Source organism: Pleurodeles waltl, chromosome 5 (genome assembly GCF_031143425.1).
Source record: "Pleurodeles waltl isolate 20211129_DDA chromosome 5, aPleWal1.hap1.20221129, whole genome shotgun sequence".
In the NCBI taxonomy this organism is placed as follows: Eukaryota; Metazoa; Chordata; class Amphibia; order Caudata; family Salamandridae; genus Pleurodeles; species Pleurodeles waltl.
In genome coordinates, this window is record NC_090444.1 from 1,377,066,357 (window position 1) to 1,377,138,445 (window position 72,089).

The window sequence follows — 72,089 nt, forward strand, 5'->3', positions numbered from 1 at the left end:
GGAGAGCAGCCAAAATGGTCTTCAAAGGCAGGAAGGATATTTGGAGCAGCTCAGGACCTCCCCCATTTCCTGCAAACCCAGACAACCAGGTGCCCTCTTGATAAGATTAGGCACGAGAGGGGTGTGTTAAGGAATTTTAGCCACACCAGTGGGTGAAGACAGCAAGACCTTACCTCCAAAATTCAGATTCTGCCATTTCGGATTTTTAAATGTTGTTCCTCCCTGGGAATGTTTTTGCCAAATTTCCCAGGACGTAGTCATCCAAGAGGGTGGTGGCCTGCCTGTGATTGGACAGTTGCTCCCTCTTGCTTTCTACCCCAGGAGAAGGATAAATATGGCAGAGCTGTACCCACACCTCAGATCCCTGCTAGAAGATGATACTGGAGATGCAGGATTACCCTGTTGGACCCCTGGCCTACACCTGGACACTCCTCTCACAAGGACTGCACCAGCAGCACCCTCTGGGCTTCATCAAGAAAAGGACTTTGCCTTGCTTCTGCAACTCCAGGAGTGGACTCCCTGTAAGCTGCAGGTACAAAGGAGCTGCCCAGAGCCCCTGCATCAATTCTTGCAAGAAGAGCCCATCTGACAAGCATCAGCTCTATTTAAGATTTCTGACCAGGTGCAGTTTGGGAATTTTAGTCCCAATTCCCAAAGAGCAACTCAGAGCTTCTGGAACCTTGGCTCAAGGTGTGGACACTTCAAGGACCCAAAAAGGACCTCTGGAAGAAGACCCAGAAGTTTGGAAACCTTTGGAACAACTGTTGTAAACCGCTCCATAAGTTGAAGAGGTGCATTGTGGGAGTCATAGTCCCAGATCCCAAAAGGCAAACCAAAGCCTCTGAAGCCTTGGCTGGGGCTGTGAACCACTTTTCTGTATCAAGAAACACTTCTGAAAGTAAGTGTAGCAATGACACATAGTGGATGGCCTGAACTCTGACCTTTTAAACCCTTTGAGCTCTATTTGTTTCTATGCGCTAGAAAAGATTCTTTACAAATTCCTATCTCCGCTTCCCCATATTCGATTTTAATTGCTTTGGTGTCATTTTAAAGATAAAAATATACTCTAGTTGTATCAATTGGTGTTTGATTTTTATTGTGTTTTGTGTTTTACTTACTTACTGTTTTGTGATTTTTAAATGCTTTACACACCTGTCGAGTTAAGCCTTGACGCTCGTTGCCAAGCTACCATGGGTTGGGCTGGGTTTAATTTATTGAGACCTAACTGGCCTATTGCTAAGTGTAGGTACTTACCTGTCCTTACCAGTAATCCACTTTCAAACTATATATATATATATATATATATATATATATATATATATATATCTCAGCTTCAACAGATCCAAACAGGCGCGCTCTTCTCATGTCGGTGCCCGCATGGGAAGGACCTATTCCCGTGACCAAGACCGGGAAGGTCGAAACGCGTTGGTGTTAGTTTGTTTGGGGTCCTGGTATGTAATAAAAGCAATCTGCTGTAATCCTGTGAGTGCCGCATTTTTTACTTAATTGTCAAACTGGTGTGAAGAGATATATATATATATATATATATATATATATATATATATATATATATATATATATATATATATTTGCAAGTTCTCTCACCCAGTCAAACAAGAGATCAAGACACCAGACGAACAGTTCCAAAATATATTAAGAAAAAAAGAAAAGGTATTCCTCCCAACGCGTTTCAGCCGTAGCCTTATTCACGGCTAATAATAAGGCTACGGCTGAAATGCGTTGGGTGGAATACCATTTCTTTTTTTCTTAATATATTTTGGAACTGTTCGTCTGGTGTCTTGATCTCTTGTTTGACTGGCTGAGAGAACTTGCAAATATTCTATGGGATACCCGATCCCATATCAAGACCGCCATAATAGAGCCTTGGCAAGTCGGGTGCTCTTTTTCTTCGATATATATATATATATAAAACCAGTCACCAGTAGGTAGTTATAGTTAGGACCTACTTGACTTGGCTATATCTTTGGTGCCATTTGATCATTTTGATTAATCTTTCTGAAAGTTTTTCAAAAAAGTGTGCCCAATGATCTTGTTGTACATGGAAAGTTTTGGAGTGATCTGTCAAGTGGGAGCAGAGAAAAAGGGGGGGTCAAAAAAGTGTGTTTCCCATTTTAATTCACATAGGGATATTCAACATGACTACAGCCTGAACCGCTAGATGGAATTACACCAATTGTTTAGAAAGCACACTTTTTGTTATTTGGTGTAAATCAGTTCAGTTGTTTTCAAGATATTAAAGGAAATCCAAATTTGCATATCTGGGCGGAGCTTAAGCACAGATATCATGGTGAGATCTGATTGGCTGTCAGCACTTCAACCAGAAAATGATGGCAGTCATCTTGAGACCAATCTGCATGATAGCACCCTTTGAAATGCATTGTAGTTAATGACAGGTTTTGAGGGGCACAAAAAGGAGAACATATAAAGGGCAATAACAGATTTTAGTTACAATATAAGTTATTTGTTGCTAAAATGATTTTACTCTGTGAAAAAACCTTCTGCTGGGAATTAATGAATCACGTTTGAGAGAAAAGTGTTTTCTCAGGATTTTCTCATAGAGGTTATGAAAGGTGTTCCAGAAGCTAAAATAAGTGCACATATTTGGTAAATTCACACAGTCTTTCTCAGCCATATGAGAATGAAGTCTGGCATTCTCAGTAAAACATGTGCTTCCAACAGGAACATCCTGTAAGTTGTTCTCCTTGTGTTCTACTGTAGTCTCCCACAGTGTTCTAAAGAATAACTAGAGCGCTAACAGTCTTACTTATGATAAAAGTATGGTGCACCTGAAGCCTTCTTGATTTAATCTAACTGGTAAAACTTAAAATATTTAATTTAAAACCCAGCAAAACAGGGGGGTTCATTTTGTCATATAAATTATGGTTAGTGCTGTAGAAAGAACAATAAGAACATGTTTTAAGGTAGTTCTCGAATATCTTCCTCTTCTATTTCATTGAAACCTTCTGCCATGTAGACTGAAACATGAACATTCTGAATTTATGCCAAAAGTGTGGCACATCTGGCAGCTATCTTGATGGAAATGAAGTGGAAAACTAAAGTTTTTCTACTAAGGATACTGCAGTAAATGAGGAGATTAAGGAGCTTCATAAAAAAGTCCCTCAAGATGTCCACCAGAGAAAAAAGCCCAAATGTAGCACAAATATCACCCAAATGTGTTGCCAAGTATAGCCCAATGACAGAAGTGTGTTTTGCACACTTAACTGAACTGCATGTATTAATTTTTTTGCAGTTTTATATAGCGCATACTTGTCCCAAAGGCATATGAATGCTTTACATTACACAAGAACACATTCCTTAAGGGCTTTAGGCATGGCGAGGTTACTTGATTTGCCCAAATCACAGGATGTCGAGCTGACGGGGAAACTCAAACCTGCTTCCCCAGTTGCAAAGTTTGCAGCTCTTGCTGTAACACCACATTCTCTCCCCTAAGTGAAACATACAATCAAGTTATCAACTGGAAAAAAAAACTCAAGATAGCAAATAATTTAAAAGTGTTTTGTTGCTATTTACTAACTCAGAAAATATTACCTCAACTTATTTTTTTAGAACACTAACCATAATTTCTATAAGATGATGTCAGGCGTGCAACATTTAAAAAATAAATATAGAATGTTAGCTATCTAGTTGTTCATTAGAATACTGAGTGGGTGGCAGATGTCCGTGGCACAGACTCTAATATTTGAGATAAGAGAGGAGGGTGCAGAGGCAAAAAGTTGACCACGCTGGGCAGGTGGGAGAGGAGTGACAGCACAATGGAACATGGAGGGCAGGGGAAAAGGGGGGCAGGGGCAACACACCAACCATGCAGGACAGGCAAGAGAGGATGTGGTAATATAGCAGGCTATTGAGGGCAGAAGGCAGAGGTAGTGGCAGTACAGCCATACATGCCAACAGACCCGATTCAGGCAATAGATTCCCAATGTTTTTAGGCCCAAAAGGGCTTTATTTTATCTGTCTCCTGCCTAAAATCTCCTCTTTTTCAATGTAAGTCAGTGGGAAAAATCAATTATCTATGTTTTTTAAACTCTCCCTCTTATTAAGTTAAAAATGTTGGCAAGTATGGTACATTGGTTCACTGAGGGCAGGCGGAATGGAGTAGGGACGTGGACTAGGATAACAAAGGGCAGGAGGGAGATGGGCAGGGGCACCAAACTGACCTTACAGGACAGGTGTCAGGGGATGTAGCAGCACAGTACATCACACAAGGTAAGCAGGACAGCAGTGCAGCACAATGGACCATGGAAAGCAATAGGAGGGGATAGGGCCATGCACATAGACAACAGAAAGGACAGGCGAAAGAGGCAAGGAATGAAAGCTGACCAGACCGGACAAACAGGAGGGACGGTTGCAGCATACCAGACCATGAAGGGCAGGAGAGAGGGGGCAGGGGCACACCAAAAGACCAGACAAGGCAGGAGGCAGGGAATAGGGTCCTGCATATGGAAAAAGTAGGGCAGAATGCAAGGGAGCAAGGCTGGAGCAGCAAGCTGACCACGGAAGGCAAATGGGATGGGCACTGGAAGTACAACATGCCTTGGAGGTCAACAGTTAGAATTTAATGGCATATACAGCAACAATGGATGGAAGGTGGGAGGGGTCAGGGGCAGTGAGCTGACCACACTGGGCAGGTGGGAGGAGCTGTGGCAGCACAAAAAGCCATGCATGGCAAGCAGGAGGGTTTATTACAGCACATAGGCCATGGTGGGCAAGAAGGAAGGGGCAGAGGCATGCACAAAGGACCATGGAGGGCAGAAGGGATGAGTAGGGGCTAAGCATAGTCAAAAAAGGGCAGAGAAGGAGCTTCACAACAGATGACACAGGGTAGGCAGTAGGAGCAGTTACATCACAACAGAGCATGGAGGGCAGAACGGAGTGGCAGCAAAATAGACCATGGAAGAAAGGAGGGAAGAGATAGGGGCATGGAGCTAGGACAGGCAGAGTAGAGGTGGCAGGGACAGGTGGCAGCCATCTGACCATGCAAGGCAGGTGGGAGGGACAGTGGCAGTTCCACAGAACACTCAGAGTAGATAGGCGGGGCAATGGCGGTCCATGGAACATGGTGAGTAAAAAGGAGGGAGCAGAGGCAAGCACACAGGCATCGAAGGGCAAGGGGAAGGAGGGTGGGGCAGCAATATAAACACAGAGGCTAAGCAGGAGGGAGATGAAGCAGCATAGAATTGGGCAAAGAAGGGAAGGAGTAGTGGGCAGGACCATCAAGCTAAATAGAGGGCAGTGGCAGCACATCAGACCATGAAGGCCAGGATGGAGGGTTTGGGTGCATGGCTTCGGACAACAGAAGGTAGGGAGGAGGTGGATGGAGCAGCAAGGCAACTGTTCAAGGCAGGTGGGAAGGGCAGTACCAGAACAACAGTCAAACAGGGCTGTAATGAAGGAGCAAGGGCATGGACTTGGATAATGGATGGCAAGGATGAGGGGTGCAGGAGCAGCAACCTTGGGTGGGGGCAAAGCCCTGCATCCAACTCCTCCCAACATGTATTGCAATAGGCATTTTACTTAACATTGGAAAAACTCTAGAAATTCACTGAAAAAAACAAAGGTTAGAGGGACGTTATAGTTAGGAAATAGAATTTTAAAAAACCTTAGAAATGCACTAAAAATCTAAAGGTTACAGGGACGTTATAGTTAAGTTAAGGTTTTACAAGCACAAAACCATAGAAATTCAGCATTTATAGAGGTATTTCAAGTAACTACAACTCGCCATGCACTGCAAATTACCCTTGATATTATATCACTTGTGACATCTTCTTTGAAATCATGGATAATATCCATGTAATATTTTCAAGAAAATTATTCATGAGAAAACAGTGCATGGCAATGGCGGGAGTTATAGTTACCTTAGGGCACAAGTTATAGTTACTGATATAACTCTAATTATAACAGGTGAACTTCTATGATTTTGTGCTGTAAAATCTGAACCTTAATATAACATTCCTGTAACCTTTGTTGTTTTAGTGACTATATGTACATTGTTTAGTGACTATATGTATGTATATATATTTTAGTGAAAAAAAAAAATATTTATATACATATATATATATTCACTAAAAAAAACAAAGGTTACAGGTAGGGTATAGTTAGGCACAGATATTAAATGTACAAAACCGTAGAAGTTGAGCATTTATACTTACCTCACCTAACTATAACTTACACCTGTGCAATGCACTACTTATACCCTCACATATTACATCCCTCATGACATTGTCAGTGACATCACTGATGCCATCTCAAATGACATCACTGGTTACATCATCCAGTGGGTGTGAGTGTTTTGTAAACTTTTCTGAGACTTTATAATACTTAATAAGCAATTATATAAGTTAAATTACTATTTGTGCTATACAACTAATGCGTGATAGTAATTCCAACATATGTGATCTGAGTTGCTGTTTGTCTGTTTGTATAAGTGTGTGAGTGAGTTTCTGAGAAGTCTTATGTGTGTGACTGTGTATATGAGTGTCTGTAATGATGTGTGTGTGGGTTTGTGAGTGGTTGTATAGCTCTTTCAGTGGGTGTTTAAGTGACTGTACAGGTGTATGAATGGCTGTGTGAACTTTTTGGGGTTTGTAAGTTTCTCTGTCAATGCTGTTTTGCTTCACTGCTAACCAAGATCAAATATACACACTCTGAGAAGAATCTCTGGTATGCAACTCTCAGTCTAGGAAATACATTTACTAAATCATTTTGCAAGGCTGGTAAAGGAAGGTCAGTACAACCGAAAGTGCATGTTTAAAGTGTGCGCAATGATGACATGAAAACTTCAATCTATAAACAACAAATATATATGGAAATCCACAGATATACAGATATATTCATACACAATGCAAAGCAGATAATAAGACTTAAAAAGTCATCACCATGGGGCACAGTTGATGAGTTTGCTTCATATGTCTCCTGCCAGCAACAAGTCGTTGACCCCCAGAAGAGAAAGAGATCTACCCTCACGGGAAGGATGATAGGCATCAGTGTCCTGACTCTGCCAGAGACCTGAATCACTTTACAATCAATCAGGTTTTCGGTCTCTTATATACCTTAAACAAGCCATAGAGAAAATATCTAAAAAAAAAACTCCCGTTCCTCAAGTTGTTGTTCACAAATGCTGGCTACTTGAGGTCAGTTTTGAAAGGAACACAGAACTGGCCAGGTTCCCAAGGTGCTCTCTCAAAACCAAACCATTCCCTGCTGTACCATAAAGATCATTCTAGCACAGCCTTATCAGCCTAACTCCCCCATGTAATGCCTTAGCCCTTGATGAGAAATAGCATGCAGACACGTAGCGTAAAGACATGTTGTATAACATATTGTGCACGGAAAAATACTTGCAGTTTTAACTCGGCAGTGAAGCTAAGACTAAGCTAACTACAAAATGAAGTCTGCAGCTGGTGACCGCTGATCGACGGTGGACAGCTAAGCTAAGCTAAGAGCAAGGTGGTGCAACGTGGAGTCAGTGGTCAAAACACAAATATCACTACAAGTGGTTGTATGGGTTTCTGAGTGGATGAGTGAGTGGTTATGTGGGTGCGTGAGTGTTTGTATGGATGCATGAATTGGTATGTGAGTTGTATATTAGTGTATGAGTAGGTATGTATGTAGCTATTGGTGTGTGCGTGAGAGCTTGAGAAGCTCTGTTGGTGTGTGAGTGCTTGTATAAGTGGTTGTATGAGTGTGGGAGTTGTCTTCTCGGTTAGATACACGTGTGAGTGCATTTGTGAGTGGTTGTGTGAGTGGGTTTGTAAATGGTTATGTGGGTGTGTGAGTGGATGGGTAGGTGGTTGTATTATTGTGTTACTGGGTGAGTGTATGCATGTGTTGGTGTGTCAGTAACTGCATGACTGGTTGTGTGGGTGTGTGAATGGGTATGATAGTGGTTGTAAGGGTTTGTGAGTGGGTGTCTCAGTGTTTGTGTAGCATCTGAGTGGGTGAGTGGTTGTATAGGTAAGTCGGTTAGATGAGCAAGAGGCTGTGGGTTTCTCTATTTGGTTGAATAGGTGTATCACTGAGTGTAGGAGTGATGAGTGGGTGTATGAAGGATTGTGTGGATAATATCATCAGTGATGTCATTTGAGTTGTCATCAGTAATATAAACAGTGATGTCACTGACAATGTCTTGAGTAATGTAACATGGGAGGTCATAAGCAGTGCATTGCAGGGGTATACGTTATAGTTAGGTGAGTTCACTATAACTGCTCAATTCGTATGTTTTTGTATGTTTAAAATCTATGCCGAACCATAACATCCCTATAACTCTTGGGTTTTTTCAATGCATTTCTAAGTTTTGTTTTTATTTTATTTTCCTAACTAAAACATCCATGTAACCTTTGTTTTTTCAGTGAATTTCTATGTTTTTTATATTTACATTTCCCTATAACGGCCCTTTAACCTTTGTTTTTTCTGTGAATTTGTATTGTTTTTTAGTAACCATAAAGAATGTATGCTGTCTGTTTTTTGGGGTAATTTTTGTTACATTGAAATTTAATTTGCAATAATCTTCTATATCTGTGTAATTTAAGCTTTATTTTTAAAATATTTGACATTTTGTGCTATTAAAATTTTTAATAATGTTTGTTTGTGCTGTATAATGTAGTTGATTTATTATTTTATTAATTGAAAACATTTATTATTTAAATAGAATACATTTTTATAGGTTTTGAAAATGTAATGAAATACATTTTGACAATATAAAACATGTATTTTGTATGCAAAGCAATCAAAATATTGTTTTAATGTTTTTTGGAGCCCTGGATCCTCAGTGGGTCTTAAAAAGCTAGATGGGGCTGCAAGAACTCAAAGTTGTCTGTATGCGATCACATAATCGGAATGTATCTGCGAATTGGGAACTGTGGATTAAAAAATATATATATATTTATTAATTCACCTATATTCTCTTTACTAACACAACTGTGCACATATTTATAGCTTTATATGTGATGTAGCACCCTATATTTGTTTTTAGAGGTAGTTGTAGGTTTTTCACACTTAACAAATTCGCAAATCTCTGGACTACAATTGCAAATCCGCCCAATGAGACAACCAAATCTTGTCTTTTCATTGACTGCACTAAGACCCTACTGTATTTAAAGCCACACCCTAAAGCAGTTATTTCTGCTTTAATCGTTTAGGAGACAGAAAGTAATCCAGTGTTCTTGTGCTATTCTGCTGATCTTTTGCTGTTTCTCCTCAAAAATGGCTTCTACGCAGGAACCTCATGCAGACACCAGTATCGAGGAAGAACAGGGGACATCCCATCCCAAAAAGGAGAGTGAAGTCTGGAAACATTTTTCTGTACCATCTGGGAAGAAGAAAGTGACTGCCAAATTCGTCCATTTTAACACCTGTGGCAAAAGTATCAAAAGGGACATCAAAAAAACACTCACATGGAACTAGCTCCATATGGAAGCACTTGAAAACCACACACAAGAGGATCTACAATTGTATAATGCGGGACAAGGCAGCTGGACTAGGTCCTCCTACATTTTCTGGACCACAAGCTGAAGCATCATCACCTTCCATGACTACCAGTCCAGATGTGCGCCCAGAATTGAGGGAAATGGTGACACACTGTGGCAAATGCCACATGCCAATATTCCTCAAGGTCTCCTCTGTCACTGCATTCTTCTTCAGTTTCTTCTTTACATTTTCCTCTGTTCAACTGTTTTAAAACCAGTTTACAACATATTTATTTTTTCTTTTATAAATTAAAAAAAACAAAAAAAAAATAAAGTTGTTAAAAAACCCTTCAAGGAACAAAAGGTTCTTGTTAGAACATTTCACCCATTCAAAAAAGAGCTGTCTTTGTGTTTTATTGTCTTAATAAATAAATATATTGTAGATGTGTATAAGTGGGTGTCAGTAGATGTATGAGTGTTTAACTCAGTGAGTGCTTGTCCACATCTGGCTGGGTGTATCAGTATATGCATCAGTGTGTGCCCTTGTGTGTCAGAGCATGTGCCAGTGTGTGCATGGGCGTGTCAGTGTATGCATCACTTTGTGTCTGTGTGTTTTAGTGTATGCATCAGTGTGTCTGGGTGTGTCAGCACATGCGCCAGTGTGTGCTTGGGTGTGTCAGTGTATGCATCAGTGTGAGTCTGGATGTGTCATCGTAGGCATCAGAGTGTGCCTGGGGGCATCAATGTATGCATCAGTGTGTGCCTGGGTATGTCAGTGTATGCATAAGTGTCTTCCTGGGTGTGTCAGTGTATGCATAAGTGTCTTCCTGGATGTGCCAGTATATGCATGTGGGTGCTTGGGTGTATTAGTGTATGGATCAGTGTGTGCCTGGGTGTGTCAGTGAATGCACAAGTGTGTTCCTGGGTGTGTAAGTATATGCATGAGTGTGAGGCTGGGTGTGTCTGTGTATGCATGAGTGTGTGCCTTGGTGTGTTAGTTTGTGCATGAGTGTGTGCGTGGGTGTGTCACTATAAGTATCAGTGTGTGCCTGGGTGTATCAGTGTATGCATCAATGTGTGCCTCGTGAGTCAGTGTATGTATAGGTGTGTGCCTGGGTGTGTTAGTGTATCCACCAGTGTGTGCCTGGGTATGTTACTGTATACATGAGTGTGTGCCTGGGTGTGTCAGTGTATGCATCAGTGTATGCCTGGGTGTGTCAGTGAATGTATAAGTGTGTACCTTGGTGTGTTAGTGTATGCATTAGTGTGTGACTAGCAATGTCAATATGTGCATCAGTATGTGCATGGGTGTCGCAGTATATGCATAAGTCTGGGTCTGAGTATGTCAGTGTATGCATCAGTGTGTCTGGGTGTGTCAGCATATGCATCAGTGTGTGCCTGAGTGTGGCAGTGCTTGTATTGGTGTGTGCCTGGGTGTGTCAGTGAATTCATAAGTGTGTTCCTGAGTGGGTTAGTGTATGCCTACATGTGTGGCTAAGTGTGTTAGTGTATTCATGAGTGTGTGCCTGGGTGTGTCACTGTATGTATCAGTGTGTGCCTTGGTGTGTCAGTATATGTATCAGTGTGCACCTGGGTGTGTCAGTTTATTCACAGTGTATTCCTAGGTATGTCAGTATATGCTTAAGTATGCACTTGGGTGTGTCGGTGTATGCATCAGTGTGCGTTTGAATGTGTTATTGGATACATAACTGTTTGGTTGGCTGTGCAAGTGTCTACATGGCTGTGTGTCATGCACTCACCTGGTTCCAATCCTGATGCTGGACCTCTAATCTCAACCGGGCAGCCTAATGATTATCTGGTTCCAAATACTGCCCCCAGAGGGGAAAGGCGGATGGGATAAAACAATAAAAGATGATCTTGTGTCACTGAAGGAGTTGCTCGTGTGTCTCCTGCACTGCCTGGTAGGATCAGGACTCCCTGGACCTTGTTATCCTCAATGCAGTTGTGATACAAGACTTCATCATAAATATTGCATAAGAGAGAGAAGAACTAATTTAAAGAATAAACTGAAGATATTCCGCACAGTGGAACATACAGGATTTTGATTCAAAATCAAAAACAACTTCAAACTCTAGAAGTTTCTCCCAAAATACTAGCTAGAACTTGTCAAGAAAGATAGTGACAAACTTTCAGTTTGAATACAATAGAGTTCAGAGCCCTGCAATAAAAGGGTCCAGAGCACTGGGCTTCTTGGGGCAGAATACTGAAACAATGTCCAAATGTCCAATATCCAAAAACATGTTCTTGCCTTCAAAAGAATCAGTCTTTGGATTATTTTCTAACCTATGAAGTAATGTGCACTAACCTGAGGGAAAGGTACTGAGCCCTGACAGTACTTGAACTGGAATCCGAAGACGACAGGAGACTCTGTGGAAGACGCTCAAGATGAGGTGGAATCGTAGCTCCTGAAAGAAGACACTTGAAGCTTCAGAGATGCCTGGATCACAGGATCATCAAGAAGGCTTGGAAGACCGAAGTGCTGAAAGTTCTGGGTGACTCAGGAGGTGAGTACCGGGAAGTTGCTTGTGCAGGACTGCAACAAGGCCATGCAGGTTCAGAGGGAGTATATTAAACTGGAAGAAAAAAATGTTCCAGAAAGGCAAGTGTCCCACCTGGAAGTGTGGAATATTTCAATGAACCTGGGGAAGATCACGTGTTGGCCTTGCAGCTGGCAGGTGCAAACAGTAACTGGCAACAATAAAAAAGTACAACAACCCCCCACATCCATGATGGTACAATTGAATCGTTCATAGTGGAAATGTCACTATCCTCACTAGACACATGATATCTGCAGGTTCACAATAGACAAACGTTGCATAGCGACTGAACAGGAGGGTCAATGGTTCAGGCTTCCTGGGAGGCAAATCATGTAGAGCTTGAGACTGGAAGGCATCATCAGTAAAGCATCTCTTTAAATGTTTGGGACAGGGAGATGCCACAAAGGAAGGGTGACATGAGCTTGGCGAGTAAAACCCACTGTACAAAGGGCAAAAGATGGAGTTGTGACAATGTGCATGATTTTGTGAATGACTTGGTGTGTTAGTGGTATATCATTCTGTCTCAGTGCATGCCTTAAGTATGTGAATGTTTTGACCAAGAGTGAAAGAACTAATTAGTACGCAACATTACTGTAATAGATGGTTCTGTTGATCTGTATAGAAAGAAAAAACAGACATATAAGGTAGTATCACGCTTGATAACATTTTTTGAATAAACGTTTACTTTCTGTAATGCAAAACTTCATGTTATTAATTAAACAGTACACAGTTCTCATGCTGTAACATTTTCCCTTTTTTACTGTTCTCAGGTTCTATACTTATACAATAATTGATGTACTGTTTAAAGAATCGTCCTTGAACACAGGGGAAAACAATCATGTAACCCAGGACTGCACAGTAAGTCACTGTAAATGAGCGACACAGTGCAATGCACTCACTACAATAATATAAGTGATAGTTTTACCTATACTTATTCAACTAATCTATAGAAATAGACACTGAAAGTAACTGTGTTTTTATTGACAGTGCTACAATGCCACATATATATATCTATAGACTGGGATAGGGAGAGCCGTATAAAGACATAACCCCTGGTAGGCCGTATGATATTTCAAAAACTGATAATACTTTAAGTAGAACGGCACTATTTCACTTTTACAATTGTAATCCTCCTTAGAACTTGGTAGGTTATTGTAGAATGTTTGTTTAGTTTTGATGTGTCTTTCATTACATTGTACCCATCTAGTTTTAGTTTTTAAATAGAGATTGTAGTATCCAGTTGTAATATTAATTCCTTTATGAAAGACGAGATTCTTAGCAGTGCTTATTTATCCAGAGAAAGTGTTTTCTCCTGGCTTATGATTTGTAATGTCTGTTTATAATTTATTGCCATCTGCTCTGTATTGGTGTAGGATTAACTGTACATGAGCTTGCCTAAAGCCTTATAGGGACATCATGACTGGTAGGCCGCATGATGTCATAAACAGCCGTACTCAAGTGCCCCAACTATATTATTTCACTTTTTTAGTTATAATCGTCCTTAGAACTTAGGTTCAAGAAACAAAAGATAAGAATTTTGGTAGCCTATAAGGCAGTCTTTGCTTCAATGTGAGTTTGCTGTCATTGTACTCCGTGGAGCCTGTTTTCTTTTTTTATTTATGGTTTTGTCTTCAGATGCAACAGTAACTCCTTCATGAAATATAATTGCCACTGTGGTGTTTGTTTTTCCTGAAATAGATATTTGTCCTGCTTTCAAATTTGTAATTTCTGTTTCCAATTTACTCCCATCTGTTTTGCATCGCTATAGCAGTAATATAAGATACTTGCTACTTCGTTATATGTTATCTTGACATAACATCTGATCAACAATTTCTGCAGGTATTGTTTTGTGTAGCTTGTTTAATCCATCTCTTAAATTTGAAATCCAACAGTTTTAAGTAAATGTATCACTCCAAATCTATTTCTGTACTTTATGCCAAAGAACAATCTTCAAACTCATGGTTCCATGTGTAACTAAGTCCAAATAAGTCCTCAATAGGTACCTGGTCTTCTTCTAAGATACCAAAGATTACTATTAGAAATTCTTGGGCATCTTGTTGAGTGTTTTGGGTAAACTGTACAGATCTAGTGCATACATCTACAAGGTCTTATGTGTGCAATGTGTTTTATTTTTATCACTGGAGACACGTTGTTACAAAGCAAACAGTGCAGATCACAATATCTTCTCTTTTCTTGTTTAATTATGTGAACAACATGAGGTAATGTAAACAGTGTATTGAGAACCACATTGGAATTTCACAGCTGGTGACCAACAACATCTCCTGCATTGTCAGATTTTTTTCTGAACAAGTTCTTTGTTGTCTTTCTTGCCCTTCTTCTCAACAGCATCGCTATGACCTTTTAAAAGATTTTGCTTTGAGCAGGTTGTTCATAATTCGCATTCTGTCCTAAATGAGGAGCATGCACATTTCTTCATCAGTTGTACTCTTCAACAGAACTTGGATTGGCATTTAATTCATTGTTATTAGACTCAAATAGATACGAACCGGACAATGTTGTAACTTATGATAAGGCATATGACATACCTTTCTTATACACAGTAATACCAATACTAATGAATGCTGCATCCACACTTAAACCTTAAGATATTATTAATAGTCACATCATATGCTAGAGAAGCTGGGAACTGCTTCTTCTGAACATAAAGGTCTTTAGCAATCTAAAAACATGCAACAGATGTTCCAATCTGTTTTACGTTATCAGCCTGTTCAAATTTTAAAACTAGGTATTCAATCTCATTCCTATTAGGAAAGGAAATGAAATCAATTACTTTACCCATAGCACCATTAACTAATCCTTCCCCCACATTCACATTTTGCTACAAAATTACTCTATAGTTCTTACAAACAAGGAAATACTTTTCTAATCCTGCAGTTCTGGAATCATATTTCTGCAATGCATCCAATCTTTCTTCTAGTTTTTCACTTAGGAGTACTGTCACACTCAGGTGTTCCTTTTCGTCTATTACCACAAGTTGTAAACTTTCTTATTTTTCCAATTTTAGTAAATTGTCATTCAATTAGAGCACTCCTGAAGTGTAGGCATTAGGCATTAGGCAGACAATGGATTTTCCTTCTTGAAAGAAACTGAAAAAAGCTCTGCTGCTGTCTTGTTTGTAGGAAATAGTTTCTCAATAAGTTGAATTTCTAAGTGATGTCTCCCATCTTTTGTAAGAACTCCTACTTTAATATATTTGAGAATATTTCGGTATTCAATGTCAGATGCTTGATACACATTCCTAACTAGTTCTTTATATTGGAAGTTAAACCAATTGTTACATTTCCAATACTTTCCAAAGAACTTTGAGTTTTATCATGGGGAAGTGTCTTGAACGCAGGCTGTCCTTAGACAGGGGTGAGTTGCAGAAAATTGCCAAACACAATCAAGTGCTTTCCTCCAAAAAGCGCATCATAGCCTGTCTTTACAATCTTTTGCATTCTCAAGTGTACAAAGGCAAGCATTAGGTCTGAGACCACACTTACCTCATCAATGACTAAATGTTTCAATTTCTTCAATCCTCTTAAAAACTTCACCTGTATGAAAACAGCAAGCCTCTATAGTTTTCCCCTACAAGCTTATAGGAGCCCCTTTTGCTTGTTTCATTTGAAAGAGAGCAATGCATTGCCAATGACTTCTTTGGAATATAGTATATGGATACAATAGTGTTCATATATTTCTTCTGATTTGGTTCTATCCACTTTTTCAATCTCTCCACTTGATGGTAACATTTAATTCTCCGTACAACTTCCATCGCCAACAAAATCAACATTTTTGTAATAGGTATTATTTTGTTTCAGGTACAATGTAGATTTTTTAACTTTATTAACATCCACTGGGTTTTACTAGATTTATTTTGTTTTTGGTAGGCAAACCATTTACTAGAATAAGTGGTTAATCAATATCTTTCTCCACATCCACAGTTTCAATATTCCATTTAATATTTAAAGGTAAGTAGTTAACTGTTCCTTCAAGGCCTTTCTATAACTCTGTCATTGGTAGTTTCCCAGTCTTTGGTTCCATAAAAACTCTTCTTCTATAAAGGTGTACAAATTGTATGAGAATTGATTCATACATATTTAATTCTCAAAGTTCTTCTGGACTTGACACCAATTCTAACTTGTTATGTATTGCTCTGGTTGGCATTTTGTTATCTTCTAACTTATAATAGCAATACTTATATATAATTTGCTTTGTTGACAAATCAACGTGTTCCTCCACAAATAAATATACAGCAAATTCTTGCTACTTATTTCTGTACTCTTGTTCAGTTTTAGAGAACAAAACAACACTGAGAGTTTGCCTTTTGTAGTGAGTGTGTCTACCACAAATACAAACACAGTTTGGTTTCTCAGAAGAAACTGCGTTAAACTTTGCAATCACTTGTGTAAAATTATCAATACTAATACCTGTGTCCTGTTCTTCTACACCTGTACGTACCGGCTCCTCATTTTCCTTACACTCCTGTTCAGGACCAAAGAAACAAAACTGAACATCTTCACAAATATTTTCCACCTTTTGCATTGTGCACTATGCAGTAAAGCTCTATTCCTTTCTCCTAAACATAAGGCAAGAGTTTTCACAAAGTAAAATCTCCTTACTAAATGTTGAATTTTAGAGTGATAAAAAGCTAACATTCTGACGAGATGAAAGGTGCTTGTGCACATTTTCTTGGACAGACACACCAGTGAACGTCCTTGTAAATAAGTATACTTCCTCAGTTTGCACATGGATGTAATCGTTGCAAAACTGCAGTATCCCACTTCACACTTCTACCTGGAAATTGACGTAGAAAATGTCTTAATATGTAAATCGATTCCTTCCAAACACCGCAAATACTATTACTGTTCCATTTATATACAGGGGCATTTCTACACCTACCTTGTATCTCCTTAGATATATCTTGCTCTACATTTCTAGGAACCATCTGTTCTTTTGCGATTGGAATACCATGTTTCACCTCATAACATTGACCAGTTGTTTAAATTTAATGCACTAATGTGTTCTCTTTGAAGTAGCTTTCTTCATTAAAGAAAGGCTCAATACTAGACGTAAGCATCTATTCTCCTCTGAAAATTTTACAAACACTATTTCTATTTGTAAGTCTTTATTTTGCTCTTCTTTTCATAGACAACACTGTTTTATCTAGTGTTCTCATTCTGTTCAATATCAAAATGAATAGTTTCTGTTTCAGGGCAAAATGATTTATCAACTACAGTCTCAATATGTTGTTTTTATTCGACTGCTTCTCTTCTTCTTTTATACTGCCTCATAGTTTGTACCAAATTCTGAATTACTCTACTATGAAACATTTCCACTTCTATGTCCTTAAATTGTTTCTGTCTTCTTGTTAAATTATCTGTTTTCTTATCAGATTTATTAGTTGTAATGTCATTTACTGGCTCTCCTTTCTCATTTGATTTAAAACTTCGCTTTTGATTTCCATGTTTTACATACTTTGCAGTTTTTCACATACTATTTTAAGAAACTTCATAGTTTTCTTACCAACATCTCTTTTCTCTTTAAGCACATTCTTTGCATTTTGTCCCTTTTTGCTCTGACTTGCAAGGAGATAGTATTCTTTCCTCTGTTTCTTTCTTGTTTCTGTCTTTTTGGCATTCTTACTTTTTATTTCTGAATGCAGGTAGATGTCTGAAAAGTTAAAAAAAAACAACACATTTAGGTTTACATTACATAGTGTTAAGTTGCATAGTTTAAGCAATTGAGTAGCTACCTAAATAGTTATAGCACTGGGTAATAGCAACTCCATGGGCCACATGTATCAACATTCAGAATTGCGACCCGCATATTGCGAGTCAGAGCGACTCGCAATTTGCAAGTTGCAATTCTGAATGTTGGATGGTGTCCCTGACACCATCTGCGATTTGCAGGGGGGTCGCAAATGCCCACCTCATGAATAATCATGAGGTGGGTCGCAATTTGCGACCCCCTTGCGAATGGCGGTCCTCACAGGGATGGTGGCCTGCTGTGGACCGCAGACCACCATGTCTGTGACTGCTTTTTATTAAAGCAGTTTTTTTTTTTTTAATGCAGCCCGTTTTCCTTAAAGGAAAACGAGATGCATTACAAAAATGAAAAATGAAACATTTTCGTTTCATTTTTCAGAGCAGGCAGTGGTCCATAGGGCCACTGCCTGCTCTGAAAAAATGTTAACAATGCCATTCACAATAGGGAAGGGGTCCTTTGTGAATTGGTTACCAGCCATTTTAAAAGGGTGCAAAATGCGATTGGTTTGCAACCCAGTTTGCGGTCACAAACCAATCCTACATTGCACTGCGACTCGCAATTAGGAAGGGAACACCCCTTCCTAATTGTGTGTTGCAAACCCGTTTTGCGATTCGGTAACCAGGTTACCGAATCGCGAAACGGGGTTTGTGCATTGCAATGTGCTTTTTGCACATCGCAAACAGCGAAATTCACTTTTTGCGATGTGCAAAAATCTTGCTACATGTGGCCCTAAGTGTGTTATTTTACATGTACAAATGACTGTGTCAGTGGCTGCATTAGTATTTGGCCTGTTTGTGTCAGCATCTTTGTCTGTGTACGCATGGGTGTCTCAGTGGCTGCATTAGTGTTTTGCTTGGTGTGTCAGTGTTTGCATCAGTGTGTCTGGGTGTATAACCAGATGTGTTAGTGTTTGCCTGGGTGTGTCAGTGGCTGTTTCAGTATGTGCCCAGGTGTGCCAGTGCCTGCATCAAAGTATGCCTTTGTGTTAGTAGCTGTATTACTGTTGAATGTGTCACTGTATCAGTGTGTGCATGAGTGTGTTAGTGGCTATATTAGTGTTTGGCTGGATGTGTCAGTGTCTGCATCGATGTGTGGCTGAGAGAGTTAGTAGTTGTATTAGTGTTTGGCTAGGTCTGTCAGAGTCTGCATTGGTGTATGCATAAGTGTGTCAGAAACTACATTACTATTTGGCTGGGTGTGTTACTGTGTGTGTCTCAGTGTGTGCCTGTGTATATGTAGCTGTATTCAGGTTTGGCTGGCTGTGTCAGTGGGTTCTTCCCTATGTCAATGCCTGTATTGAGGTGTGCCTGTGTGTCAGTAGCTGTATTAGTGTTTGCCGGGGTGTGTTAGTATGTGTCTCATTGTATGTCTTGGTGTGTATGTAGCTATATTAGTATTTGGCTGGGTGTATCAGTGGTTGCATCAGTGTGTGCCACTGTGTCTCAGTAGCTGCATTAGGTTTTGAGTGGTTGTGTTAGTGGTTGTATCAGTGTGTTCCTGGGTGTGTCAGTGTCTACAACAGTGCACACCTGTGTGTCAGTATTTGCATTGGTATGTGTCTTAGTGTTAGTGTTTACATCAGTGTGTATCTGGGTGTGTCAGTGCCTGCATCCGTGTGTCCCTGGATGTGCCTGTGGCTGCTTTAGGGTCAATAGGTGTATTAGACAGTGTATAAATAATTAAATGGGTGTGTATATAGTTTTCTTAGTGTTTTTCTCAGAGTGCCAGTTACTGTCTAGCTATAACACTTTTGGGTTCATAATCACTTTTCTGCGACTAAACCTGGATTTATGAGTCCAGTGGTTATGCAGTGCGTAACATACACTGTAAGTCTGTCATTTTGGATTCATACATATGTTTATGATTTACTGCATGGATAAGTGACAGTTGTATCAGTACTTGTGTACATATGTCAATGACTGTATGAGTGCCTCAGTGGCTATCTCAATGGATTTCTAAGTAACTATCCCAGTGTATGACTGCCTGTCTTAATAACTGTAAGGGTCACTAAATGAGTATGCAAGTGCCTTTATGGATTGGTCACTGGCTGTGTTAGTGAGTGTTGGGGTATGAAATAGAGTGTAAAGTGGCTCTATTTCTTTTGTGTGCATAACGGCTGTCTAGATATCACAATATATGTGTAGATACCTCTATCATCATGTGACTGCAAGTCTAAGGGGGCCTATAGTTTTAAGAAAAACTATATCAGTAGCTAAGTTAGTCAGTAAGGGCCATATGTACGAACACTTTTTCCCATAGACACAGAATGGGTAAAAACCTTTGATACATCTGTCCCTAAGTACTTTAATACCTGGATCTATGGCCCTCTACATCTGCCTGAAAAAATACTACTTTCAGCATTGACAGATCTGTGTGAGTGAAGCACACAATGTATGCATGGTAGTCTGAAAGAATATTTCACTACTGTGTGGCAGTTACTCCGTGGCTATACAAGTATGCTGATCATACTAATTTATCTAAAACCGAAACTTGGTATATAAACGCCTGCTTGATTTTCTCAATCGGTACAAAATATGTACTAATCAGTTATTTACTAAAATTAAATATCTATATTTACTCCCAAAAAACATTGATTTGTAGCAGCTTCATAAAATACCTTTTGCCACTCTTTACAAATTATTCATCCTCCTTTGCTGCTCACTCTACTTTTCCTTATTATCATCATGTACCCTGTGTTTTATATTCCCTTTTACTCTTGGGTACATCATAGACTGTTTCATCCACCTTATATGCACACATGCCTTTTCAAACACATTTTCTTTTTTAAAGTACATCCTAATTCACATACCTGTTAAATATGTTTGTTGGTCTGAAATTTGTTTTGTCAGTATCAGAATCTCTTCTCACTGAAAATGTGAATGCTGAAGCACAAGAATGGCATACCACTCTTATACAAAGGAACCATCAATGGCAACCTTTTTTATTTAGCTTTCAAGGTTACTCAGTCAGAAAACAAATCACAACCTTTCTTTCATTTTGACTTAAGTTATACCGCTTCTGAATGGTCAGCATTGTTAACCCTTTCCAAGACTCCTGTAAAGAAGCCCAATTTGTTAGGGTTTTGGCAGTTCTGTGAATCAGCCGTGGCGCTCCGCACGGCCCCCCGTGTAGCTCTCAGCGGATCGACATGAAAGCCTATAAATCTATTTCAAAATCTGCTATTAAGTAGTATCATTTATACTCCACTTGATGTAAATGACTATGTTTGACCCCAAACACTGCTTAATCAGCATTCCCTTAAATACCATTCTCCTATTACATTAATAGTCTAGTCTTTTTTATTACCTTCTCCCAAATGCTCTTGCCACTCCAGCTTCCCTCCAAAATGCTCAGTGTGGGTTGTGAGTCATAGTTGAGTACTTTGGGCCAGAGAGAGAGCTGGAAATAGTGGCATTGACAAGGCCATGGGTTTACCTAATGTGAATACTTCTTGGGGTGGCCAGAGAGAGTTGAAGTGGCATCAATTGTTGACTTTGATTGAAAGCATTATGGATTGCCAACATAAATACCTCATGATTGTGCACTGTGGTGGCAATGACCTGGGCACAGTTACCGGGGTAGGACTGGAAATCCTCATAAAAGATACATTTGGTAGATTAATGGCACTTTTCCCACATGCTGTCTTGGTATTGTCCAGTTTCCAAAAGTAGAAGTGGAAGTGGTTAACTGAATTCTGTCCACAGAGAGACAAATACAGAAAACATGTGAATAAAACTTTTTCTGCATTCCCCAGAGACCATAACATGGGCTCTATATACCACAACAATTTATGTTTTGAAATGGGTGGTATATACAGAAATTATAGAGTTCATTTGACAGAGAAAGGCAACAGGGTGTTCCTGCAGAACTAGAAAGACTTTGGCACTCATCATGACACTGGCGGTAAATCCTGCAGACCGCTGCAGTGATGGAGGCCAAGATACAGCTGCGGTGGTGAATATCGTTTTGCCATATTATGACACACACACACCAAACTGTCAGAATACTGCCACATACACAAATCCGCCAGCCCAAAGGTCAGGGTTGAAGTGTCAGTAGAACACCCATACCCTTACGCAAACAAAACAACGCCCACCACATTATGACCCACAAATCTCCATGGCGGACATTCAATGACGCAAAACCATTGGCGGTACACACTGGCGCGGTCAGAATGGCCACCCAAATACAAAACAACACATAGGCCCAAAACGAAAATCACACACCTGACACTGATACACACACCCATAGCACTAAAAGACACACACCCACATTACCCGCAACCCTTTACAAACACCAATAATTGCCACAAGACTAACACGAAGACCAATGAGACAACTATACACACACACCACAAACATCCATCCATTCGTCATGCACCCCACTTCCCACACCCTACCACATTACTCAAACCCTCTGCACAACACACACACCACACAACACCCATGTCCTCACTAAGGCACCCCTGTTTCACTGATGAGGAGTTGCAGGTCATGGTGGAGGAAATAGTCAGGTTAGAGCCACAGCTGGTTGGAGCACAGGTACAGCAAATATCCATTGCCAATGAGATGGAGCTGTGGCGGAGGATCGTGGACAGGGTGAACCCCGTGGAACAGCATCCAAGAACAAGGGACGACATCAGGAAGAGGTGGAATGACCTACGGGGGAAGGTAGTTTCCGAGGCAGCAAGGCACAAGCTCGCCATCCAGAGGACTGCCGGTGGACCCCTACCTCCTCCCACACAGCTCACAGCATGGGAGGAGCAAGTCTTGGCAATACTGGATCCTGTGGGACTCACCGGAGTAGCTGGAGGACTGGACAATGGTGATTCAATATTTACTACTTAGCACCCCCAATACCTGCATGCCATCGCACTCCCTCACCCTCACTCACATCACTCCACACCATCCCACACACTGCACCTGCTATCCCAATGCATGGACAACCCTCCCAGCCCTGCATGTACACCCATCACCAAAGCATGCACAACATGGAGAACTAACAATCCCACAATACATCACCATACAAAAACAAAGGTGGTAGGGCACAGCAATGATAGAGGGGAAGCTAGGAATGTACAATATGTCACAGACACGAAGCATAATACATCACTTATATGTCAGTGGCGAGGAGGTGCCACGACTATCCATTCCCCCAACAGAAGATGCCCCCAGTGATAACAGTGTCTCTGGACTTCAGGATCTGGAAGAACTACCTGGCACATCAGGGACCACTGGTCAGCCGGCCACCCCAGCCCACTCACAGTCCACCACAGAGCTTCCCCCATCAGTCTCCAACACCACAGCACCCACCCAACATCCCCATGCCTCTGTCCCCAGGGCACATCAATCAGCAGTGTGCCCATCTGTGCATGGACCCCAGTCCAACACCTCACACCCAAGACAATCAGGGACCTTGGGTCAGTGGCAGTGGGCATACTATGCAGGGGACAGACGCTGAGGGGAACAGGGACACTGGGAGGACTGCTGTGCACCAGAGAGAAGACAGGACCAGGGAACCAGCTCTCTAGGAGGCACTCACCAATGTCCTGGGGGCCTATCAACAATCCCAGGACAAGATGGGCCAGATCCTTACCAACATGCAGGAGAACAAGCGGCGCCAGGAAGAACACCATCAGGAAATAAGGGAGGATTTGCAGGCCCTCAACACCACCATGGTCTCCAGAGCAGGGGTGCTGGCTGATATGGCCAACAACATGAGGGAATGAACAGCACACCAGCAGGTCCCTACCACTAGCCAGTCTACTGACCATCCCACCACTTCTGCTCCAGCTAGTGGGCAGGAGGCCCTGCCACAGGACCCACAGGCCACCAGCACCCCTCTCCCTGCAGAAGGTGAACCACCCCACAAACATTCCCTGCTACCCAGACAGAAGCCAGAGACACTTGCCAAGACCAAGGCCACCGCCAGGAGATGAGACCCTCCTGAATGTCCCCCTTGTGTCCCACCCTGTCACCTTGTCCACTTTGAACTGCCTTTGCTCCCCTTCCTAAGGCCCCTTGGACACTGGACCTGTGCTACAAACAGACTGGAACAATACCCTGGCCTTTCCTCTACCATCACACCATTCCATTGCACTTTCCATCAATTATTTGCACTACAGTAAACACCCTTGTACACAACTTGAGTGATAGTGTTTTATGTGATGAAAATGTACATTTATGGAAACAGTCACATCTTGTGCAAATGATCTGAACACTGTGATAGCATACAATTAATGACGTAGCTGTCTGTAGTCATTACATCAGTACACAGTTGTTATATCACCAACATCTGCAAATTGAGAAGCCATAGGTGACAGTAAGTTGAGATGCAAAGGAAGTGAATACCATCCTGCTACAGCCACACAGAAATCATCAATATTCAGAGGAATGGTCATTTCCACTGTCTCATATGTGTGTCATTGGAAGTATTGACCTATAAATGATGTTCTTTTGTCCACATCCTCATCCTCTGCCTCCTCATCCTCCCTGTCCTCAGGGTCCACTGCTGCCACAGGGGCATTTCCAGTCTCCTCCTTCTGCAGATAAGGCACATGTCGTCTGAAGGCCAGATTGTGCAACATGCAGCATGCTACTACTCTCTGGCAGACCTTCTCGGGTGAGTAGCACAGGGATCTACCTGTCAGATGGAGGCATCTGAACCTGGCCTTTAGGAGGCCGAAGGTCCTTTCAATACCTCTCCTGGTTCGACCATGTGCATCATTATAACAATTCTCAGCCCCTGTCCTGGCATTCCTCACAGGGGTCAGGAGCCACAATGGGTTTAGGTAGCCAGAGTCACCTCCAAGTATTGAGGGAAAAACATTAGCCTTACACAATGGTATGGGGTTAACACCAGAAGGCATACACTGACATACACTGGATGTGGAGTCAGGCTCACCTATTAGCCACACCCTGTGCCTCTGTAGTAGTCCTGTCACATTTGGGATGCTGCTATTCCTCAGGACGAAGGCTTCTTGCACCGACCCAGGATACTTGGCAGTGACATGGGAGATGTACTGGTCCACCAGGCACACCTCTTGCACATTGAGTGAGTGGAAGCTCCTCTGATTCCTGAACACCTGTTCATTCTTGCAGGGGGCAAACGCAATATGTGTACCATCAATCTCCTCAATAATATTGGCTATATGTCCCATTGCAAAGAACCCTGCCTTCACAGTGGCCAAATCTTCCACCTAGGGAAAAGCAATGTAGCTGCACATGTGTTTGACCAAGGCAGACAAAACCCTTGCCAGCTCAACTGAGAACATTAGATGTGACATTCCTGCTGCCAAGACCACTGTCACTTGGAAAAAAACAGTTGCCAGAAAATAGAGCACTGATAGAACCTGCACAAGAGGGGGGATCCCAGTGGGATGACGGATAACTGATATAAGATCAGGCTCCAATTGGGCACACAGCTCTGTGATTGTGGCCCTGTCCATTCTATAGGTGAGTATTATGTGTCTGTCCGCCAGTGTAGCCAAGTCTACAAGGGGTCTGTACACGGGGGCTTGTCTCGTTCTTCTATTCATCCGCAGTGGTATATATTTAAGAGACACATGAGTGAGTAGGCTGTCACAATTTGAAGAATGAAACCACCACGTCAGTGTACATTGAGCATTGATGTGATGGGGCAATAGGAATGGCAATGTATGTGCAAATTGTAGCAATGACACAGTTATGGATTATCTGAATGTTGTCCACCACCATTAAATGGTGACCGCCTGTCCTGTATCTAGGGACAGGTGAAAGTGAGGTAACTCTGCCGACGTTGGGCATCATGGAGGAAGGCGGTCTTGCACCGCCGTGCAATTCCTCATTGGCTAATATGGGGCTCTATGGAGTACAGTGGCCAATGGGGATCAGCGGCACCGGTGACGGTGGACACCGGCGCAGACGTGACTGCCATTTTCTATCTAAATCCTCACTTGATTCCTGACTTTCCACAGGACAACACCTACACTGCGTGTGCGGCTGTGACCTGTGTCTGGATCCTGCCATGGCCTGTGTGACCAGGGAAAGGACCCCTGCTTTTACTTTGGAGGAGTTGGAGTGCTTGGTGGATGGGGTCCTACCCCAGTAGGAACAGCTGTATGGGCCTCCAGACCAACAGGTGAGTACACCTTAGACACGATGCATGTGACAAGTTTGCATGGAGATGTGTGTGCAAGCATCTTGTCCTTTGGGGGGGTGGTATGTCTGGTGGTAGTGTACTTGGTGGGTGCTGGCTGGGTGATGTGTGTGCCAATGGAGATAGAAATGGGATTTGTGGACCATATGTGTTACAAGCTGGATTGTATGTGTAATGGAGTTCTCCTGTCTGTGTTTCCTCTGCAGGTCAGCGCCCATCAGAAGAAGGGATTGTGGCGTGCCATCGGCAAGGATATGCAGACCCTGGGGGTCTATAGCAGGGTGAGCACCCACTGCCGGAAAAGGTGGGACGACCTGAGACGCCGGGCCTGGAAGACTGCAAAGGCCCAGTTGGGGATGGCCTCCCAATGAGGGGGGTGTTCTCGTTGGAACCTGACCCCCCTGATTGCCCGCAAACTGGCAGTGGCCTACCCAGAACCGGATGGGTGCTTGAGGGCATCACAGCAGCCACAAGGGGGTGAGTACAGTGGGCGTTACAACTATAATTGGTAGGTGCCATGGGAACCTGGTGGTCGGTGTCAATTAGTGGGTGCCCCTTAATGCCAGCTCAGGCATTGCAGTGTGATCCAGCTCAAGGGTAATGGATGTATTGCAAAATGTGGTAACCTAGCTAGGTTGCATTCCATGTCAGACCGGGCTTAGTGGGTCCCAGGAGGGGTGCAGTTGGCGGTGATTGGCTCTCATCTTGTTGTAGTACCTAGCCAATGGAATGCCAGTGCAATGCATGGTGCTCAACCTTGATCCCTGTATGTGACGGTAATGTGTATGCCATCTGTGGTGTTGGTGCTGTAATTGACCCAGTTCTCCCTTTCTCTCCCCCCCTTTTTTCTTCTGCCATCCTGTCTATGTGTGCATTAGCATCATCTGGCGGAGGAGCAGGGGCACAGGAGACAGAGGGAGCTGCATCCCACAGGACCCAGGAGGCAGAGTCAACCGATGCCGAGGGAACTAGTGGGACGGATGGTGAGGGGAGCAACACGGCAGAGACAGGAGGTGGCATCACTAACTCTGATTCCTCCTCAGATGGAAGCTCCCTGGTGAAGGCAGACACATCTGGGACCACTCCAGCTACAGGTACAGCAGCCACCCCCGTACCAGAACCACCCTCTCAGTAGCCCCTCACTGAGTTGCCTGTGCCCGCTCAGCCAGGAGAGTCACACCTCAGGCCCTGCCCCAGTGAGCCCTACTGCCCTCAGTTAGGAGGCTATTGACCTCCTGAGATCCATCTCTGTAGGGCATTCAACCATTGTGAATGCCATCCAGGGGCTGGCATCCCAGATTAAGGAATACAATGCATTCCTGGAGGGCATTCACAGTGGATTGGTGGCCCAACAGAGATCATTTCAGGCCCTGGCCTCCTCTCTAATGGCAGCCATTGTTCCTGTTCCTACCATCCCTCCTCCAGCTACCACTTCCCAGTCCCAGTCTCCTCAACCCCAACCCATCCCATGCACACATATAGACAAGCATTCCCACAAAACATCACACAAGATTGGCACAGACAAACACATGTAGCACACTTCAGGCCACAAGCACGCACACAAACAACAGACAGTTGCACACACAACATCCACTGCCTCCACTGTATCCCCCTCCTCCTCCTCCCTCACAGTCACATCCACACTCACACATGCATGCACTGCGTCAACAGCCACCACCACCATCACCACATCAAGTAGCACACACCTCACTTGCAGACACCTCCACATCTATCCACGCGTCCCCTGTGTCCTCTCCCACCCTGTCTGCCCCCCCCCAGAGACACAAACGCATGCACTTAGGCTCCCAACAGCCCTCCACCTCACATCAGCACACTGCCCATGCATCTGCACCCAAGTCCAGCAGACATTCTCCTCCAACAACCACTCCATCAACCCCTACTCCACTCCCATCCCTCATCCTGCCCCACCGTCCCTAAGAAGCTTTTCTTTGCCCAACTTGACCTCTTCCCTCTCCCCACTCCCATCCTACCGGTAAGAGCAGGGTCACAATGAACCAGCCCAGCACCTCAGCCGAACAGTCCACCGGAACAGTGGAGGCACCTCCTAGTCATGGAGGCAAGAAAGGGAAGGATCCCACTCCACCATCCAAGAAAAGGAAGGATCCCACTCTACCACCCAAGAGAGGGACGGATCCCACTCCACCACCCACGAAAGGGAAGGTTGCCACTCAACCAACTAAGAGAGGCAAGTGGGCCCCTCCAACAGCAGTGGGCATGGAGCCCTCACCTCCACCGGGACACAGCAGCCCTTATGTCTAGCTATGACACACCAGCCCTCACCTCCAGCAGAGGCCATGTAGCCCACCCTCCAGGGACTGTTGTACAAGGAGCCCTCTCCAGAACCAGTGGGCAAGTTCCCCACCTCAGAGACTGTGACCTTGCACTCCCCAGCAAAGGGAAATGGACATGGAGCCTCCTCCAGAACCAGTGGGCAAGTTCCTCACTTCAGCTGAGGTGCCCCCACCCACCTTTCCCCTGAGGTGCTTGACCATTTCCAACATGATGCCCCTGCACAGTGTTGTGTGGATATCATCAGTAAACAAGTTGGGGCTTGGACTGTGCCCTGTGGCCATGTGGGCCTTTTGTACTTTGGCGAGGCCATTGACCCTTTCTGAGTATTTACTCCAATTTCTCATATCACATGAACAATATGGTGGCTGTTGGCATCAAATTACAATATCAGTTATTGCTAAATGTTGTTCTTGCATTATCATGACGTGGATCCTGTGAGATTGGTTTTCCTCTGCAGCTGGTTGTGTGTAAAGTGTGTATGTGAATGGTGTGTGCTGTGAGTGTGTGCGGGACGCTGTACCGAGGGTAGGTCCACAACGCAGGACCATTAATCGCAAAAGATTAATTTAAGTCCACAGTACGTGTGTCCCAAGGAGCCTATTCCCAAAATAAGGGATGGGCAACCTGACTAGGTGATTACTATGTAAGTGACTGTTTCACCTTGAGTTCAGGAGTCTTAGATATATTTTTGATTATTATATTGTTTTTGGAGAAGATAATTTGTATTTGGTCCTGATGAAGCGTCAATGGATCCTGTGGGACCGTAAGGACGCGAAACATGTTGGCCTTGATATGTAGAGGAACTATGTAAATTATAGCTCCTCTCTATATTCATATATTTGTTTGTTTTGGAGAGTCATTCGAGCATTGCACTCTTATTTGACCCTCACCTTTTCTTTTTAACCTTGGTCTTCATCCATCCTGTACTGATTAAAGTTTTTGATGTTTTGGTATGATGAATAACCAATTTTAACATGCTCTCCCCATTTTTCCACTCCAAGCGTAAACTATCACGCTTACTCTAGTTGAGCAACACGGCATAAGAGCCCCCTTCGGGGAGCCCACCAAGCATTGCAGCACCGGCTTGGTGAAGAGCACATCCCGATGATGATGCTTGTCATCCATTTTGATGCATGAGGGCTCTTGCTCCTGATAGTTCAGGTCTCCTATTAAGCCAGTGAAGTTTTGGAACAGTGTACCTTTATTTATTGGTGAATGTGTGTGTGTCACTCTCCTTTTACTCCCTCCATCCTTTGTGTGCTGGGCGGCTGTACTCACCGTCGTCGTCTTTGTCAGCGTTGGTGTTCCAGGTGGAGCATGGCATAGTGGAGCATCCAGAAGATTTGAAGTTCTGGTTCCATGGTGGCGTTGATCTTCTCAGTGTCTCTGATGGTGAGTCTTTCGTCTTCTGTGTTCTGTTTCCGCCAGGCTTTTGATGGCGTTGGTACCGCCCCGGAAATCGTCGTGGTTTGCTATGTCATAATATGATGGACGGTACCTTGTCTTCAGCCTGGCTGTTGATGGCTGCCACCATGGTCAGTGGTGTTAACACACTGGCGGTTGGTGTGGTACATTGGCTGTCTATTGGAGTTATCACTGCCATGGTCATAATTTGGCGGTAAATACCACCAGTCTGTTGGCGCTATTACTGCCACTTTAACTTTCACCGCCATTGTCAAAATGACCACCTTTATTCTATGAGTGGGTGTGTGACTGTGTGTGTCTGTTAGTGAGTGTGATAGTGTTTGTGTGGATCTGTGAGTTGATGTCTGAGTGGGTCTGTGAATGGGTGTGTGAGTGTATATGTGGACCCTTGAGTGGGTGTGAGAGTCTCTGTGTGGGTCTGTGAGTAGGTGTGTGAGTATCTCGAAAGGCCTCCCAGTGGGTTTGAGAGTGTCTGCGTGGGTCTGTGAGTGGGTGTGAGAGTGCCTGTGGTGGTCTGTGAGTGTGTCTCTGAATGTCAGTGGGAGTTTGTGAGTGGGTCTGAGAGTGCCTGTGTGGGTCTGTGAGTGAGTGTTTAAGTGTATCAGTGTTTTTTTTACTGCGTTTGAGAGTGTGTGTGTGAGTCTGTGAATGCGTGTGTGAATGTCTGAGTAGGTCTGTGAGTGGGTCTGTGAGTGTCTGAGTGGGTCTGTGGGTGAATCAGTGTCTGTTTGGGTCTGTGAGTGGGTGTGTCAATGTCCCTTGGGGTGTGTGAGTGAGTGTCTCTCTGGGTCTGTGTGTGGGTGTGTGATTGTCTCTCTGGGCCTGTGGTTGGGGGTGAGAATATTTGTGTGGGTCAGTGAGTGGGTGTGTGTGTCTCTCGGGATCTATGAGTGGGTGTCAGAGTGTCTGTGTAGGTGTGCATGAGTATATATATATTTTTTTAAGTTGCAGCGGCATCCGCGGATCTGTCGTAGAATCACATGAGAGCAGTGCTGAGCCCGCGGTGGATCCACAGATCTCGTACGTGTAAAACATTTTTAGTCAATTTCTTGCCCAACATACCTACTTTTGCCACTTCTGTTACCGAAACATTGGGTCAGAGAAACTCTACCCTGATCCCTTCAAATAATTTGCTTACTACTTTTCAGCTCCAAGGACCATTTCCCAACACATGAAATGGCAGCCGCAACTGTTTTTTTATGTTGCAGCCAGCCAATCAGGGCTTTGGTTCGGCACATGCATCCCCAGATATCTATATTCCTTTTTCATTTAGTGTCTCAAAAACTACTGAACAGATTTACACCATACCACAAAAATGGCTCTCTCCTGACCAATAGCTAGTTTTATGCCAAAATTGGTGTTAGTCTGTCCTGCGGGTTGGACTATAGTTGTGTTTAAAATCCCTATGGAAAATTGCATGGCAGATACACGTTTTGGGATCCCCCTTTTTTTTCTCACCCCCTGCTTACTGAATTACCCTGAAATTTTTCAGACAGCTGTAGAAGTGAGTGGCAAGCTAGTTTTGAAAATGTCATGAGGATTCGTGAAACAGCGCCAAAGTTATTGACAAAACATGACAGCTTTTGTTATGTAAACTAAATCCTGACTGTACCTACCTACTAGCGACCGACAGTAGGGGATATATTTATCTAACATAAACTAAATATTTATAAAACAAAACAAAAAGTTCATCCACCTCTGCTCCTTCCTAGAAAGTTTCGGATGATTGATCAATTGAGGGCCAAGAGAAAAGAGAGGTCCCTAAATGCAAAATCTCCATATATTTTCTATAGTCTTCTTTAAAATGGGCATCAGCAAAAACTTCAGAACGGAATTACACCAAATTGTACAGAAAGCTAGATCTTGGTCCACAGATTCGGCTTTTTGTGATTTGATGTATATACGTTCATTAGTTTTTGAAAAAATAAGAGTAAAATAAATATAGATATCTGGTCAGTTGGGCCCACAAGTGACTCAAGAGATTTGTGGGTGCACCAATTTGAGCTTTCTGGTTGTTCCAGAGAGCTTAATTTCCCTTGAGCCATCTTGCTCCCATGAGAGTCAGACTCCCACAAAAGCGAGTGCTCTGATTGGCTGCCAGCAGCATGAGAAAAATGTTCCTGTCAGCCATTAGAGGTCTTGAGGACTAATGGCCTGATTTAGATATTGGCGGAGAGGAATAGTCCATCAAATGTGATGGATATCCCATCTGCCATATTACCATACCATTATATCCTATGGAGATTCCATTTCGGCGGACAGAATATCTGTTGTATTCTAAATCAGGCCTTAGTCTCCTGCCCTAGACTTAGGGAAAAAAAAGTATAAGGGGGCCCGGGAAGGGATACCCTGACCCTCCAGGCCCCATGGAGAGGACCCAGAAGGACTCTCCCCACACCGGTTGGCCAGAAAAAGAAAGAAAACAGCAAAAAAATACTGCAATTCCATGAGACTCTAGCAGGATTAAAAAAGAAACAAAAAACTAAATGGCAGTTAGCTGTATTAAATAACTTTAAGCCCTGGGGCACTCACCTCTAAGGACGTATTTATGAAGGGGAAGAGGTCTGTGTGGAGCCCCTCTCTGGTCCTTCAGATGCCCCATTGAAGCCCAACCCTCTGGTCAAAATTTGATTATATAAGGAAAGGGGACTTGTACCTCCCCAAGCCAGTAAATGCCCCAGCGAGCCCACACCCTGGGCCGAAAGTAATATGAATGGGCAGAGGGGATGTGTCCCACCCCTCCACAAGCCATTAGAGGCCCCATGGAGCTTACCTTGAGCCAAACATATTGGGTATGGGGAGGGGAGACACATGCTCCCTCCTTGAGCCATTGGAGGGCACAGGAATCCCACCCCTGGAGACAAAGACACTGTGCATGGGGAGGGAGGCGCATAGCCCATCTCCTTGAACCTAGAAAGGCCCCAGGGAGCCCTGCCTGAGGTCTAAATGTAAGAAAATGGGAAGGAGACAGTCCTTCCCAAGCCTCAAAAGACCCTGGGGTGCCCACCCCTGGGGACAAACTGTAACTAGAAGGGGAGTGGGCACATAACTCAAGTCCCTGAGCCTCAAAAGGCCCAGGGAGCCCATTCCTGAGGTCAATTACTTTAAAAGAGTAGGACTGTGTGGCCCCACTTCCGTGACCCATTAATGGTCCTTGGGACCCCTTCCCCAGGGCTGGCCCAGATACTATCTCCCAGGAAGCCTACCCCCAGGGCATAGCAGTTTCCCTGGCCACAGCAGTGTGGACAGGTAGACCTGTTTTTGCTCTCACTTGGCAGGAGCATTTTCAAAACTCCTGCCAAGTGGGAGCAAACATCAAGCCCACGCTTAGCGAGCAGGAACTTCAAAAATGCTCCTGCCCACTGGGAGTGGACTTTAGATCTGTTTCCCTGCACGTAGTGGTATGGGCAGAGAAACAAGTCTAATTATTGCTCTCGCATCTTTAGGAGCTGCTCCTTGTGGGTGGGAGCAGAGCTGGCTCCCACAGGATGTGCAGCCGCATAGCTTCACAGGGTTGTTTTAGGTGCTACACCCCCTAATAAGTGAAATATTTAGTAAATAGTTGGGAACAGGAGCTTTCAGTCTGGTATGGTAAGGTGTTTGTCGGATTTGACCTGGAATTTTTAAATACTCACTCGATAAAAACACATATACACTTTTCTATTTTAAAGGTTTTAAAACATGGGTATTTAACAAAATTACTGTGATTTGGTTACTCCTCACAATCCTTTCCCTTTCCATTGGCCCTAACCCCCATACACTGCTTCTGATATAATAACTAACATGACATGCCAGAGTGATTGTCGGAAAATATGAAGCTCCCTCCTAGTATTACTGACCAAGCTATGCCCCTCAGGATGTGGACCTCAGCCAATGTACTATGGGTACCCTGTTTGGGTATCTTGGCACCCACCTTTAAAGGGTGAGGGTCCACAGGGGATGGAGTTCCCGGGGCTGAAATTGGTCTGTGATGGGGGCCGTGTGCACCCTTCCCCTGATTATCACACCAGGCCCTGTGGATGGAGTCCAGAGCCAAAGCCCAGAGCCAAAATCAGTCTGAAGAGGGGGGTTCACACAGCTCTCTTTCCTTTAATAAAAGAAAATGGCCCTGGGGTTAGCGTGCAAAGGGCCTTATGAGGCTTGGGGAAGGGGGGTCATGCGGCCTCCTTCCCTTTCAGAAAAAAAAAACTCCTGGTGGAAGGCATCCCTAGGGTCTAATGAGGCTCAGGGAGAGGGGCTACATGGTCAAAGTCATGCACGGGAGGGGAGTTGGCTATATGTATCATAATTAAATATTATTTTACCTTAAAAATACATACAGATTCACTGAAGAAAACTAAAGGTTAACGTAACGTTATACATATGTGTGACAAAAGGATCTGTTTTTATTTAAAAAAGAATACATTCCCTGAGAAAGCCAGTGGTTAAAGTAACAGTATAGTGAATTTGCGAGTGTCAACATTAACAATTTGAAGTAAAAAAAAACAGAAATTCACCAGTTATAGTTAGCAGTGATAACTATAACTTGCACCCCAGCTATGCACTGCTTATGGCCTCACATATGACATCACTCATGACGCATTCTATGATATCATTTATGACATCACTGATGGCATCTCAAATGACATCAGTGATGACATCCTTGATGGCATCACTGATGACATCATCCAAGCTTCTTTTGTACACATTGCTTTTTAAACAGGTATACCATTAGAGCTATAATATTAAGTGCAGACTAGCTTAGAATAATATGAAGCTTCTTTACTCCTATCATACATGCAACTCCCATAGGTAAAGCAAGCATGGGTTATCTGCAACATTTACCCTATAGCATACATTTTGTGGAGAGCCGAGTTAATGCTGACTATGAACTAGAGATGAAAGGATATCCTATCCTGCATATAGTGTTCAATCTGTATACAGCTGTTCAGGGAAATGCAAGTTCTGTCAGATAACCAAGCTTTGTTTCGTAGCTCATGCTCTACTAGCAAACCCCTGACAATCATTACATTGAAATGAAATGCATATGAGAAGAAAAGTGGGTACTGTTAACAGTGTTTACTTTGTGAGTGAGTGTACCACACTGCTTGCAGATAGTGAAACTCTCATGAGAAATACACCACAGAGTAAGAAAACATATCTACTGAAAACAGTGTATACAGAAAACGTGTCCAAAGAGTGATTATTCACTTAAAATAACCAGGGCCTGAAGGTGTTAAAGATCATACTACTCGTCATACTGTGGTGAAAACATTACAGATAGCCCATCTTCTGCACATAGGTTAGTACCTGTGGCACAGATGCTTTTAGGCTAACTAGAAATTGTCATGCTGGGAGGATTCTGTCTAATAGCTCAAAGCTGCTTACAATACTTAGTATGTAATACGTAGAGTTGTTGCCTTGTTGGAAATGTTTTTTGCAGTACCAAAAAACTTGTGTGGAATATAATGAACAAAAGTCAACAGTCACCTGCATACAGAGTTGCTCTTCAAAACAAAGATTTATAACATGTTCATACCTCTACACACCAATAGTGCATTAGGGGCACAGGTGTTTAGTAAACACTTAAACTAACTAGCTGGACACAGGCTGTCCACAATTAGATTGAAAAGTGATATGGCAGTTGCCCACCACTATTTAAACTACAAATCAAACTAACACACTCAGTGGATTATGTCATCAGTGATGTCATCAATGATGTAATTTGACATGTCATAAATTATGTAATAGAACACCATGAGTGATGTCATATGTGAGGTAATAAGCAATGCATGGCAGGGGCGCACATCATAGCAGGGGCAGATGTTATAAGTAGCGCTGCTTACTATAACTGATAAATATCTGTTTTTTTCTTAGTTTTAAACTTTAATATTGTCACTGACACACTCGCATAACTATATTGTTACTTTAACTTTTGTTTTTTCAGTGAATTCAGTGAATTTCTAAGTTTTTTTTAATAAAAACATCTTTTTATCACACCTAACTATAATGTTACTTTAATTTATTTTTTTTGTAAATTCACTCCTCAGCAATGCCTGGACCGAATGGAGGTTGAGCATAGTCCTGAAAGAGCAGGCCAGCAAGTTGAATGGACAAAATCAATTGATTCCAAATAAAAGCTCACTCAGGATCAGTTGCAGTCTAAGAGTACTTTATTCCAAATCTTGTTGCTGTATATTAGCAGAAAGCAATGAGCATGAGAAAAGTAGAAGAGGATAGTGGAAAGATGTGGAAGCACTTATTTATTTTATTTTTAAGATGGTTTTAAAGTAGAGGGAAAGGGTTAATATGTATTGAAGCTGATAGATAGGTTAATATGTTTTGTTCGAATGCTTTGAGGTATTGTGACTGCAGCTACTTTAGGAGTGTTTTGTTAATGTAAAGTACATTGGTCACATTTCTAAAGTGTTATGCTTGGTGGCTGTTAGTTTGTAAGATCTTGCATGATTGTTAGTTTGTAAGATAGTAAAGAAGGCCAGGATGTGAGATGTGTGTGTGAATTGCTTTTTAGGCGCTACCCATGGCAGATGTACCATATAGGAACTCAAGGTAGGTTAGAGAGGGTACGTCTGTGACATATATAAATGAGTAGAGTATGAGAATATGTTGGAAAAAATATCGTACGTTAATATATGAACCCCAAAAATATTTTTTCCTGCCATAATAGAATTGATAAAAACTGTTTGGAAAAGCGGTGGCCTCTATAGTCAGTTGGGGAAATCACCTGAATTGATAATCACTGAATATATAATATAATTTAGAGTCCGAAAGGAAATTTCTAAATCTAAGCTTTTGTGGTAAGTTGAACGATTTAAAAATGATGTTAAAGTCTATGACATAAGTATCTAACACTATCTGGACAATACCAATATAACAATATGGGACAGGCATAACATTGCAAATTAAAAAAGAATATCTGCTTAGACCTATCTTGAAAAGATAAGAAAGCTGTTCTTTCTTAGCAAATTCAACAAGCTTCCGTGAGGAAGAGGGGGTATGGGTCCCTGAACTTAAAAATATACTGAGGTGATTTGTGCTTCAACTAGCATCAAGACTGTTCCATTTAGGCAGTGAGGAAACTCCTTTATGGAGTTTGACTGAGAAATCATACAATAGAGACTGTCTTATCATTATTATTTCATACCTTATTGGTTAATATTAACAAGAAAAGTGTTCTTTAGTCCAGGATTTACTAAAATGTCCGAACATACAGAGAAAGTTACAATATTTTGAGGGCAGTTGTGGTAGAGTTATTGCCTCGAAGATGATTAAATGTATGAGACAATAAGATAGGTCTTGTACTGGGAAGCCTCTGTTTTGTATTATGATTTTACACAGAAATAGACCACAAAGAGATGGAATTTGTTTTATAAAAAGCAAAACTAACTGGTCAGAACTAAGGTCAGATTCATCAGATCTGAAAAAGATAAAGCATTAACCAGTATTCCACAGTGATAATAGACATGCCTGACAGACTAAGACAACACAGGTTAGATTTCAGATTACATTATTCTCATCAAAGAAAACAAAGATTGAGTTCCACAGATTCCTGTTGAAAATTAAATTCTAGAATAGAAAACTTTAAAATGTGCCTGTGAAATGCAACCAGATAAGGTGCTTTGAGGAATGATGTTACAATGAATAAGTCAAATACCTATCTGCATAATGCACTCTGACACATTTGTGAAGTTTGTGATTGCTTCTGTTTAGGTTATTTGTAGAGTACAACTTACACCAGGTAGGTGTTCTTGGCTCTAAGCTGAAAAGGGGTATTACAAAAGTGGTATAGGTTAACAAGAAACATTTCTAGAGCCTTTCTGAAATGAACTAGGGAAGACTGCACACATAAATTCAAAAGAAGAGTGTTTCAAGTTTTTACTGCTACCACTGAGGACCCACAACAGTTATTGTTGCCTTTGGGCTTCGGGATATTGTGCGAGGAGCACCGGGAGAACTTTTGGACTATAAAGTCTAGAGTTTGAGTATATCTTTCTTAAAACACTATCATCCTGGCCTTAAGCAGAATTTGAGAGTGTTTTGGATGGCAGGGTAAATTGCTTTTAAACCTTGAGTAAGTCAAACAGCACCATTCTGAATTAGTTGGAGTCATGTTAGATCCCTTTTTGGTACAGCTAGGACAAAATCATTCCCATATTCCTACCTAGATTGTAAATGGAATTAAACATAGACATTTTGATATTAGATTTTAAAGAGGCAAGCTCACCCCTACACTTCCTAAAGAGTAAAAGCAAGTTGTAGAAGTGCTTGCCACTTGTGTTTTAAGTTCAAGGAAGGAATCAACGTTAAGGTCTAGGTTAAGGACCGACTTGAAAGGAGCAGGCATAGATGCCAATGTGGTGGGCCAGTTGAGGCTGGGGATATTTAATTTGGGTGAGATTAACACAATTCAGTTTTATTTGGATTGTGTTTGATATCGTTTACAAACATCCACCACTACATGACTGAAAAACATTCAGAAAGTAAGGAAAACTGAACAGCCTTTGACTGGGAAACACCCCAAAACAAGTTGGGCATCATCATCCTACATGAAAAACTGAGTTCCTCTCTAATGTAACTAGTGTGCCAAAGTATGCATATAGATCTGGGCCCAGTACAAATCCTTGAGAAACACCAGACTGAATATCCTTTGGATTGTAAGAAAAAAGGTGTTTCAACTCTCTGTTTCCTGTCCATCAAGAAGGATTTAATTTAGGCCAAAGCAAAACTCCCAGTCCCTGTTTTGACAGTCTTGAGAGGAGGATGGAATGGTCTATTTTGTCAAATGCCGTTAAGCGGTTAAGGAGGACCAAAGCCCCCGGGCCTGTCGCAGCCATTATCCTGTTTAGATTGTCCAAGACTAAGACAACCGTCGATTCAGAGCTCTTGCTTGGGAGAAAACCCACCTATTGGTATTAGATTGCACAAAATATTGTAACTTGGAAAACTCAATTTCCTCAAGAACTTAGACAAAAAAAACAGGCGAGAAATATGTTGAAAATTGCTCAGGTCAGTGTAGTCCAATGAAGACATTGTTATTAAATCTTGATCACAATGACATTACAACAAATGGTATTTTCAAGGGATTGTACACAATATGAGTACCAGTTGAGGGGTGGTGAGAACCACTCTCAAATAATATTCACCATTCAATAAAGTCACTAAAATTAAGCTGTGCTTAATCCTTAGGTAACTTGGCACAAAGAAGTCAGGCTTAATTTACAGACAATGTGTAATGTATTTAGGCAGTACTCAAACAGTAATAAAGTAAAAACGTAACACAGGAAAATTTCCAAAGCAATTAAAAAAAATTTATTAACTTTTTATAAATATGATGACACCGAAACAACAAAAGTCCAATAAGTAGAACTGGAGAGATGAATTTTTAAAATTTGTGAATAATAGCAGCAAAAAACACAAACCACCAACTGCGGTTATTTGTTTGTGCTAATCTTGGTTAAAGTCAAAAGTTTAGGCCGACCACAATGGATTGTCTGTTGGATACAGGGACCAGGTTCATCCCAGTGGAAATTTTACCATCAGACTTTGAAACTTTTAGGGAGAAATGGTGCTCAGCAGAGGGTTGGTGGCAGGTCAAGGAGCAAGCTGGATCTGAAGCAGGTCTCTACAACGGTGGGTTGCTGAAGATTAGGGTCCTGATGCAGTCACTGATGTAGGGTGGAAAAACTTGAAGTTTGCAATGTCCGCATTCAATAAGGCCTCAATGTCTTTGAGTTGGTGCTCGGAATAGGTCCCGATGAAACCCTCTGTTTAGACTTTGAAAATTCTCTGGCTATCAGATCTCCTTCAGTGGGGAAAACCTGCAAGCTGAGTTCGACCTGCAACTTGACATTGAGGACTGCAACTTCAACGGCAATCGCAGTCTAGGGCAATACCAATTGGAATGGAGCAGCTGGGCAGTTGCAGGGAGAGAAGTCTCTGGAAGACGGTTGTGCCCCTCTCTCTTAAACAAGAGGGCAGCCAATGGACTATTGGGTTCAAGGAAAGCAGGTCCAGTTTTCATTCAGGGCATTTATTCAACAGGGCAGTCCTTCTTTTCAAGTAGCATAGGTCGAGGAGTGTTCTGAGGAGAGGTCTGTGTGGTCAACTTTATGCCCAGTGCCAGCATGTGGGTGGAGAACAAACCTTTTTCTACCCCGTCACCCAGCTCTGGTGAGTTCCTTTTACCCCCCTGGGTTTGGTTCCTGACTACAAAGACAAAGGGGTGGAAGGCCTAGGTATGAACTTCATCTGCCAGTGACAAGATAGATATCTTATGAAGCTCAGGAAGGGCCATCCTCTCAAGGGAGGAGTCCCTTTCTCTCCCAGTACCCTGTGTGAACTGCCTGGGAGTTAATATACATCTCACCTCAGGGGAACTCTCCAGGGGCAGTTGGCAGCCAGTCATTGACAGGAAAACATTTTCGTTTTAGGAAGGGAAATGGCAACTTCCTAAAAGTGTTATTTCCACAATAGTCATATAAAATCCGACTTGACCATTATGTTAGAATTTACATTGCTATTATGATTTTAAATTACTATTTTTCTAGTTATTCTAAAGCAGAATTTGGCACTAAATAAAGGTACTAGAAGAAACCATTGTTAAACTATGGGAAAGTAAACTTTGCTACAGTGAAAAACGACTTTGCATGTTTTTACTGCCAATAAATGTAAAACATAAATTATACCTCTCTGTTTTTTTTTAAATACTGTACTCCCTGGCCTATAGGCATTTAGAGTCTACCTTATCAGTTACTTGTATCTTACTAAAAGACATTGGTAGGCCAGGCAAACATTTGGTTTGTCAGGTTGAAGATGCAGTTCTAAAACTGCACACCTAGGCAGCAATAACAGGCCTAGAGACATGTATTACAATGCTTCTTCATTGAGCGTAACAATGAGTGCTGCAGCAAACCAGTAGCATTTAATTATACCCAGCCCTAGGTACACAGAATGTTATACACTAGGAACTTACAATTAAATTTAATGTGCTAAATAGGTATATGCCAATTTTTCCAAGACTAAAAGGGAGAGCACAAGTGCTCTTCCACTGATTATCGGAAGTAAAGAGCGCAGAGACTTATGGGCAAAAAAAAAAAAACGGATTCTGCAAAGTAGGGCAAAACTCTTGAGGAATGCCATGCAAAATATGGTCATTTCTAATAGGGATAATGTAAAAATTGCACCAATTTCTGAGCTCAAGAAGTGATTGAATAACTGGATATATTTAGCTGGATATATGTCACAAAGAGAACCCGATGGATGGGTCTTCTGAATTAAAATGACAAGTTGTGATTGTGAAAGTGACCTAAGTTTAGTTAACCTTGAAAACACTGCAAAATGGACACCACACCAGTTTACAAAAATATGGAATATTTATCTGAACCAAACAAGACCAAAACAACAAAAATCCAACATACACAATTCAAGATATGAATTTTCAAAAGAATAAGAGTCTTAGGGCCAGATGTAGCAAGCATTTTGCATGGTGCAAACTGCAAAAATCGCAGTTTGCACCATGCAAAATGCCCATAGCGATGCACATTCACAATTTGCGAGTCGGTACCGACTCGCAAATTGTGAATGCGACTCGCAGATAGGAAGGGGTGTCCCCTTCCTATTTGCGACTCGCATCGCCATGCTAAATTGCTTTGTGACCAGGAATGCGGTCGCAAAGCAATTCGCAGTTACTACCAGGGTCACACTGGTGGTAACCCATTCGCAAAAGGGAAGGGGTCCCCATGGGACCCCTTCCCCTTTGTGAATGTTGCCCCAAATTTTTTTTCAGAGCAGGCAGTGGTCCAATGGACCACTGCCTACTCTGAAAAAACGAAACCAAATGGTTTCGGTATTTTTTTTTATTTTGCAACCCGTTTTCCTTTAAGGAAAACGGGCTGCATAATAACAAAAAAAACTGCTTTATTTAAAAAGGAGTCACAGACATGGAGGTCTGATGTCTTCAGCAGGCCACCATCCCTGTGAGTACAGGGACTCGCTATGGGGTCGCAAAATGCGACCCACCTCATTAATATTAATGAGGGGGGTCTTTGTGACCCCATAGCGAATTGCAGACGGTGTCTGAGACACTGTTCTGCATCTGATTTTGCAAATCGGAAATTGCGAGTCGCACCGACTCACAATTTCCGATTCACAAAATCGGAACTACCTACATCTGGCCCTTAATCCTTAGAAAACAGTGAGAATGCTGTTGGTACAGAGAGTACCTGGTTAGCGTCAGAAATAAAGCCGCACGGGCGAGCGTGCGTAGGAAAAGGGTTGTGATGTGTCGATTCCTAACTCGCAAATGAGGCCATGCGTTGTTTCCTTCTCCAGTTAGGTCTGCGATGGGTCATTTTTCTCCCTTGCAAGAGATTGATGTATCAATTTCTGGATGGTGCACCTCGGATCTGGGCAGAGTCGGGATGACTTGGACGTCCAGGGATGATGCATGGAAAATCCTGTTGCACGGTGTTAGAAAACTGTGCTGCGTGGGGTTTGTGTCGTTATCATCCTCCGTAAGCGGGTGTTGTGCGTCATTTCTCCAGCCGCGTTGCGTTGATCTCCCAGCCACGATGCAGGTGGAACGTCGATTTCAGCTGTCAAGCTGGTGGCGTGTTGTTTATCAGCCGCGTTGAAGAAGGTGCATTGTAAATTTCCCCACACAGCGTTCTTTTTCGTGGATTTATCAGTTTTTGTCTGCCAGCTTCACCTTTCAATTGCCCAAGGACTGGATAGGGCACCACTTGGCAGTGCAGGAGTCCCAGCAGAGAGTCCAGGTACTGGCAGGGGAAGTCTTTGATGGCCCTGAGACTTCAGCAACAGAAGGAATGCTCAGTTCTAGCCCTTGGAGATTCTTCTCAAGCAGGAATGCACAACAAAGTCCAATCTTTGTCCCTGTTCACAGGCAGAAGCAGCAACTGCAGGATAGCCCAACAAAGCACAGTCACAGGCAGGGGTAGCATTTCTACTCAGCTCTTCAGCTCTTCTCCTTAGCAGAGGTTCCTTTTGGTTCCAGAAGTGATCTAATTTTCAGGGGTTTCTGGTCCACTACTTATACCCCTTTCTGCCTTTGAAGTAGACAAACTTCCAAGGAAAGTCTCTCTTGTTCGTAAAATCCTGTCTTGGCCAGGCCAGGCCCCAGACACATACCAGGGGGTTGGAGAATGCATTGTGTAAGGGCAGGCACAGCCCTTTCAGGTGTGAGTGACCACTGCTCCCCTCCCTCCCAGCACAGATGGCCCGTCAGAATATGCAGGCTACACCCCAGCTCCCTTTGTGTCACTGTCTAGAGGAGAGGTGCAAACAGCCCAACTGTCAAACTGACCCAGACAGGGAATCCACAAACAGGCAGAGTCATAGAATGGCTTAAGCAAGAAAATGTCTATTTTCTAAAAGTGTCATTTTTCAACTGACAATCTAAAACAAACTTTACTAAAATATGTATTTTATAATTGTGAATTCAGAGACCCTAAACTCCATATTTCTATCTGCTCCCAAAGGGAATTTGCACTTTAATTATATTTAGAGGCAGCCCCCATGTTAACCTATGGGAGAGATAGGCCTTGCACAATGAAAACCGAATTTGGCATTATTTCACTGTCAGGACATATGAAGAACATTAGTATATGTCCTACCTTAAACATTCCCAGCACCCTGCCCACTGGGCTTATCTAGGGCCTACATCAGGGGTGCCTTACATGTCAGAAAAGGGAAGGTTTGGACCTGGCAAGTGGGTACACTTGACAGGTAGAATTGGCAGTTTAAAACTGTACACACAGACACTGCAGTGGCAGGTCTGAGCCATGTTGACAGGGCTACTCATGTGGGTGGCACAACCAGTGCTGCAGGCCCACTAGTAGCATTTGATTTGCAGGCCCTGGTCACCTCTAGTGCACTGTACTAGGGAATTACTAGTAAATCAAATATGCCAATCATGGAAAGCCAATTACATATACATTTTACATAGGAGCACTTACACTTTAACCACTTCGCTGCCAGGCCTTTTCCCCCTCCTGTGCCAGGCCTTTTTTTGCCTATTTGGGGCAGTTCGCGCTTAGGCCCTCATAACTTTTTGTCCACATAAGCTAACCAAGCCAAATTTGCGTCCTTTTTTTCCAACATCCTAGCGATTCTAAAGGTACCCAGACTTTGTGGGTTCCCCTGAAGGAGGCCAAGAAATTGGCCAAAATACAGTGAAAATTTCGTTTTTTTCAAAAAAATTGGAAAAAGGGGCTGCAGAAGAAGGCTTGTGGTTTTTCCCCTGAAAATGGCATCAACAAAGGGTTTGCGGTGCTAAACTCAGCAGCTTCCCAGCTTTCAGGAACAGGCAGACTTGAATCCGAAAACCCAATTTTTCAACACAATTTTGGCATTTTACTGGGGCATACCCCATTTGTGCAATTTTTTGTGCTTTCAGCCTCCTTCCAGTCAGTGACCGGAATGGTCATGAAACCAATGCTGGATCCCAGAAACCTAAACATTTCTGAAAAGTAGACAAAATTCTGAATTCAGCAAGGGGTCATTTGTGTAGATCCTACAAGGGTTTCCTACAGAAAATAACAGCTGAAAAAGAAAAATATTGAAATTGAGGTGAAAAAAACATCAATTTTTCTCTACTTTTTACTCTGTAACTTTTCCCTGCAATGTCAGATTATCGAAAGCAATATACCGTTACGTCTGCTGGACTCCTCTGGTTGTGGGGATATATAGGGTTTGTAGGTTCATCAAGAACCCGAGGAACCCAGAGCCAATAAATGAGCTGCACCCTGCAGTGCGTTTTCATTCTATACCGGGTATACAGTAATTCATTTGCTGAAATATAAGGAGTAAAAAATAGCTATCAAGAAAACCTTTGCATTTCCAAAAAGGGCACAAGATAAGGTGTTGAGGAGCAGTGGTTATTTGCACATCTCTGAATTCCGGGGTGACCATAGTAGCACGTGAATTACATGGAATTTCTCAAATAGATGTCTTTTTTACACACACCCCTATATTTGGAAGGAATAAATGTAGAGAAAGACAAGGGGCAATAACACTTGTTTTGCTATTCTATGTTCCCCCAAGTCTCCCGATAAAAATGATACCTCACTTGTTTGGGTAGGCCTAGCGCCCGCGACAGGATATGCCCCAAAACACAACGTGGACATATCACAGAAAACAGAGCTGTTTTTAGCAAAGTGACTACCTGTAGATTTTGGCCTCTAGCTCAGCCGCCACCTAGGGAAACCTACCAAACCTGTGCATTTCTGAAAACTAGAGACCTAGGGGGATCCAAGGAGGGGTGACTTGCGGGGCTCGGACCAGGTTCTGTTACCCAGAATCCTTTGCAAACCTCAAAATTTGGCTAAAAAAACACATGTTCCTCACATTTCTGTGGCAGAACGTTCTGGAATCTGAGAGGAGCCACAAATTTCCTTCCACCCAGCGTTCCCCCACGTCTCCCGATAAAAATGATACCTCACTTGTGTGGGTAGGCCTAGCGCCCGCGACAGGATATGCCCCAAAACACAACGTGGACATATCACAGAAAACAAAGCTGTTTTTAGCAAAGTGACTACCTGTAGATTTTGGCCTCTAGCTCAGCCGCCACCTAGGGAAACCTACCAAACCTGTGCATTTCTGAAAACTAGAGACCTAGGGGGATCCAAGGAGGGGTGACTTGCGGGGCTCGGACCAGGTTCTGTTACCCAGAATCCTTTACAAACCTCAAAATTTGGCTTAAAAAACACATGTTCCTCACATTTCTGTGGCAGAAAGTTCTGGAATCTGAGAGGAGCCACAAATTTCCTACCACCCAGCGTTCCCCCACGTCTCCCGATAAAAATGATACCTCACTTGTGTGGGTAGGCCTAGCGCCCGCGACAGGATATGCCCCAAAACACAACGTGGACATATCACAGAAAACAGAGCTGTTTTTAGCATGTGACTACCTGTAGATTTTGGCCTCTAGCTCAGCCGCCACCTAGGGAAACCTACCAAACCTATGCATTTCTGAAAACTAGAGACCTAGGGGAATCCAAGGAGGGGTGACTTGTGTGGCTCGGACGAGGTTCTGTTACCCAGAATCCTTTGCAAACCTCAAAATTTGGCTAAAAAAACACATGTTCCTCACATTTCTGTGGCAGAAAGTTCTGGAATCTGAGAGGAGCCACAAATTTCCTTCCACCCAGCGTTCCCCCACGTCTCCCGATAAAAATGATACCTCACTTGTGTGGGTAGGCCTAGCGCCCGCGACAGGATATGCCCCAAAACACAACGTGGACATATCACAGAAAACAGAGCTGTTTTTAGCAAAGTGACTACCTGTAGATTTTGGCCTCTAGCTCAGCCGCCACCTAGGGAAACCTACTAAACCTGTGCATTTCTGAAAACTAGAGACCTAGGGGGATCCAAGGAGGGGTGACTTGCGGGGCTCGGACCAGGTTCTGTTACCCAGACTCCTTTGCAAACCTCAAAATTTGGCTAAAAAAACACATGTCCCTCACATTTCTGTGGGAGAAAGTTCTGGAATCTGAGAGGAGCTACAAATTTCCTTCCACCCAGCGTTCCCCCAAGTCTCCCGATAAAAATGATACCTCACTTGCGTGGGTAGGCCTAGCGCCGGCGACAGGAAACACCCCAAAGCGCAACGTGGACACATCCTAAATTTTGGAAAAAAACAGAGGTGTTTTTTGCGAAGTGCCTACCTGTAGATTTTGGCCTCTAGCTCAGCCGGCACCTAGGGAAACCTACCAAACCTGTGCATTTCTGAAAACTAGAGACCTAGGGGAATCCAAGGAGGGGTGACTTGCGGGGCTCGGACCAGGTTCTGTTACCCAGAATCCTTTGCAAACCTCAAAATTTGGCTAAAAAAACAGATGTTCCTCACATTTCTGTGGCAGAAAGTTCTGGAATCTGAGAGGAGCCACAAATTTCCTTCCACCCAGCGTTCCCCCACGTCTCCCGATAAAAATGATACCTCACTTGTGTGGGTAGGCCTAGCGCCCGCGACAGGATATGCCCCAAAACACAACGTGGACATATCACAGAAAACAGAGATGTTTTTAGCAAAGTGACTACCTGTAGATTTTGGCCTCTAGCTCAGCCGCCACCTAGGGAAACCTACCAAACCTATGCATTTCTGAAAACTAGAGACCTAGGGGAATCCAAGGAGGGGTGACTTGTGTGGCTCGGACCAGGTTCTGTTACCCAGAATCCTTTGCAAACCTCAAAATTTGGCTAAAAAAACAGATGTTCCTTACATTTCTGTGGCAGAAAGTTCTGGAATCTGAGAGGAGCTACAAATTTCCTTCCACCCAGCGTTCCCCCACGTCTCCCGATAAAAATGATACCTCACTTGTGTGGGTAGGCCTAGCGCCCGCGACAGGATATGCCCCAAAACACAACGTGGACATATCACAGAAAACAGAGCTGTTTTTAGCAAAGTGACTACCTGTAGATTTTGGCCTCTAGCTCAGCCGCCACCTAGGGAAACCTACCAAACCTGTGCATTTCTGAAAACTAGAGACCTAGGGGAATCCAAGGAGGGGTGACTTGCGGGGCTCGGACCAGGTTCTGTTACCCAGAATCCTTTGCAAACCTCAAAATTTGGCTAAAAAAACACATGTTCCTCACATTTCTGTGGCAGAAAGTTCTGGAATCTGAGAGGCGCCACAAATTTCCTTCCACCCAGCGTTCCCCCACGTCTCCCGATAAAAATGATACCTCACTTGTGTGGGTAGGCTTAGCGCCCGCGACAGGATATGCCCCAAAACACAACGTGGACATATCACAGAAAACAGAGCTGTTTTTAGCAAAGTGACTACCTGTAGATTTTGGCCTCTAGCTCAGCCGCCACCTAGGGAAACCTACCAAACCTGTGCATTTCTGAAAACTAGAGACCTAGGGGGATCCAAGGAGGGGTGACTTGCGGGGCTCGGACCAGGTTCTGTTACCCAGAATCCTTTGCAAACCTCAAAATTTGGCAAAAAAAACACATGTTCCTCACATTTCTGTGGCAGAAAGTTCTGGAATCTGAGAGGAGCTACAAATTTCCTTCCACCCAGCGTTCCCCCAAGTCTCCCGATAAAAATGATACCTCACTTGCGTGGGTAGGCCTAGCGCCTGCGACAGGAAACACCCCAAAGCGCAACGTGGACACATCCACAATTTTGGGAGAAAACAGTGCCTACCTGTGGATTTTGGCCTGTAGCTCACCCGGCGCCTAGGGAAACCTACCAAACCAGTGCATTTCTGAAAACTAGAGACCTAGGGGAATCCAAGGAGGGGTGACTTGCGGGGCTCGGACCAGGTTCTGTTACCCAGAATCCTTTGCAAACCTCAAAATTTGGCTAAAAAAACACATGTTCCTCACATTTCTGTGGCAGAAAGTTCTGGAATCTGATAGGAGCCACAAATTTCCTTCCACCCAGCGTTCCCCCAAGTCTCCCGATAAAAATGATACCTCACTTGTGTGGGTGGCCCAGGTGCCTGCAACATAATAAGGCCCAAAACCTGAAGGGATAGAAGGGATAGCACAGCAAGTTTATAAGGGCATATTCTTTTATACATCTTTAGATGGACTCTGCTTTGGGGACCCACATAAGTGAGGTGTCATTTTACTTGGGAGACTGAGGGGAAAACTGGGGAGTAGGAATTTTGTGCTGGAGCGGTGATCCTACTAAGAAAAATCAGGAAAATATGCTTTTTTATGCAAATTGTGAGGTTTACAGAGGAGTCTGGGTAAGAAAATGTTGGGGGAGCCACACAAGCCTCACCTCCCTAGACTCCTTGGGGTGCCTAGTTTTAAAAAGTTTCTGGGTTTTGTAGGTTTCCCTACATGACGGCCGCACCCAGGACCAAAAACATAGGTGGGCCCTCCCCCCCAAACACAGGTATTTTTGGAATATATCACTTTGATGTGTGCACATACGTCCGTGATGTGTCAAACACTAAAATTGTGAAAAGAAACACACTTAGGTTATGTGAAGAAGACCCCTCACCCACCAACCAAGTTGGTGGCATGCTTCATCATCGGGGTCCCACCTGAGGCACCTAGCGTGTCTCAAGTGTGCTGCGACGCCTGATTACAGCGGAGCAGGTTTTGTCATTTGTACCACACATACTGGTTGGATTTGGCACGAGGGTGAGTGATGGTTCAGTAGATCAAATTTTATTAACAAGAGATTTCACAAAAGTGAAATGCACTGGTAATAACTGAAAGGCCAAAAAACTGAACCAATGACTCACAGCTCGTGAGCTGTAAAGCCACGACAAGGCACCAACCGCTTTACAGTCCATTCACACACCTTTCATACATGACATGCACTAGACCATTCACGCCGCCAGCCACGGGCCCAGCACATTACAAGACTTGCATCCACAGACAGCGCCAGTCAAGGGCCCATCACTTTCATACGCCCACATGCCTGATACAGCAATCACACCAGCTGATGAGTGTGTGGACTGGCGTTTGGCCGGCACTGCCAGCCAAGCGCCACACCACCAGCCAAGCGCCACCCCACCCACACCACCAGCCAAGCGCCACCCCACACACACCGCCAGCCCAGCGCCACCCCACACACACCGCCAGCCAAGCGCCACCCCACACACACCGCCAGCCAAGCGCCACCCCACACACACCGCCAGCCAAGCGCCACCACACCCACGCCGCCAGCCAAGCGCCACTCTACACATGCCATCCCCTTTTTTTTGTTTTTAAACAACAAAGAAACCACTAATCATAAATTAGTACAAAACTACAAACACAAAAGCTCTAACTGAATACATGACTAATGCCAACCGTGAAACCGAACATATAAAAATATAAAACACCAGTTTACGCTCACGGAATTTCCCAATAATTCTTCTGTGTGTGGTAGCTCCTGAAACAGCCACCCACACACAGCCCAGGCTTTGAAGGACAATCAGGGCAGTACATCCTAGTCTCCTTCCTGATACCTCTTCGAGCACAGACTCTACATCTCTTAGCAGGAAAGTTTTTTTTGGCCGTGGGAGGAATGTGCTCAGCAAAGTGACGATCTTTCAATCTAGCCACATCCTCCAACACTGCTTCTCTAGGAACTCTTGCCTGTTCCAGCACAACAAGGCTAGCTATGATAGACTCCTGAAATTTCACAAATGTCATCCTTGACTCTGGAGAACTATCCTTAAACACAACAAAAGCATTAAAAGTTGCCAAGTGGAACAAGTGAAGCGCTAATTTCTTATACCACACATAAGACTTACGAGCAGCAGTGTAAGGTTCTAACCTCTGATCTACTCTATCAACACCACCCATGTGCTTATTATAGTCTAAGATGCACACAGGTTTGCGCACTTCGGCAACCTGACCCCAAACAGCCACAGGTGAAGTACTCTCATCATGGATGGTGCTTAGCATGTATACATCCCTCTTGTCTACAAATTTCAGAGCTAGCAGCTCATCATTCCGCAAGGCACTGCACTGTCCCTTCTCAAGTATTTTACAGACAAGCTCTTTTGGATAGCCTTTCCGATTAGAGCGGATTGTGCCACAAGCAACAGTGTCCACTCTGAACAACTCCTTGAACAACCGAACTCCAGTGTAGAAGTTATCTACATATAAATGGTGACCTTTGTTAAACAGTCGTCTACCAAGTTCCCACACAATTTTCTCACTAACTCCAAAAGTGGGAGGACAACCAGGGGGGTCAATATTGGAATCCCTACCAGTGTAGACCCGGAAATTATAAACATATCCTGTACTACTTTCTGACAGCATATACAATTTAATTCCATACCGTGCCCTCTTGCTAGGAATGTACTGCCTAAAAACCAAATGACCCTTGAACAGGACCAAAGACTCATCTACAGATATTTCTTTCCCTGGAACATAGATCTCTGAAAACCGATCTAGCAAATGATCAAGGACAGGTCTAATCTTAAAAAGACGGTCAGAATCAGGATGATCTCGTGGCAAGGCTAAAGCATTATCTACAAAATGCAACATCCGAAGAAGAAGCTCATACCGGTTACGACTCATGATGGCAGGAAATATAGCAGTTGCCATCAAGGGACTAGTAGACCAATATGAAGACAGCGACGGCTTCCTTATCAGCCCCATCAAAAAAGTTAAACCCAAGAACTTTTTTAACTCTTCCAGATTTGTGGGAATCCACCGGCTAGCTCTAGAGTGTGGCCTAAGTCTGGCAGCGTTGTCCCTCAAAAACTGCTCTGCATACAAATTAGTCTGCTCAACAATCTCTTCCAAAAATATATCGTCCATAAACAACTCAAAAAAGTTGACGGGCAAAAAGTTTTCCGTATTAACTCGACACCCTGGAAAACCAGTAAACGCAGGCAACTGTGGCTGCTCCATGTTTGGTGCAACCCATGCGTCAGGTCTTCCAATGGGAAGCCTTTCAGCCGCTGGCTCCTGCACCATTGGCACATCACTGTCCTCCTCTAAAACAGGCCCTTCATCAGCACTGAGAGTGGCTTCATCATCAGATGATTCATCTCTGACAGAAAATTCACTTCCAGAATCCTGCACTTCCTCCTCTGCCTCAGATGCAGAGTCAGTCTCATATTCATGGTCAGAAGATGACTCAAAAAGCACACTAACAACCTGCTGAGCGGTCATCCTACGGCTGGCCATGATCCTTCCTACTAAAATTAACTGGACAAATACACCACCAACAACCAGCACTGTGTAAGATAAGTAACAAAGTATAGGTTTATCACTAAGAATTATAAACTCAAAAACTATACTGCTCACTTGCCTGAAAAAGCTTGACTCGCCAGCAACTACTCTGCACAGCCACAGCAATCACCAACGATATCCCACTAAAAAGAGAAAAAAAAAAGCAAATTAGACATAAGACAACACAATAATCATTGTGCATAACTCTAAGGACAATTTCACACACAATCCTGCATTCAGTACACCACCTACAAACATGTCATTCATGCATTGCAACAATACTCACTTGGAATAAATTTATTTACTTACCTAAAACATGCAACTACGCAAACCGCAGGACAACTACTGCCAAAACTGCAACAAACCACAGCAAAGTCAGCAAAAGCTTTGAACTAAAACAAAAAGGAGAAAAACTGTTATTATCATAAAAGCAAATACTTCGCCAGTTGACAAACACTCCGCCACTAACCATTTTTTCATTTTCCCGTGTCTAGTCTTCTCTGCTTGGGGGAAGATGGGCCTAAAAAAAAATAGGCCAATCTACCCCCAAGGGGAGGGGGCAGAAATCGCCCAGATTACATTGCACCCTTTGGGGGGGGGCGACCCTTGCCCAAGGGGCCACACCCCCACACAAAGCACACACACACACACATAGTATCCCTGGCGCTATGGGGATTCTGCCCCCCTTGGGGACAGAAAGGCCTAAAAAATAGGCATATCTGCCCCCTAGGGGGGCAGAACTGCCCAAAAATACATGTGGGCCCCTGGGGGCGACCCTTGCCCAAGGGGCCGCCCCCCAACACAAAAAATAAAAACCAACAATAAAATCCCTGGTGTCTAGTGGCTTTCTGCCCCCCTTGGGGGCAGATCGGCGTAAAAATAGGGCCAATCTGCCCCCAAGGGGGGCAGAAACGACGATAAATACATTGCGCCCCCGGGGGGAGCGACCCTTGCCCAAGGGGCCACCCCCCAACACAAAGCACACATACAAACATATCTTTCTGGCGCTATTGGGATTCTGCCCCCCTTGGGGGCAGAAAGGCCTAAAAAAAATAGGCCTCTCTGCCCCCAAGGGGGGCAGAACTGCCCAAAAATACATGTGGGCACATGGGGGCGACCCTTGCCCAAGGGGCCACCCCCCAACACAAAAAATAAAAATCAACAATAAAATCCCTGGTGTCTAGTGGCTTTCTGCCCCCCTTGGGGGCAGATCGGCCTAAACATAGGGCCAATCTGCCCCCAAGGGGGGCAGAAACGACAATAAATACATTGCGCCCCTGGGGGGAGCGACCCTTGCCCAAGGGGCCACCCCCCAACACAAAGCACACATACATACATACATACTATTTCTGGCGCTATTGGGATTCTGCCCCCCTTGGGGGCAGAAAGGCCTAAAAAAAATAGGCCTCTCTGCCCCCAAGGGGGGCAGAACTGCCCAAAAATACATGAGGGCCCCTGGGGGCGACCCTTGCCCAAGGGGCCGCCCCCCAACACAAAAAATACACATCAACAATAAAATCCCTGGTGTCTAGTGGCTTTCTGCCCCCCTTGGGGGCAGATCGGCCTAAAAATAGGGCCAATCTGCCCCCAGGGGGGGCAGAAACGACATAAAATACATGTGCCCCCAAAGGGGAGCGACCCTTGCCCAAGGGGCCGCCCCCCAACACAAAAAATACAAAGCAACAATAAAATCCCTGGTGTCTAGTGGCTTTCTGCCCCCCTTGGGGGCAGATCGGCCTAAAAATAGGGCCAATCTGCCCCCAGGGGGGGCAGAAACAACGTAATATGCATGTGCCCCCAAAGGGGAGCGACCCTTGCCCAAGGGGTCGCTCCCCTACACTAATATTCACACACACACATACTGAAATCCCTGGTGTCTAGTGGGCATTCCTGCTGCCCGATCGCATCGCGATCGGGCAGCAGGAATGCTCAAAGAGACATCGAGGGAAAGGAAAACCCTTTCCTTTCCCTCGATGCCTCTCTGAGAGCACCCCCACCCCGCAGGAAGGTGAAATACTCACCTTCTCCCTTGACGCACTGGAAGCAAATGGCTTCCAGCGCGTCATTCCCCCTTTCCATGAAATCAGCGCGCGATCGCGCGCTGACGTCATGGGGGGGGGTGTGGGGGGGTGGGCGTGAAAGGGGAAGGGATTCCCCTTTCAGCCCTGGCCTGGGGGTGTTGGGGGGCGGCCCTCGGGGGAAGCGCTAGCGCTTCCCCCTACTGCCAGTCCCAGGACGTAATGGTTACGTCCATGGCGCCACACGGGCGCTGCCATGGACGTAACCATTACGTCCGTGGCGGGGAAGGGGTTAACACTGGATAGCAGTCCGTAAGCCAACAAAAACAGGTCAGAACAAATAGGAGGAAGGAGGCAAAAAGATTGTGGATGACACTGTAAAAAGGGCCAGGTCCAACAGTTTGGCTATGGACAGGCTAGATAAACAGTCATGTAGCAATCTTAGTAACATGGTTAATGAAAGTTATTGTGATGTAAAGTCTCTAAGGTCACACTGCATCTTGAGCATGCCAAGACTCCTTATGTTTGCCTAATAATTCACGTCTGCCTGTGTCCTTATCTTTCCAAGAACCTGTGAAAGTGTCAAGAAATTCTGGCAATGACATTGATAAGACACCTGAGGTAACATCAGTCCGAGACTTGTTATCTCAATTTCAAGACTGTGTAGTCTGATATTGATGTGTTTTTTCTTCATTTGTTTATAAGAATACATCCAAGACTGGCATATTGGTGCACACAGGTTATGTCAGAAGTTCCTAAGGGTATGTCACAAATTCCCATCTCAGATAGGATGCAGTATAAAAGGCCCACCAATGGACCGCTTCTGAGGAGTGGTTCTTTACCCCACATTATCGTAGAATATACTGCCCGAAGATTTTGACAGCATCCCGTTCTGCACTGAAAGCAGATACTGAGTCAATCGGGAGGAGAGGAGCTTATGCCGATGTGTGTAGAGGGTCACTGGGAGTGTAAAAAAACACTAAGGGTGTCCAAGATACCCCACCCCAAGACCATGAAAAGTAGGACTAAATTTACCCTACTACCCCAGAAAGACAGTAAAGATGAGATAGGGAATTCTGCAAGGACAACAACTGACTGCAAAACACTGAAGATGGATTCCTGGACATGAGGACCTGTAAAGGAAGGGGACCAAGTCCAAGAGTCAGGCAATTGTCCGGGGGGGCAGGAGCCCACTAAACCTCGGATGAAGGTGCAAAAGGGCTGCCTCTGGGTGGAAGAAGCCAAAGATTCTGCAACAACGGAAGATGCCAGGAACTTCCCACTGCGCGCTGGAGGATGCAGAGTTGTTTCCACGCAGAAAGACCGCAAACAAGCCTTGGTAGCTGCAAGAGTCACAGCTGCTAGGGCCCAGGAAGGACCAGGAGGTCACCCCTTGGAGGAGGAGACAGAGGGGGCGCTCAGCGACACAGATAGCCCACGCGGAAGAACCTGAACAGGCACTTAGAAGATCTGAGGAAGACGGTCGACTCAGAACAACAAAAGAGGGTCCCACGACATCAGAGTCCAACTCAACAAGTTGGGCAATGCAGGACGGAGTGGTGGGGACCTGGGCTTGGCTGTGCACAAAGGAAGTCATGCAAAACTGCTCAAAAGCCCGAGCAGCTGCAGTTCACGCAGTACTCAGGATTACTGTCTGGCGTGGGGAGGCAAAGACTTACCTCCACCAAATTTTGAACGAAGGGCCACTTGGCTGTCGGGGACACTTGGACCCAGCTCCTGTGTTCCAGGGACCACGCTTGTCAGGATAAGAGAGGACCCAGAGGACTGGTGATGCAGAAGTTTGGTGTCTGCGTTGGCAGGGGGAAGATTCCATCGACCCACTGGAGATTTCTTCTTGGCTTCCAGTGCACGGTGAAGGCAGACAGCCCTCAGAGCATGCACCACCAGAAAACAGTCGAGAAAGCCGGCAGGATGAGGCGCCACAATGTTGCTGGTAGTCTTCTTGCTGCTTTGTTGCGGTTATGCAGGCGTCCTGGAGCAGTCAGCGGTCGATTCTTGGCAGAAGTCGAAGAGGGAAGTGCAGAGGAACTCTGGTGAGCTCTTGCATTTGTTATCTGGTGAGATACCCACAGGAGAGACCCGAAATAGCCCTCAGAGGAGGATTGGCTACAGAGAAAGATAAGCACCTATCAGGAGGGGTCTCTGATGTCACCTGCTGGCACTGGCCACTCAGAGCTGTCCATTGTGCCCTCTCAATTCTGCATCCAAGATGGCAGAGGTCTGGGACACATTGGAGGAGCTCTGGGCACCTCCTCTGGGAGGTGCTGGTCAGGGGAGTGGTCACTCCCCTTTCCTTTGTCCAATTTTGCAACTGAGCAGGGTTGGGGGGAGATCCCTGAACCGGTGTAGACTGGCTTATGCAAGGAGGGCCCCATCTGCGCCATTCAAAGCATTTCCGGAGGCCAGGAGAGGCTACTCCTCTCAGGCTCTTCACACCTATTTCCAAAGGGAGAGGGTGTAACACCCTTTCTCAGAGGAAATCCTTTTTTTCGCCTTCCTGGGACCAGGCTGCCCAAGCCCCAGGGGGGAAGAAACCTGTCTGAGGGGTTGGCAGCAACGGTAGCTGCAGAGGAGACCCTGGAAAGTTAGTTTGGCAGTACCCGGCCTCTATGCTGGAGACCCGGGGATGCATGGAATTGTCACCCCAATACCAGAATGGTATTGGGGTGACAATTCCATGATCCTAGACATGTTACATGGCCATGTTCCGAGTCACCATTGTGACGCTACATATAGGTATTGACCTATATGTAGTGCACGCATGTAATGATGTCCCCACATTCACAAAGTCCGGGGAATTTGCCCTGAACAATGTGGGGGCACCTTGGCTAGTGCCAGGGTGCCCACACACTAAGTAACTTTGCACCTAACCTTCCCCAAGTGAGGTTTAGACATATAGGTGACGTTATTTCATGCAGGCTGCAGTGGCAGTCCTGTGTAAGATGTGTCTGAGCTCCCTATGGGTGGCAAAAAGAAATGCTGTAGCCCATAGGGATCTCCTGGAACCCCAATACCCTGGGTACCTAGGTACCATATACTATGGAATTATAAGGGTGTTCCAGTGTGCCAATCAGAATTGGTAAAATTAGTCACTAGCCTGCAGTGACAATTTTAAAAGCAGAGAGAGCATAAACACTGAGGTTCTGGTTAGCAGAGCCTCAGTGATACAGTTAGGCACCACACAGGAAACACATATAGGGCATACTTTATGAGCACTGGGGTCCTGACTAGCAGGATCCCAGTGACACATTGGCAAAAACAAACATACATAAAAGTGAAAATGGGGGTAACATGCTAGGCAAGATGGTACTTTCCTACACTTTTGGATTTGTATAGCCACCCCCTGGGCATAATTGGAATATGGCTTTCACCAATTCAAGGTGCGACAAGTGCCTCTAAGTGCTCTAAGTGACGTATAGCTCTTAAAGCATGCAGATATCTACGTTGTGAGGCTGCATGTAAGCAAAGACATTCCTGTCTTTGCCCGCATCATTTAGGTCTCTAACGCTCCAGGTTAATCATTCAATCATTGGTATCTGGGGGTGTGGAGGTGCGACAGTTGTACTGGGCAAGTAGTCAAGAGGTCTGAGGGGCAGTTATCTCTAGGTAGGAATGAGTGCAGTAGGAAATGGAAGGAAGAAAAACAACAACACAAACAACTCAAGACAATCCCAGTAAATACTCCTACCACCCACGTTGACCCCCCAATCAGGCCAGAGTGCGCTATGCGAGCCAAATAACATCTCAAGTTGAGTTAATAGGATACTTGTCATGGGAATCATCTCTCTGGGGGGAACCAGAGTCCCAACTGCTCCTGATCGAGGGGTAGTTGGGTGGCCAAAGAAGGACTTTTAGGAGGTCCAGTGTCTCATCAGATGGCAGAATTTCAATTAATCGGGTATAGCATAAGGGAGCCAAAGGCAGAAAGTCCAGGAGAATGATGTCATGTAGCAGGCAGCTTGAGGTCAGTGAAATGATGGGTCTTGCCTGATGTTGGATCCACAATTTAGAATGGTTGATCAGGGAATAGGAGGCCTTTGTTTTTAGCAGGGAACACTTGACTGGCATAAAGTTGTGCTGCGTGGCCTGGACAGTTGGTATGTAATATGAGAAAATGGTTATGTCATTCTTCTAGAATTCCAGGAGTTTCTTATCATGATCCAGCCTCAAAACTGTGCCTCAGATCCCTATAATCCAGTAATCTAGCAATGATTGGGCAGGCAGGGGTGCCCAGGGGGAGGTCGCAGACCAAGGGACCTGCGCTCTCTTTCAACCACCAGTAAGGCAGACATAGCATTACCTAAAAGAAAGCAAAGCATGTCTTCCACATAGTCCTATATTCGGCCCATGGCAGTGGACTCTGGGACTCCCAGAAAGTACAGGTTGATCCTTCAGGATCTCTCCTCCAAATCCTCATTTTTACTATTGATAACCTCTGAAACTCTCCATCTGCCACGGCTTCTCACCTGCATCTTGCTGTCCATCATCAAGGTCCGAATTCCGGCTTTCCAACTAGTCAAGTCTGCCCTCATGGCTGTGCACTTTGTCCTTAAGGCTGTCCATTTTGTTTGTCAGTTGATCAATTTTGGAATCAATTGTGGTAAGGCTGAGCTTAAGGTCCAGTAACATAGAGTGTATAGTTGGTGTCTGGGAAGAGGCATCTTCATCTGAAGGGTCTGGACAAGAGCCGCCAGGCAGTTGTTCTGACCTCCCTGGCTCGCTTGCGGTTCTCAGAGTTTGAACTGCCCGGTGTCTGATTTTCCCATCTTAAAATCCCCTGAGTTCAGGAATGCCCAAGAGAGTGACCAAAAGTCTGTAGTGAGGTTACAGGGCCGGTCCCCCTCTCCTCCCTTGCAGCACCAATGGGGGGATATGAGTAGACGATCGCTCCAGGGCCCCTTATTCACTCCAAGGCCAAAGGGGCAACAAGTATTACTGAGCATTGCTCAGCGGCCCACTGAGGGGGTAGTGGAATCATCAGGACAGCAGCAGCAACCAGGTGTAGATCCCACCACACCTCACAATCCAACACACAGGGGCACAAGCAGGCCAATATGATGAAGGGTCCACTGTTAGGGGGCGAGCTTCCACAAGTGATACAGGAGAGCATGTAAAATATAGTAAAACTGTTGTTCGACAGTTATTCTCACAGTTCACGTTAATACAGCCAGGGAAGGATGAGCAAGGCCAATAGGTTTTTCATATGAGAGTTAAGGTGCAGGGACACATAAGCCAAAGCACCTGACAGGCGACAGCAGGGGCCTCAAAGCTTCCAGACCCCTATTGTCAATGTGCCCAGAGCTAGTAGTCAGGGAATAAGATGCAGGCATAAATCAATTCTCAGGTCACTAGCCACCTACGTGGCCTGGAATAACAGGTAAATCTATCTTGCAGCCTGAGGGCCAGGATCGATACAGGGCTCTCAGCAGGACCACCGACACGGCTGCTCCACTGCACACAAGGCTTTGGGAGTCTGGAACCCCAAAGGTCCGATAGCTCCTACCCAGGCCCACCTGGACGGAAGGAATGAGACGTAAGGTGCCCACCTGGACCAACCAACATTGCATGTCTTCCTCCCAAGCAGTGCACTCCTCTGTCAAGGGCCCACACTGGAGGCCTCCTATGGGGAACTCTTACCCTCCAGGATGTGGTCAGTCATGAGGCATTACTCAGCACCTCTAGGCCTCTGGGCGAGCACTCAATCAGGTCTCCTGAGGGCCACTGCAATCGCATCCAAAGGGTGCTGCCACCCTCAGTTCGCACAGCTCCTCCGCAAGGAGGTGTCAGATCTTCCGAAAACTCCTGGTCAGCACATTGGGGCCCAGGGCTCACTCCTGCAGTCAGCATTCTCAGCATTAGGTCCCCAGGAGCACAGGAGGAAAAAAAAGATCTCTTCCTCCGCTCCGAGATGTGTATCAAGCTCCACTGCAGCAGGCTTTGATTTTGAGACTGGCTGCACTTCACTGTCTGCAGTTTTCGGCCAGCCCAAATGGCACACCTTCCAGCAGCCCAGGCAAAAATACCTGGTGAAAGGTTGCCTCACTGTTACCAACAAGCCATCGATGCCTTGGTTTGAAGAAGATAATTGTAGTGTGAGCCTCTTCAACCAATGGAGTCTCACAGTATGGTGGCCATCTTGCCGTGGGGCTCTATGCACTCCTGCGGATTTATAAATATTTTGTGTATAGACCAGTTGCAAATGAATACATCTTCAAATTAATATAAACAACATAGCAACTAAGGACTTCATCATGACATTCAGGGTCATGGTACTGTCACGCCGGTGGTCGTACTGCCGCCAGCCTGGCGGGGCAGACCGTCAAATAACAACCCTGCCGGTGATACCATTGCAACACAGACATTAGCCAATCAGTCCCGCCAGTGCGTTATGACCGTCGACAACGGCGGTAGCCATCACCACACTGGTGGAAAGCACAGTGACGTCCACCCTATAACGAGTCAGCAGACCTTCACGATTTCTGGGGTGGTAAAAACACCACAATAAAATGGCGGAAATTACCTGAAAGAAGGAGACACTCACCTCCAGGGATACAGATGAGTCAGCGGACACCATGGAACATGCACTACAAGTTTTCCCAGCGCCATTCTACGCCATCCTTCTACAGGATCATCAACGCTGATGAAGACGCAATCAATAAGTACACCCGCATAGCACTTAATGAAGGGAAGGGGAGAGTCACACATGCACACTCCATACAACACACCCAACACAGACTTCAGCATTCACACATGCAAGACAACACCCATACCAATACACACACACACATTCACAGAGATGCACACACACACCACACACATGCACAACCAACACACACACCACGCCCAACACACACATCACATACCCAGACGAAAAACATCACAACAGAACCCCACATGCACCCACCCACATCAAACCCACCCAATAGATCACAAAGCGTAAAGCAGGCACACTAATCCTGTAACACACTAATTATTAACATACAGACATCCATGCAAAGGGAACATACACACATCATAGACACACAACACACTCATAGCTCCACTCACACACCTCAGAAAACTCAACCACCCAAATACCACAACCAAGCATACACAAACATACCAATCCATATCCATACCAATACTTTCACTGCCCAAGTCATGTATCCAGCCAATGCAGCCATAGAGAAACAATGCACAGATATGCTAAGTAAATAGCATCCATATACATTTGCACATCAACCATGTACTGAGAAAGGCACGACAAATGTTAAAAATTGACACCAATGTGGTCAGTTGGGCAACTATAATTGGAAAGGACACTACCCAAACTATTTACAAAAGTGGGCCATAGGCCAGTCCAAATTGTCCACAGGCACACAGGGCCAGGCAATTGCCCCAACTTGACTCCTGACAGCCTATGGCCTCCACAGGTTTGGGACATCAGTGGGGCAGGCAGGCACCTCAGGGGTCAGTGGGTGGCGGTGGTGGTGGAGGTTTAGGTTTTGGAGGGATGTCCTTTGGCTTTGGTTTGGGAGGGGGGTCCTTGGATGATTTTTTGGGAAGGGGTTCTTTGGCCTTTTTTCTGGTTGGTGTCCTTGGTTTTGGATGGGTGTGGGCGGACACAATTTTGTTTGGACTGAGGAGGAGGCTGTTTGGACCCAGCCACAGATCCAGGGGGAGGCTTTTTGGCTGGGGGAGGGGCATAGGAAACAGAAGCGTGGTCATGGGAGGACTTCAACACAAAGAGACTGGGTGTGGAGAGGGAACCATGACGGCGAGGAGCAACACAGGGCAGGACAGGATCAGGGGGCAGGTCAAGGCGGGCAAGGAAAAGCTTTTTAGGACAACGGGGGATGGCTGGGATACAGGTCTGAGAGTGGAGGTAGAGGGAGTGCACGTAGTTCATGCAGGTGTGCTGATATGGATGCAGGGATTTGCATAGTGTGCCTGTGAGAGGTGTAAGAAAGTTGAGTGTCTGAGTGGGAGCCTTTATATGTTTTGGGAGGAGGGGGAAAAGAGGGTGGGAGAGGACAAAAAGGTTGTGTGAATGTATGTTGGGGTGTGTGCAAGGAAGGTGAGTGTGCTGCATGTGGTCATGATGGTAGTTGTGGTGAGTGTGATGTGGTGTAAGGGGTGCATGTCTGAGTGTCTGCTGTTGTGGAGGAGGAATCAGTGTCAGATTTTGCAGTTCCAGTCTCCCCAGTGGCGCTTCCTACTTGTCCCTGTGGCATCTATGCTCTCGGCCTGCTGGGTCCCGTGGGCTGCAGCCTCCCCACTCACCGGAGCCCCTACTCCCTTGCCTGCTGATGCTAATGCACAAATAGGAAGAAGAGGACAACGAGGGAGTGGGGAGAGCATGGAGTCAATATCTACACATCAACAACATATCAACACAGTTTAAGCCATAAGAATTGCAATTACAGGTATCAGCTACAGAACCACATTCATCAACGCTCCCAAATAGCTACCCAGAAGTAAGTCAGCACAACCATCACAATTCGACAGCACACCTCAGGATCTGCTGCATATTGGCATGTGTTTATGACTCCAGATCAGAGCTGTACTAAGGGAATTCCTCAATAATAACCTTGCAATGTGATGCTAACATGTGTATGCCCTCACAGATCCATTTTATCATGATCATAACTGTACATGACAGTCACTTTCCCCCAGTCCAATCCCAGATAGTACAACAAAATACATGCCTGGCATCCTTAGGTACATATATTACTATTCTCACATACCTACACATCTTGTACACAAATGTTGTAGCTACATTCCCTATCTAATGTACACTAGACATCTACCTTTGTCCATCACAATCATCCTTTCCATACAGAGTGTAATTACACAAGAACTACACTCTGTTAGTCACCTCCTTGTGGCTGCTGTGTTGCCCCCAAGTCTCCATCCAACTCTGGGTACGCCACCGCCAGTATGTTAGCCGTTTGGGAGATCAGGGTCCGATGGGCACCCCTTCCTCGCTGGGAGGCCGCCCCCAAATGGGCCTCTGCGATCTTCCGGGCCCAGCGTCTCAGGTCCTCCTACCACTTCCTGTAGTGGGTGCTCCGTCGGCTATTGACTCCCAGGGTCCTCACTTCCTTGGCGATGCCTTTCCACATGGATTTTTTCTGAAGGGCTCTGACCTGGATGGGAGACACAGTAAGAAGGGCACAGTCATGTAGACACACCATGCAGAAATATGATAGGACCATAAACAGTATACACACACTTCCATCCACGACGGGACACATACACTTCCCATTCCAGCATGTGTGTCCGATGCATGACCCTCCACAGGGTATGCAGCATACACATACTATCATCCACATACACCCATGTCACTACAAATACACCCATGTCCAACCAACCTCCTGTTCTGGAGTCCCATACAGCTTTGTGTACAGTGGTAGGACCCCATCCACATGTTTCTGTAGTTCTTCCTGAGTGAAGGCGGGGACCCCTGTTACATGTGCTATCGTGGCTTCCAGGAGCAGGACACAGCAGCACACACAGTGGAGGTCTGGTTGGCTGAAGAGTCAGGAGTCAAGTGAGAGAGGCTACAGAAATTGGTGGTCACGGCTGCGGCGGTCTGTACCATCACCGCCAGCAGTCATCACCATTGGCCCCCTTTTCCCATAGACAACAGTGTTAACCAATGAGGAGTTGGATGGCAGTTTCGACCGCCTACCGCCATAACGACATACACAGGTGGAATAAGCTCACTGTAATATTCTTCTGCATGCAGGATAGGCAGCAGCCATTTTACTCATCTATTGTCCAGTTTACAGTCACACATGTCTGTCACAGCTCGTACAGGCAATGTACATGCCAAGTAGAAATGGTGGTAAAAAATGTCAGTCATCTAAAGTCAGTTGTACCTTCAGAAAATTGAGGAATATGTTGCTGACTCATGAACAGACTATGATAGTGTAGTAGGTGATAGGGTAACTGTACTTTAATAATGCCTGACACCAGACACCACTAATATATGGTGTATGTGCTCAAGATGACATCAGTGGGTTGTCATATTGTTGGAACAGTCTCTCATCAAATATCCAAGTCTGAATCAGGAACCTATTTACATGTGTGATGTATATTGGTAATATATTGTCAGAATATGGGACATATGCAGTGTAATCGTACTCACACGTTATTTCCTAAACCTAGATACCGACCACTGTGGAGGCTGAGACATGCATCTGTGTACCGGTCCCTGGTTGACCTTGCCACCATGGAAGACAGACACAGCATACTCACCTATCGTCTCAACCATGCAACTATCATGGAACTGTGTTACCAGTTGGAGTCAGATCTGCTGCCAGCCATACGACAACCTACAGCCATTCCTCACACTGTGCATGTGCTATCCGTCCTCCACTTTTTGGCCACAGGCTCTTTCCAGGGACTATGGGATTGGCAGCAGGTATGTCTCAACCTATGTTCTGTAATGTGTTGTGGAAAGTCTTGTCTGCCCTGCTGAAACATGTTGGCAGCTACATAAAATGTCCCCATCCTGAAGATTTCCCCCGTGAGGAAGCTGACTTCTATGCAATGGGGCGTATCCCTCATGTAATAGGGGCCATAGATGGTACCCACATTGCATTTGTTCCACCCACGGACAAAGAGCAAGTGTATAAGAATAGGAAGAGCTATCATTTTATTAATGTGCTGATGGTCTGTTTTAGCAGACCTATATCTCTCACAGGTGACAGCTATGTTTCCTGGCTTTGTACATGATTCCAACATCCTCAGGAATAGCAGTGTCCCACGTATGATGACACACAACCAGAGGGAGAGAGGCTACCTCATTGGTGAGTATGATGAATGTGTGTACAACCAATGTGACCACATCAAGCCTACACTTACCACTCTGAACATAGCAGGACTGTAAGAGATGTTTTCACCCTCCACAGGTGATTCAGGGTTTCCTAATCTGTCATGGCTACTGACACTGGTGAGGAATCCAAGGACCGGGGTGGAGAATTGATACAATGAGGCTCATGGGAGGTCTAGAAGGGTCATTTGGTCTTCTGAAGGCAAGGTTCCGGTGTTTGCACGTGTCTTTGGGTTCCTGTTCTACTCAACATAGAAGGTGTGCTAGATTGTCATGGCCTGCTGCACATTTTGGCACTAAGGAGGCATGAGTCATTGCTGGAAATGGAGGGTGTAAAGGACGTACCAGTAGCAGTAGAGGGAGCAATGGACAGTGATGAAGATGGGGACGAGGATGATGTTGACACAAGAAACAGGGTGCCTTTGTGGGGATATGGTGATGGTGAGGTGTGTGTTTTTGTGTAAATTTGCAATGTGCAGTGTGATATGTGAGGGGTGTGCAGATGGCTGTGTTGTATGTGTGCAGTGCGTACAACTGAGTGGGCGTCAAATGTCTCCTAATTGTTTGTTGTAGCAAAGTGAGTTGTGTAAGTGTGTGTTTCATGGTGGTGTCTGTGGGGGGTGTGGTGTTTGTATGTGTTTCAGGTGTGGGGTATTCGAATTGGCCAATGTGGTGTGTTGTTGTTGTGGAGGTTCTTTTTGACAAGGCGGTCCCCACCGCCATTGGCTTACCACTGTGCTTCGACCGCTGTGCTGATTTGTGGGTCATATTATGGCAGATGGTCTGTTTTTGGCGTGGCTGGTGCTACCGCCTCCCTCCTGCCGTTGTTCAGCCTGGCGGCGTGGAATTTGTGGCTGTATTCTGGTGATTTTGTTTTTGGGAGTCATATTGGGGTGGCAGGATTACCGCCGCTGCAGGGGTATTGTGGTGGCCACCGGCACAGAAGCATTCAGAAAATACCGCCAAAGTCGTGATGAGGGCCTAAGTCTTTTTTCAGTAAAGAGAAAGGCAGGGAGCCTAGAGTTGAGTTGAGTCACAACTGTATTGCTACCAGTACAGACATAGTTTAAATAGCAACAGAAGTAGGATGATCAAGATTACAATGCACTTTTGGATTTGGGAGCACCATGGGTGTGACTAGCCATTTTTCTCACCTTGCATTTTCCTGTGGAGCTTGAAACGTTGGGCAGTCCTAGCATCTCTGCTACACTGCTACAAATTGACCCGGCACTCAGAGGAGTATAGTCCAGTAAGATCGATGGGAGAATGTATCCCTAGGTAATGTGGATCCAGAAGCGGAGAAGAAAACACTGATTCCAAGTTGGTGTTGATCAAAGTCTTTAATCCTTTAGACAGCGTTTGTCATAAGTGAGTTTTTCGTTTTTGCAGGGAAACAGCCAACACGTGTTTCGTCACACAAGTGACTTTATCAAGGCTGGGCCAGTCCGGCCAGGGAAAATACGACCGTGGTTGGTATGTAGGTAGGTTAGAGAGAAAGTGCTGGATCAGGTAAGCTGAGTATAATTCCTCCAGTAGTCGAAGAAAGAGGCGAGGAAGCCCTGATAAGCCTCCAAACGAATCCCTTATTGGCAGTGCTCGGTTCGTCTGTTGTGCGAAAAACTCATCTCTGCTACTCTCTTAAGTTAAAGCAGAAATAAGCAGAGCGAGAAAGGTGAGGAAAAGAGACAGATGTGAGGGAAAAACAGTGAAAGGAAGAAGTGAGTGGAGGGGGAGCGATTATTAAGGGGCAGGTTTAAACATTTTTTTCCATTGCTTCTTTTGGTTACCAGTCAGGCTGTGCTGGGCACCGAAACAGATATAACTGTGCAGAACATTGCAGATGCCATGAGAAATTTTGAAAATCATCAGTAAACATATTTTGTGAATAAGTATTGAGTAATATCCCTACAAGACACATAGAATTAGCACACAATATCTATCTTGAAATATGTTTTTGCAGTTAGGTGTTCATCTGTCTTTAGCTACTGCTAAGTTATGATTAGTCATCAGCAATGTTATATCCTTACTCACACCAATGAATGGGAATCTAATCAGAGCTACTGCTGTGCCTAGACCCCCTCGGGTAATAATCACACTCTACAAATCCACATAACATAACATTATATAACATAACGTAAAATTTCATAACATAGCATAACATAATTGTAGTCATAGTTGGGCTATTACTTGAGGCATCTACAGTGCCTGTCACATTTTGCTTGTGGTAGATGGCTTTTTTATGTGCCTTTAGCAGCTGCTGTGCTAAGTGTAGCAGATGGCATGTATTATGGTGTCCATGTGTGTTTGCCCTACATACCATACCATCATATCTCAGTGTTTTTTTTTTGGTTTGTGTTTGCTGCATCATAACTAACTAACCGTGCACTGCCTGGGTCAGCTGATGTTCCTATACCTAACCTACCATGAGCACCCAGCCCCCTCTGTGCAGGCCATGGGTAGCAGAGATTACTTCAAGGTCCATCCTGCAGCTATATCTGGTTTGACAAGCAGCAAAATGTTTTATGGTCTATAGCTAGGCCCTGCATCTCACCAGCTACTGGCAACTATGCAGAGACTAAAGCTTAATAAAGTCCTGCTCTTTGAGTGATTTTTCTTGGTGTTTATCAAGAGCGTTCTTTTTTGGTGTGGGATATTTCTAATTTTTTAGATAATTTTGTCGATGGTTGTGTTTTTTGTATTTTTTCACATCTGTTCTGGCAAACCACTACCTATGAACTTTGTTTTACTGATGGCATTCTTATAACGTTCCTCTATCTTTCTGTTCCAGTTAGTCACTTTGTACTCCATATAGTACATGGCGAATATCTTCAGTTGTTCATTAATTTCTTAATGTGCCTTTCTCCACCTCAGGGCATAATATCTTGCTTGGAAACCCAAATTACTCCCTTGGAAACCCAGAGTGCTCCCTTGAAAACCCAAAGTATTCCCTTTCGTCTGTGTACTTCAGGTGTTACCTCCTTGAGGATATGCTGAAGGAGTAGTGTCCTATAATTACTGCCGCTAAGCCTTTAACCACATAACTTGAAGGTGACCTGGTATGAATTCAGCTTCTTTTCCCCAGGTGGACGCGTGAATAACTTCCACACATCCAGGTGTTTCTCCACCTATCCACTGTAGCCCAAGGCTTTGAAATTGTTTCCTCCATCTCTGAAGCAGGAAATGATGGTCCAGGACTCTCCCTTCAGCATATTGGGCAAAGGCACTTTTGCATGTGGGCCTCTTTTCAGTCAATGAGAAACTCTGATTGCCATTTAAAATACTGTGTGGACTTGACAGTAAGTCTTCAGACTGTAGAGAATCCTCCTCTTGTTGTTAAAATGTTTTGAGTGAGAACCCAGACTAGGCACATAGAAAAAAGTTGAGTTAAGTATTTTCTCGACTTCCCAAAATTGACTCTATGTGGACATTCTTATAAAGAGAAAATGTACTTAGTCGTACTCTTGGTCAAATTATTTTTCAGATGATTTGGTGGTCTCAATTTTACTAAGATTAGCCATTCCCACAAGAACAGGGCCCAGGTGGCAGCTTGACAGGGATTTACTAACCAATCAGGAATGACTTGAAGATATGCAGGATTTTATATCTGAGTTTTTTGTGAGTAACAGAAATACAACCTTGTTTTTTGCTGTGTGGGAAGCCTCCAAAGCCATGGCACGGGGCACATTATTGCATTTAAAGCTAATCAAAATAAAGAGCGCATGAAACAGAGAAAGGTGTTACAGCTGGTGGTTAATTCTGCTGTGTGCTGTTATTAATTCACCGGGCAACTGATCCTTACTGAAGGGGTGAGAGAAGGCTAAACAAAATCGAAAGGATTTTTTCATATTAGGAGAAATCAATAGTTCTGAAGCCTATCAGCAACAATTCTATGAAGACAGTCAACAGACTGGGAAACGTTTAGCTTGGTCCATGCAGATTAAGCACAACAAATCTGCTGTCAGGAAAATCGAGGACCCAGTTACACACAGTAGAGTATCAGAGAAGGACACAGCTATTCAAAACTTCATATCAGGTTCCTTTCTCCCGCATAGCGCAGTATTTCAGCTTGTTAGGATTGCCACAACTCCCTTGCTCTATGGATCAGGCTAAGGCCGTGATGGAGAAAACAACAGAGTTTAAAGTTTTTGAAGTTTTAGGGGAAATGCCCAATGCAAAAGCCTGTGGCAATGAAGTCTTTCCCTCCAAATTTTATAAGCTGTTTCTAAAGCAACTGGTCCCTTTTCTAACAGAATTATTTAATTTTATTAAGGATGGCGGGGTAGTCCCCCTTACTTTAAGGAATCTATCACAGTAAGTTTTGTGGAAAAGGGAACTTGGCATTAAATGTAAATTCCTATAGACCCATTAGCCTGCTTAATGAGGACTATAAGCTTCTGACCAAAGTAAGGGCTACATGTATTACTCCAGTGGGCCAAGCACTGATTCGTAAAGACCAGAGCGGGTTTGTGTCTAATCGCCGGATGACGGTGACTACCAACTTTTTTGCTTCATGCAATAGATTTGTTCATCTAACCAAATGCCTGTTGCAGTGATTATGGCTGACCTCGAGAAGGCATTTGACCTGGTTAACTGGGATACCTTATTGCCTTGTTTAGTGAAATTTGACTTTCCTGATAAATTTGACATGTTCAAGAACTTGTACCATGGGGTGCAGGCCAAGGTAATAGTGAATTTCAGTATAATGGGTTAGATATCCATCAACAGGTGTACCAATCAGGGATGTCCCCTGTCCCTAATACTTTTTGCTTTTTTTATTGAACCACTCACTATTAAACTTCATACTACACCAGAGATAGTGGCACCATTGGAGGGGATGCCTCAATTAAAGATATTTGCAGATAACATGATTTTGTACCTCAAGCCTGATCAAACCAGTGTACAGGGTGCTTTTGGCCTATTAGAGGAGTACACAAGCATTGGTGGGTACAAGGTCAGTCGGAGCAAGATGGAACTGTTGCTTTGTAATGCACCAGCCAAATAACTTCCTGTTTTTTTCACAACAGCAGGCCAAGGCTCAGAGTACAACCAGATATTTAGGCATTTATCTAACCTTCCTCAGTTATTTCAGCTGAATTTTATCACTAGGCAGAGGAAGGCTCAAGAATTTCTGGCTAGATGGTTTCTCCTGTCTTTGCCGACTATGGGAAGATTAGCATTAGTTAAGATGTTGGTATTACCATTATTTTTGTTTCTGGTTCTAACCTTTCTATTAAAATTAATAGCAGTTATTTTCAGAAACAGGACTTCCTTTTTGGAAGTTTTATTTGGAATACGAAAGCCCCTAGGACTAAATTTACCATCCTGCAGCTCAAGAAGGTTCAGGGAGGCCTGGCGCTTCCTCATATGCAGACGTACTATCAAGCGGCACTTCCTAATCTAGTAGGATGATTATTTGAAGGCAAGGTAGTATAATATGATTATTTTTTAAGGAAAATGGTGCAGGAATCCACAACCAGCTTGCAAGCTTTTTTAAAAATTGACAAAGAAAATAAGATACAAGACTCTTCAGGAGTTGGGTTGTAGGATAACAGCCCTATACAAATACTACTGGATGCCATCAGGCTTTAACTATCTGCAGATTCAGGAATGTAACTATTTTGGCTTGTTATTATCAAGGGGTGCGTTGTCTTTTTAGCCATTGTATGGTTTTAAGGAGCTCTGGGATTTTGTGATAAGGGTAAAATTAATAACCTGGTACGAGGTAATCAGGAGGTGTTGGGACTAAGATAACGACTTTAGGTGTAGTGTTTTACAGCTAACTGATTTTGTGTCTAATTCATTGATATCAGCTAGGATCCACTTCAGATCTTGGTGCATTGGGTAAGAGAAGGCTTATTGGTATAGGCAACTGGTATAGGTTGCTCCACAGTATTTCAAGCCAGGATGTTATTCCTGGGTTCCTTGAAAGAATTTATCAGAAAACTCACTCTACACTTACGGAGGATGATTGTCAGGCTATGTCTGTATTGAGGGATAAGTCACAGAGAGCGGCACACTTTAAGAGAATGTCCTTTCTCTCTCAATGGTTGACATATTACACTCCTTTGCCATGCATAGAATTTATTTGGATTTCCCTGATCCATGTTTTCACTGCCTACGGGATGCAGCAGGGGATTGGCTCCATATATTCTATACATGCCCAAAATTAAGCCATTTTTGGGAGGGGCTATGCTCTGTGGTAAGTAAAGGAGTAACAACCATTATTGTAACTGATGCCAACCTAGTACATTTTGCGGTGTCAAAGGAATTAGTAAGGCAGGACAGGCTTTTATTTCAATTGCATTAACTATAACCCTGTCCCTGATCCTTCAAAATTGGCATACTAATCAGGTTCCTACATTGCAAGACTGGTGGGAGAAAATGTCAAGGACAAGAAAATTCATAGGAGGTTATGCAAAATGTGTTTATAATAGGTTTGCGGCTATTTGGTACCATTTTGAGCCCATTCAATGTATTGCAGGGCTGGTTGGCCCATTGTGAATTCCTCTTAAATAAATACTTTTGTGTTAATGTTTCCAGCTCCACTTCTCATCCTATATAGTCCACTAGTATATTTACTAGGATCAGTTTGGATGTTGGTCAGCTCCATTAGGAAGTTGGTCAGTATGTTTCCACAAAGCGGGGGATCCAGCTGCACATTGCACATTGTTCTTCTGCACTTTAACAGGATTGGGGATGCCAGCTGCATTTTTCTTTAGCACTTTAGTTAGTTTAAGGCTGTTGCACTGTATTGTAACTACAACCTGATGTTACTTGAAAGGTATTGAGATATATGACAGGCACTTTATAGCCGGGTTACCCAAGTTGCTTTTTCTGCATCATATCTCCCCAGTTTTGATATCTGTACTTTTTAGGCTGCTGGGCACATGGGACTTTGTTCAATTGTACTACAAGTAGGATAGCATATTCGAGCTGTATTTCTTAGCACTTTAGTGCGTGTAAGCCTGGTACACTTTAAGGTAACCTATTATAAGATAATAATCCTTTAAAAAAAGCCATATACTTTTGGCACTTTATAGCGGGTCCCCTCAGCTCTTTCTTTTTTCTTTCGTATTATATCTTCCCAACTCAGTACGTGATTGTCTTTTCTAAAACACAATATTTGGGGTTTATCTGACAGTTCAGATCGATTAAGTAAGAATAGTTCACTCATGCCAGATTTGTGAATGTGCTAAAACTGTGTTGCATCATTATATTGCAACTGGGGGTTTAAATAGAAATGTAATTTAATTGCATGTACTGAAGGCTTTTCGAGGGCATACATTTGGTATATTAGAAACTATTATTTATGCTGTGGTCCTGATCTATAGTATGTTTTTAAAATCAGCAGCCTGCAATCATTTTAGAAAAATTTACTTTTTAAACTTTTATTGCTGCCAAATGTGTCTACAGTCCATGGACTATTTATCGAGGTTAGGCATTCGACATATCCAAAAAGGTGTCCATAGTCAATAGCCTCAGTATTGAGACCGCAGACTTTTGAAGGGGACCAAACATGGATCTGTAGTTCACTCTTGAGGCTGCTGGCTTGCTACCTGCAAACTGGTGCCCATTGTCCATTGCCTTTGTATAGAGAATATGGGTTATGAAACGGGGCCCAAATTGGTATCATGAGAATCAAGGTCCATGACCTTGCTACAGAGGCCAATTATTCCAGGTGCCATTTTGGGAGATTTTTAGTCCATGACCTTGGACAACAGAGTAAGGACCCAGATTCATAAGAATTTGTTTTATGTTTTTGTCCTATGGGGGGTTCTTAGTCCAAGGGTCAGGGTGTGCTCATCGAACCCTTTATGCAACTGTTTACATTGTTTTTCAGGATGCAGGGACCGTCCCTGTGTCCTGTAATGACGGCTAAAATGAAAAATGATTTTTTTGCGGTCAGCTAATCTGAACTTTCAGTCCATG